The following is a 72,089-nucleotide window of genomic DNA, read 5'->3' on the forward strand; positions in this document are numbered from 1 at the left end:
GAAGCCTAAGAATTTGCCAGAGCCTACGCCAAAGGCACATTTGTTAGGGTTCAACCTCATTCGATACCTCTTCAGAATGGTGAAAATTTCAGATAGGTTGGTGATGTGTTGGTCAGCATGTTTGCTCTTGACTAGCATATCATCAATGTAAACTTTCATGCTTTTCCCAATCTATTCAGCGAACATTGAATTAACCAGTCTCTGATAAGTCGCTCCTGCATTCTTTAGGCCGAAGGGCATGACTTTATAGCAATATAGTCCCCTGTCAGTAGTGAAGGTTGTGTGTTCTTAGTTTAGAGGGTTCATGAGGATTTGGTTGTATCCTGAGTAAGCATTCATGAAGCTAAAGAGTTCACACCCTGCCGTAAAGTCTATAAGTCTATCTATGAGAGTAAGAGTCGGGCATCCTTGTTTAGGTCGGTGTAATCGACACACATTCTCCACAAGACCTTTTGGAGCAGGAAACTTTCCTTGGTCGCATTCTTCTTAACAAGGACAACATTTGCTATCCATGTTGGATAATTGACTTCGCGGACAAAGCCTATGCCTTTGAGTTTTTCAACTTTTGCCTTCATTGCCTCGTACCGTTCAGCGTCATAAGATCTTCGCTTCTGTCTCATTGGCTTAGTCTTAGGGTCAATACTTAAATGATGACAGATTATATCGAGAGAGATGCCTGGCATGTCCTCGTATGACCAGGCGAAGACCTCAGTGTTCTCTTGCAAAAAAGAGATCAATGCCAACCGAATCGGTGGTGACAAGGTGGTACCAATCTTCACCATGCGATCTGGATAAGCTTTTGAGATAGAGACCTTCTCCAACTCTTCAATGGGTTGTGCTTGCTGGGTGAAAGAGTCATCTCGAGGATCGTTATGTTGACTGTTGCCACCGTGAAGATCCAAGTTGGCTTCGTCTGGGCTGGTCTTTATGACTTGATCATGTATAGAAAGGGTTTCCTTGGGCACATGCAGGTGTTGTTGCTTGACCGAAGTGTTGTAACATGATCATGCACTAAGTTGATCTCCTCTGATGTAACCATTGCCATAGAGGGTTGGAAATTTCATCAACAACATATGTGTGGATACCATGGCCTTAAGATCATTGATGCCTGTGCGTCCGAATATGACATTGTATGTCGTTGGGCAATCAACCACCAGGAAGTTAGTGGTAATGGTAGCTATGTAAGGGCATGTACCAATGGTGAAAGGTAAGTGTATGCTCCCCAAAGGTTGCACGATATCACCGGAGAAGCTTATCAGAGGGGAAATCAAGCGATCGAGCAAGTGTTCAGCTACATTAAGTGCCTTGAAAGCTTCAGCAAACATGATAGGGTGAAAGCGGTGTACAAGTCATAAAAGATTGGAGCCTACCATTGTGGAAGGCCACGAAGAAGTGTTCAATAGCACCTCTCCACTTTCAACTTAAAATTGTTTGTTGGTTGAGGGATTTTAAGGTCTCATCATTTTTATTTATTTAATCACATTCAAATAAATTGTGTCCTATTATAACTACTAGTCCAAAGTTAATAAAATTAGTAGCATATGATATCCCCACTATTTGTTTTCAAAAACAAATCAATATCAAAACATTTTTCAAAAATATTGGAGATATATATAACTACTAATTGTGTTCATTATAGTTTAGTAGCATATGATACTCCCACTATTTGTTTTGCATTCCTTTGAAATTGGACTTTATAGTTATCTTAGGCTCTTTGGATGACCATGGACTTATTGGGATAATTCAACAACGAGCCAACATTGTTGAATATGATCTAGGGAAGGTTGTGTCGTTTTAATTACGTGCTCTTTCAATCCAATTAAAACATTTTTCATTGAGCCATTAAAAATGAAAGACAATCATTCATTGCTAATTAGGGCGTTCGACCCAATTAATCTTTGATCTCATTTCAAAACCCTCTTTTAATTATTTCTCCTTACCAATAGTTAAAGAAACTCTAGTCTAGTACTAGAGGGAATCAACTAATTGAAAGAGATTAAGAAGTAATAAGAATTACAAACCGATTTGTACAAATTCCTACAAATTACATATACTAAGAGGGAGAGAAAGATTAATGTCTATCATGACAAGATCCAATTGAAACAGTAATTAAAACACATTCCCAAGGTTCAAACAATATGAGTTTAGCGGCCTTTCTCATAGCTCAATTATCCTTTAAGGCATAAGTCCATAGTCAACCATTTTTCTAACTACTTAATCACATTAAATAATCAATGGGAATGCAACATAAACAATTAGATTTAGTGCATATGGGCATAATAATATTATGAGTTTAAACAACCAATAAAATTAAAATCAAATATTTTAACTTTTCAAATAGTAGGGGCCTAAATGTAAATATGAAAAAGTTAGGAATAAAACCGTAAATACCCAAAAGTAAAAACAACTTTTTCCAAATTACAAAAAGCCCCACAAATGGGTAATCCACTAGGGTGGCCGGCCACATTAAGAGGGGGATGGGAAGTCTCACCCATATAGCAATAATTCAACATAAAGTAGAAAAAATTAAATTTTACTTGTCACTTGGTTTTGCTTTAAGGACTTTAGTAAAAGGTGATGGAAATTCATCTAGACAAGTCTAGGATTGAATTAAATTTTGGGAAAGCTATGGATGGTAAGTTTACCATCCAAAACCACAAAACAATGTATGAAAAAACAAATAAAACCATTTTCACCAAAAACCAAACCATGAACACCAAGAACAAAACCATGAAAACAATTTCAAGATTTGTACTTTCTTGGTGATTTTTCAAACCCAAAAACAAAAGTGACAAGATCTATTCTTTCTAGCTTCAAAGTGTGTGTGTGTGATTCAAAATAAAACACAAACACTTAGCCAAAAAAAAAAACCCCCTTTGCCGTGCCCCCTTTTGGAACAAAACCCCAAATTTTTGTTCTAAACTCAATCTTCATTCATGCATCCAAAACACTTTAGCATACATATCTTTTCAACTATTGATTCATATTTTTCAACATTTGAAAAACAAAAGATAAACATACTTTGAATGAAGCAATAACATGTCATACATAAAATTAAAACCCATATGCATAAAATCCAAAAGGACACATCAAACATAAACCTTTGGCTCTGATACCACTTGAAGGGAATTGTGAGATTTCATGAGGGATTTCTAGTGACTAGCATGCATATATAATTCAAAATTTATATACAAAAGCAACGGAAGCATGTTATCAAATAATATCAAAGCTATAGTCATGCAAATCCCCTTCAAGATGCATAGGTTTATGTAAGATGCATCAAAACAATTTATTGAAGAACAAAGTGTAGGAGTAGTTTTATACCTCTTGATCTAGACTTTAGACCAAGGATGGACCACCTCCAAGCCCTTTGTTGTTGGAACTCCTTGAGCCTAGCCTCCCTCCTTGCCTCCTCCACTTTGTTAGAATGAGTGCTCCTTGGTTCTCCTTAAGTCTCCAAAGTTGATGACCTCTAAAAATCCTCACCCACTAGTGTAGTGAGAAGGATGAAGGAATAACCAAAAGGGTGAGAAGATGATTAGCTAAACCCCCTTTTGGTGGCCGGCCCTTTGAGTGTTGAGAGAGATATTTTCTTTTTCTCTTCTGTTGTTTAAACACTTCAAAAAAAAACCCTTTTGAAACTTTGTGCTATAAAGTTCCTTTTATAACCAAAAAGAAACAAGTCAACATTTGACTCTCTCTCTCCCTCCTTTGGCCGGCCCCTTTAGTGTTGTTTGGGCTTTGGGCTTTTATTATTTCAAGTCATCCTATGCTTGAATAAAAGTCCAATGGGTTTAGGCCCAATGGGCCCAATCAAACCCGAACTTTTCTTTAAGCCCAAAACGATCTTTTATCGCTTTTATGATTTCTTTAGACATTCTAATTAATCACAACACTTAATTAATCCAATTAATTATTTCCATCATCCATTAGTTACTCACTACAAGAGTGTATTGGTGAACAATCGTTTTAGGTTCTAATTAGCAAGGCAGTGAGGTGATTGGCACCAATCCAATTGATTATTTTTAATCCAATCACTTAGTGAATTAAAACTTACTTTTAATTTACCTTCTTCTTTGACGACTACATTTAATCATCTAGAAGAACTCACAAGCCATGAGTGACATCTAACCATATATCATGGCTACCCAAGCTAATGAAGAATTTGTTCGGAGAACCTATTCAGTTGGAATTACAATGTAATTCGATCCTTCTCTAAAACAATACTCTCAATCACATTACTAGGGTACGGATATTTTATGTCAAACCCCTAATGTGATTATTCCTTCTTATATGATTCATTTGAGTCGTATAGGAACGCTTTCCTTTATTACGCTCGATACTTCGGCCAAAGATTCCTGAATCATATCTTAGAGTATTCATCCTCTCTTAACGAGGATTAGAGATCCCTTGTTGTGCATTCACTTGCCTCCATGACTAAGTGGCTTAACCCCGACTATGCCGTGGACACTCGCGGATGGAGTGACTTTGACATAATCAAAGATCAAGTACCTAACCACAAGACAACTATGATGCCTCAGGTCAAAGGACTACTTACATTATTCCAACCATTAGAGTTACTTGCTTGACATGTGAGTAGACCTCCATGCAAGTACTCTCGTTCGATTGTGTTCAGTGAACTCATTCCCTTAATGAGCACCTACATACCTGTCTTAGTGTCACTACACGAATGGGACGAGACTTTCCATCCTTCCAATTGAAGGGGACATAGTATGTACTAGTCTTTGCATTGTCAGTATCCCTCTGACAATCATATGACCAGGAACCTTTTTGGACATGATGGTTATGTGAAGAAGGTCTCTGTAGTCTAACATCATTAGATTACTTCTTCCATCGATCAATTGTCCATGGATTCACTATTTAGGACATATATCGTTTATTGAGATAGTCATAATTAGTATCTTTGCCTTTTGATGTATAAGAGTCATCTATACACCCATTCATTGTCCTGAAAGGTTTCTTCCAAAGATTAACTTTCAGGGCATATTTCCAACACTAGGTGCAAGAGGGGTGTCATTCTGTGTGTTGTGGCTTCCTTCGCTCCCCATGTTGGAGAGGGATGCCTGGTCAAAAGAGAGTGTACGAATGGTGGAAACCAGCTTGACAAAGCTGAAGAGAATGGGAATAAGTGTTGTTCCCACAGACGGCGCCAAATGTTGATGCACAAAATCAGTGAGGACTTTGGTACAACAGAAAGTGTTAAGTTTGTGACCTTCGCTATGTTGCTCCGGTCACTAGTATGGATCAGTATGTAAATGGATAAAGATAGGGAAGCAAACACAAGATGTACGTGGTTCACCCATATTGGCTACGTCCACGGAGTAGAGGATTTCTCATTAATTGTGAAGGGTTTACACAAGTACATAGGTTCAAGCTCTCCTTTAGTGAGTACAAGTGAATGATTTAGTACAAATGACATTAGGAAATATTGTGAGAGAATGATCTCTATTTATAGAAGAGAGTTTCTAGTTTCATTCTGACATTGACACTTGTCGTGTTGTGATTGGCTTCTAATGTTGACACGTGTCGTGCTATGATTGGCTTCTGATATCGACACGTGTCGCGTTGTGATTGGCCTCCTGGTTGGAGGGAAACTCTTCTGGGTCCTTGACGGTATAACGTTAACCGGTGCCTAGTAGTTTCAGGATTGGTCAAGTATGGTACAAACACAACCAAGCACAACATCTTTCTCATGCTAAACCACTGAACTTTTAGCTTTCATGCCACACTTCGTCCAATTAAGTTACAATTTATGTAATTATTCAATCATGGTTAAATCAGAGTCATTGATTCATTTGGAATGCGTCCCAAGACGTGCTAATTCTTTTGAAGTATTTCGGGACTTAGTGCCGGAAATGAACCATGGGAGCGTAAAGTTCGTCCGAGACCTAAATCCAAATCGATCAAAAGGTCCCTAACATAAATATCCAACTCAATCAAAAGGTCCCTAACATAAATATCCAACTCAATCAAAAGGTCCCAACACCTACATACCTCGGTGTGAGGCTTTATTATAAAAAAAAACTTTCCAACACCTACATACCTCGGTGTGAGGCTTTATTATAAAAGAAAACTTTGAGGTCATTGGTAGTAGAAATATAATTGTATGTATTATATGTTTTTTTTTTTTTTAGTTTTATAATGTGAGACAATTTTACATTCTCCGACACTTTACATATTTTTCTTGTTGAGAATGTAATCTCATGTAAAAAAACAAAGGATTCTTGCATAGGTTTTATAAAGGGTTGGAACACTCCTATTACCAATTAATTTTAGGATAGACACTTTACTTTCTTCCTATCCCATGTGTGGTCGTTGGCTTCACTTTATTTTTTTAATTTTTTTAACAAACGATATTATCTACAATAAGAGAGAGGGGGTAGGCTTAGCCTCACAATGGGCTAACAATAATGTGATTCAAATTCATCATTGGCGAGAATCGAACCTAAGACCTCTCACTTACTACATGTGAAGAATAATACTACTAGACCATAGTACTAAGCGACATTTATATTTTTTTTTAATTAACCACATGAAATATAAACACTTGTGAGGTCCTAGGCTTCATTTGAATGCCCTCTTGCTTCTAATTTTGATTAATTTGGTTGTGCTTTTAGTAGGGGAAAATTGGATGATAAAGTTAATATATCACATTAATTACAAGTGTTACATTGAAAATTTTTTCGTAGTAGAGTTTAGAATTGTAAATTTATTTTCTTAATTAGAAGTTTAGGGACTGAGAAACTTTGTTTAACACCAGCAAAAACAGGTAATCGGTTCTGGCTATTACAAGTAGTCATGTAATTAGTTTGAGGAAAGAAGAAAAATGGGGTGAGAGAGGCTCGAACTCTCGACCTCAGGATGACTCAGAAGCTATGAGACCTACGCGCTAGCCAACTGCGCCACCACCCCGAATGTTTCCTGAAGCGTTTCTAATGCTTATATTGGTTACGGAGATTTATTTATTCTTCTTTTGATTCAATCGCAGAAGTATTTTGATTCATTCTTCATTTTTTACCACTACAGCCGACCCGTTCTAGTAATCTGATTACTTAATATGTGTGAGAAATTGAGTTTTATTGAATGTGCTAAACTAACTGAATTACAAAGTCTCGTGTAAACATTTTTTTTGGGAGCGAAAAAATAAAATTTATCCTTCACGTTTGAGTATAATTTCAATCTCATAAATCATCTTTAAAAAATTCAATCTCATACACTTGTTATTATTTCATTTCAATTTCATACAACCATTAGAAAATCTGTTAAATTAGCAGTTAAGTGATGACGTGGTAACAATAAATTTCACATTTATGTTGACGTTGTTGTCCAACTAGAGCCGCGTTGCCAAACAACTAATAAATAACGAATATTTTGGATGCCGTCTCTAATCCTTAATATTCTTTGATTAAAACCTTAATGGTATTTAAAGTTTGATCAAGGTTCCTTGACTTTGTTCACCTCATTATAATACTATTAATATTTATATTTTTATAGTTTTGACATTAATTATTTGATATTTTATGAGATTTATAATCCTATAAATTTAAAATCCCTCATTATAATACTATTAGAAACTGTTACAATAAAAGAATTCAAACATTTTGATTGAATAAATGGATAAAATGTCACAGCCCGTCCTAGGATAGTTTTATCGATGGTGTGAAGGATGGTTTTACCCTTAAACGTGGGTAGTAGTGTGCATACGTGACTTAGGTTTAGGTCCAAGTTATTTTCCTAAGTATGTGGAACTAATTGGAATTAAGTTCTTTTGTTGTTTTGGTTGGTTGGAGTGGACAATTTTGGACCACACACACTCCAACTCCCTCTCTCTCTCCTCCCTCACAATTTTCTTCCGTTTCCTACAACTTTGTACGGACGAACGCCAAACTCACATTTCACGCATGAATCGACGTCATGAAGGTAAGATTCAAACTCCTTGCAAGTCCTTGAGTTCATATATGCCATTTTTAAATCGTGAAACCATAAAAAACCTGAGAAACCATCACCCTTGATTTGAGTACTGTTCATGTGGTCGTAATTATGGATGTTTCAGGGGATTTTAAGCTCATAGGAAGCTTTAGGACGTTCGTACGAAGCTCGGAGAAGAAAAACCAAGCAAATTGGACGTCGGGAAGTGTAGTTTGGAGAGTTTGAAATTTGGCCGGAATTATCGAGCTCTCTCCGGCGAGTTTTCGTGGATTTCAAGCCTTGAAATTGGTAAGGATGTGTTCTTCTAGTTATAAGCTTTAAATTGAGACCAATTTCATGAGTTTTGGTTAAGAAACGAAGGAGATATAAGGATTCTAAGATTTTCCCAGTTTCCGACGACGGCGACGGTTGCCGGAGTTCGAAGGTAGGGGATGATGGAATATTCTGTGAACTTTGACGGAATATTCCTAATGGCGTTGGTTAGTTTAACAGATCCCGTTACTATTTAATGAAATATTCCACGGAATATTCCTAACGGGGTTAAAGGATTCCGTTAAGGTCCCTGCACGTGGCAACACCTAGGGCCGTGCCCTTGCCAACGCATGAAGGCTCCAAAAATTATTTTTAAAATATGGGGATGTTCGTGGGGTTATGTAGGTCACGATGGTATATTCATATACCTCAATTGAGTAATGTATGAGAAGTTATTAGCTAGTGTTGGTTATGTGCTTTAAATTAACGTTTTTATAGTTGTTCTGCATATAGGGAGACTTATCCCGAGGACGAGATCAGTCAAGGGCGACTCGAGGGCTAGAACCCTTCGACATACCAGTGAGTGGGCTTTTGGTTATCAGTAGATACTTATATACTTGATATTTTCCCAGAAAATGCATTTAAATGAAAGTATGCCTTGAAATGCCATGCACATAAATTTATGTTCAGTATATGAATTAGTATATGATGCATAATATATAATTGTGGTGATGTGGACGCTCAGGTAAGCCTAGGTGAGTTTATGAATTGTAAATGTGAATAACGGTTGTGATTAACTGAGAAACATTGAGCTCATAAACCTGCACTGCGGTGTTAGTGATTTAGCCAGAGATATGGCACATGCTTGTTTATAATGTCACATCCTGCACCATATGCCTAGGTTTCACAGTCCTGTATATCTTTTGAATGATCTAATCATTATGATGTCTTCTGTTAGAACTATGCCGCCTCGTAGAGAGCCACGTCACTCAGTTGAGCCTAGTTTCCCTGATATTGCTCAATTAAGGGAAGCTATAGCTAATGCCATTCAGTCTTTGCTTCATCCTTCTCAAAGAACACCTCTTGAGACTGTGTATAATCTGAAGCTGAATCATTTCATGGGAAATGAATGACATAAGAGAGCGAAGAAATGGCTTAATTATGTCGAGAAGACTTTTGCTGGTGATGCAGAGTCAGGGGAATCTTCCTCCTGATAGGTGGGTCAAGACGACTACCTGGTTTTTGGGTCTGGAGCCTGCATCCTAGTGGAGACAGGAGTCTTATTAGATGCCACCAAAGGTTGTAGCCAATTGGGAAGTGTTTAAACAGCTATTTCAAAAAAGGTTTATTCCTCCTGAGTACATGGATCGCAAGATTACGCATTTGAAACAAGGAAAGATGTTAGTGAATGAGTATTACAAGAGGATCACTGATTTGTCTCGATATGATCTGAAGGTTGCTGCTAATCTGGTCAAGATGCTCCATCGTTTCAAGTTGGGTACTAAGAAGAAATGGTGTTCTATAGCGACATCAACTCCCTGTGCCACTTACCAAGAGTTTTATGAGGTTTTACTGCGGATTGAGGACTCAGAGAACATGCCCAATGAGAGTGAAAATGAAGAAGAAAAGAACGGGAACCAGAGGCGAGATGATAGAGGCAAAGGTCAATCATCTCAGGGACCTCGTAAGACCTAGAATTTTAAGAGAACTGGTGTCAGTTCCAGCTCTTCTAGTGGAGGTTTAAGCTCTAATGTGCAGAGGAGATGTGGTAGATTTGATGGAGGCCCGAGATTTTAGAGGCAGAGGGACTTTGGTGGTTCAGGTGGTTCAAGTGCTCCTTTATGCCGCAGGTGTAATAATAGGCATTTTGGATAGTGTAGGAGAGGCAGCAGTGCATGCTATACTTGTGGACAGATGGGGCATAAGGTTGTACATTGCCCTCAGAATCAGCAGAGGCCCCAACAACCTTCCTTTCCACCACCTGCGCCGACCCAACAAGCTTTAGGACCTAATGGTTATGCTGAGACTGGTCGTGGTGGTGCTTATCATTATCAGGACGATGCCGCTCCTTATGCTACAAGACAATATCAACACTCACAGGGTCCTCATTATCAAGGCGGTTACCCTCAGTATCAGGGAGGTTCTATGCCATATCAGCCATATTCAGCGAGTGGATCCCAGTGGTACCAGGGGGGACAGCCCCAACAGGTAGAGATTGCTGCTAACAGTGCAGGATCTTCGAGGCAGTCTGGTCAGCCAATACAAGGACGAGGTATTCATGCTAGCAGAGGTCATGGTGGACAACAGCAGAATCAGGGACGTATCTATAACATGAAACTTTAAGATGCTCAGAACAATCCTGATTTAATCATGGGTACGTTAAATATTCTTGGTCATTTTGCTAGAGTATTGATTGATTGTGGTGCTACGCATTCTGTTGTTTCTCATACATTTGCTCAAGTGACACAACCCCATCCTACACCTCTAGGATATGATTTAGAGTTTTCTATGCCTAAAGGGGAGAGATGTTATGTTGATCGGGTATATCCAGGATGTCCAGTGATGGTGGATGATGTGGTTATGCTAGCTAACCTTATTCCGTTAGACATTGTTAATTTTGATGTGATTTTGGGCACTGATTGGTTACATTATAATCATGCCAAGATAGATTGCTATGGGAAGGCAGTCACCTTTCATCATCCTGGATTACTTGAAGTTACATTTGTTGGAGAGCCTAGCGGAGTGAGGCATGGTGTTATTTCTGCCATGAAAGCCAAAAGATTGTTGTTGAAAGGTTGTCAGGGATATTTGGCTCATATGGTATTAAATGATAATACTCCTAGTAGTGTGGAGGATGTACGTGTGGTCAGGAAAATTCCAGATGTATACCCTGATGATTTGTCTGGATTACGCCAGATAGAGATGTGGAGTTCATTATTGATCTGCTTCTAGGTATGAATCCTATATCTTTGACTCCTTATAGAATGACTCCTGCTGAATTAAGGGAATTGAAAGTTCAGTTGCAAGAATTAGTGGATAAAGGTTTTATTCAACCTAGTACTTCACCTTGGGGAGCTCCAGTCTTATTTGTGAGGAAGAAAGATGGAACCTTGAGGCTGTGCATTGATTACAGGCAATTGAATCGGGTAACAATTAAGAACCGTTATCCGTTACCTCGTATAGATGATTTGTTTGATCAACTCCGAGGTGCCTGTGTGTTTTCTAAAATTGACTTGAGGTCTGGTTATTACCAGTTGAAGATTAGAAGTGAAGATGTCCCTAAGACAACATTCATGACTCGATATGGTCATTATGAGTTTCTTGTGATGCCATTTGGGTTAATTAATGCACCAGCAGCTTTCATGGATTTAATGAATCGAGTATTCCAGCCATATTTGGACAGGTTCATCATTGTCTTCATTGATGATATTCTAGTATACTCTAAGTCTAGAGCAGAGCATGCTAGACATCTTAAATTGGAGTTGAAAAGTTTGAGGGAACACCAGTTATATGCTAAGTTTAGCAAATGCCAATTCTGGTTAGATCAAGTGGCGTTTTTGGGACATGTTATATCAGCTCAAGGTATTCAAGTGGATTCTCAAAAAGTGGTAGCTGTGGAGAATTGGGAACAACCTCGAACCGTCACTGAGGTACGGAGTTTTCTTGGCCTTGCAGGCTATTATAAATGGTTTGTTAAGGATTTTTCAATGATTGCTTTACCATTGACGAGGTTGACCAAAAAAGAAGTTAAGTTTGAGTGGGATGATAATTGTGAGCAAAGTTTTCGGAAGTTGAAGTATTATCTTACTCATGCACCTGTTTTAGCACTCCCAGATGATAGTGGTAATTTCGACGTCTACCGTGATGCTTCTTTGAATGGTTTGGGTTATGTATTGATGCAACATGGTAGGGTGATTGCTTATGCTTCGAGACAGTTGAAACCTCATGAGAAGAATTACCCTATTCATGATTTGGAGTTAGCGGCTATTATCTTTGCTTTGAAGATTTGGAGACATTATCTTTATGGTGAGAAATGTAAGATCTTCACGGATCATAAAAGTCTTCAATACCTTTTTACTTAGAGAGATCTTAATCTTCGGCAACGAAGATGGATTGAGTTGCTTAGTGATTATGATTGCACGATTGAGTATCACCCTGGTCGTGCAAATGCAATGGTAGATGCATTTAGTAGGAAGACTCCAGCTAGACTTAATGCCATTTATGATTGTCATGTTCCTCTTCTTGCTGATTTGAGGTCCACTGGAGTGGAGTTAGGAGTGGAAGATCGAGAGGAAGCCTTACTTGCTAATTTTCAAGTTAGGCCAATCCTAATTGATCATGTGCTCGAGGCCCAGATGAATTATGAAGAGACCCAGGAAATAATTCAAGCAAGGAATCAGGGGAAGAAGAAAGATTTCAAAATTCGAGAAACTGATGGCATGCTTATGTAAGAGAGCAAAATGTATGTGCTGAATAATGTAGAGTTAAAGAAAGAAATCCTTGATGAAGCACATATTTCGGCATATGTAATGCATCTAGGAGGTACCAAGATGTATCATACCATTCGACCATTTTATTATTGGCCGGGTATGAAAAGGGAAATTGCCGAATGTGTGAGTAGGTGTGCCATTTGCCAACAAGTTAAAGCTGAAAGGAAGAAACCGTTTGAGTTGATGCAGCCACTTCCCGTTCCATAGTGGAAATGGGAAAATATTACCATGGATTTTGTATACAAGCTTCCTCGTACACATAATGGTTATGATGGTATTTGGGTGATAGTTGATCAGCTTACTAAGTCAGCACACTTTATTCCAATAAGGGAAAATATTCATTAAGTCAATTAGCTAAGTTAATCATATCGAAGATTGTGAAGTAACATGGTGTTCCAGTTGATATTATCTCGGATCGGCATCCTAGATTTACTTCTAAGTTCTTGGTAGCATTCCAGGAAGCTCTTGGTATGAGATTACTTTATAGTACAACATATCATCCTCAGACTGATGGGCAATCTGAGAGAACCATTCAAACGTTAGAGAATATGTTAAGATCTTCAGTACTACAGTTTGGCGATGGTTGGCATGATTATTTGGATTTGATGAAGTTTGCCTACAACAACAGTTACCATTCGAGTATTGGTATGGCATCTTTTAAGGCACTCTATGGTAAGTCTTGTCGAATGCCATTATGTTGGTCAGAAATGGGTGAAAGAGTTTTAGTGGGCCCAGAGATTGTGGATGAAACTACCCAGAATATTCAGGTAATTAAGTCTAACCTGAAAGCGGCCTAGGATCGACAAAAGAGCTTAGCAGACAAGCATGCCACTGACCGGAGCTATAGTGTAGGTGATTGGGTATTTCTGAAGCTATCACCATGGAAAGGTGTTGTGCGGTTTGGAAAGAAAGGCAAGCTGAGTCCTAGGTACATTGGACCATATATGATCACCAAGCGAGTCAGTGAGGTTGCTTACAGGCTTGAGTTGCCTCCAGAGTTGTCCAAAGTTCATGATGTGTTTCATGTTTCGATGCTTCGTCATTATGTTGCAGATCCTTCATAAGTGATTCCTCCTCAACCTCTAGAAATTAATCTAGATTTGACTTATGATGAGGAACCAGTGACTATCTTGGATTGGAAAGACAAGGTTCTGAGAAATAAAATTGTGCGTTTGGTGAAGATTTTGTGGAGAAATCATTCAGTGGAAGAAGCTACTTGGGAAACAGAGGACCGAATGAGAGAGATGTATCCACGCCTAATTTATGATTATTAGTGGATTGTATGATTGTATAAATTTTGAGGATGAAATTTTATAAGATGGGTACATTGTCACAGCCCGTCCTGGGATAATTTTATCGATGGTGTGAAGGGACGGTTTTACCCTTAAACGTGGGTAGTAGTGTGCGTACGTGACTTAGGTTTAGGTCCAAGTTATTTTCCTAATTATGTGGAACTAATTGGAATTAAGTTGTTTTGTTATTGTGGTTGGTTGGAGTGGACAATTTTAGACCACACACACACTCCAACTCCCTCTCTCTCTCATTCTCGTGCACTCTTTCTCTCTTCCCTCGCGATTTTCTTCTGTTTCCATCAACTTTGTACGGACGAATGCCAAACTCACATTTCACGCATGGATCAACGTCAAGAAGGTAAGATTCGAACTCCTTGCAAATCCTTGAGTTCATATATGCCATTTTTAAATCATGAAACCCTCAAAAACCCGAGAAACCATCACCCCCGATTTAAGTATTGTTCATGTGGTCGTAATTATGGATGTTTCTGAAGGAATTATTTTGAAAAACATGTTCATTTGAGCAACATCATATAGCATGCAATTAACAATTAAAGGCGGAATCATGCTTGCATGCACTCAAAAACAAAACATTACCATGAAATTCAAAGCCTAGTAGATTGGTGAACCAATAATCAACTCAAAACAAAGTGAGTTGAAATTATTACCTTTGTAGATTCCTCTTTGCATAAGCAAAGGCTAATCACCCAAAGAGATAGGGCCTTCATTCCTTGCTTCTTAGATCCATGGATTTGGATGGAAAAATAGGTTTCTCCAAGTTCCCAAAATAGGGAACCTCTAAGTCTCTTCACCAAGGTTTGATTGTAGAAGAAATGAGTGACCTTGGAGTAGTAGGATTGCTAGATGTACCCTCCAAGGTGTTGGCCTCTTTAGAGAGAAAATGGAGAGACAATTCTCACCAATTTTCCCCCAAAATAAACCCTTTTTCACTTAATGAATATTTGGCTATAAAGTCATTTATATAGTCACTTCTTTAAGTGACCTAAACAACCAAAAAACCCTAATTCATCTTCATGGCCGGCCATATAGAGAGATTTGGGCTTTTGGGCCTTAATGAATCTTTATTCATTAAATTGTCATACAACTTAAGTTAATGGGCTTGACGTTCGAAGCCCATTGGGCCTTAAGGTCCAAAACTATCCCGAAGTCATTTAACGAACTTATTCGTTTGATTAATTAACATATTAATTAATCCTTGCCATAAATAAATGATTAAACCATTTAATCATTCTTACTCATTTCCGTTTAATCTTCAATCTCTACCTTTTATGGTGTGCGATCCATTAGGTTCCTTTTAGCGAGGTAGTGGGCGATTAAAACCATTTTACATCGATTGTGAATTGAAACTATTTTCAATTCTCCCTTTAGTGATTACACACGTTTAGGGCTTCCACAAACCATGAGTGAAACCTAGCAGCATATCATGGTTACCCAAGCTAATAAGAAGAGGATAGAGAACCTATTCAGTTCGGGATTACAAATGCAATACGGTCTTTCTCTAATCTAATACTCTTGACCACATTGTTTGGTATGATAGTTTATTTACTCATGTCTACTATCCAATGTAAATCGTTTGCTTATATGATTTCCTTGAATGTGATTTGGAACGCATTCCCTAATCTCATTCATACTCTGGCCAGAGATTCCAAATCATATCATAGAGTATTCTCCCTCAACTGTTTGAAGGTTAGAGATCCCTTGTTGCGCATTCACTTGTCTCCATAGCTAAGTGGCTTAACCCCAACGATGCCGTGGACACCCCGAGGGGGTGACTTTGACATAATCAAAGATCAAGGACTTAACCACAAGACAACTGTGATGCCTCAGGTCAAAGGACTACTTTGCATTATCCCAACCATGAGTTCTTATGTGACATGGTATATGAGAACTCTTCGTTGATCACGTTCAGTGTACTCATTCTCTATTGAGCACCTACGTACTTGTCTTGATGTCACACACACCAATGACTTGAGACTAATCACTCTCCCTGAGAGAAGACATAGTACGTACCGATCTTTACGGACTGTCAATGCCCAATTGACAATCCTATGATCAGGAACATTTAGGATGTGTCTACGAAAGAATGGTCTCATGAATCTAACTTCATTAGATTACATTCTCCCAATCACATATTCCTTGGACTTTATCGTTTAAGCATATAACATTTATATGAGACGGCTCAAACAATAATGTATGCCCTTTATATGTAAAACTAGATTAGTTTAACATGTGAAATGTCCATAAAGTACCATCACATGATTGGCTTTAGGGCACATTTCCAACAGTTTCAAGGGATTTTAAGCTCATAGGACGCTTTAGGACATTCGTACGAAGCTCGGAGAAGAAAAACCAAGAAAATTGGACGTCGGGAAGTCGAATTTGGAGAGTTTGAAATTTGGCCGGAATTATTGAGCTCTCTTCAGCGAGTTTTCGTGGATTTCAAGCCTTGAAATTGGTAAGGATGTGTTCTTCTAGTTATAAGCTTCAAATTGAGACCAATTTCATGAGTTTTGGATAAGAAACGGCAGAGATATAAGGATTTTAAGATTTTCCCAGTTTCTGGTGATGGCCACGGTCGCCGGAGTTCGAAGGTAGGGGATGATAGAATATTCTGTCAACTTTGACGGAATATTCCTAACAGCGTTGGTTAGTTTAACGGATTCCGTTACTATTTAACGAAATATTCCACAAAATATTCTTAACAAGGTTAAGGGATTCCGTTAGGGTCCCTACACGTGGCTGCGCATAGGTCCGTGCCTTTGCCGGCGCGTGAAGGCTCCAAAAATTATTTTTAAAATATAGGGATGTTCGTGGGGTTGTGTAGGTCACGATGGTATATTCATATACCTCAATTGAGCAATGTATGAGAAGTTATTAGCTAATGTTGGTTATGTGCTTTAAATTAACATTTTTATAGTTGTTTCGCATATAGGGGAGACTTATCCCGAGGACGAGCGCAGTCAAGGGCGACTCAGGGGCTACAACCCTTCGACATACCATTGATATTTTCCCAGAAAATGCATTTAAATGAAAGTATGCCTTGAAATGCCATGCATATAAATTTATGTTCAGTATATGAATTAGTATATGATGCATAATATATAATTGTGGTGCTGTGGACGCTCAGGTAAGCCCAGGTGAGTTTATGAATTGTAAATGTGAATAACAGTTGTGATTAATTGAGAAATATTGAGCTCATAAACCTGCACCCCGGTGTTAGTGATTTAGCTAGAGATATGGCACATGCCTATTTATAATGTCACATCTTGCACCATATGCTCACATTGGATCCAAATTAGGAGCACAGCCTTGTCGTACAGACCCTTATAGGTGGTTCCTACTCGTAGGTGACTAGCGATTTATCGCATAGCTATCATGAGAGTGTAGCACTGAGCATAACTATATTACACCCAGTCCTGTCATACAGACCATTACAGTGGTTCCGACTCATGTGCAGTATAGTGTCGTATAGGTCATTTGCAGTGACTCCGGCTAGATTGACTAATGAGCTGTGTATTCAGCCGTGCAAACTTCTACAGGGGCTCCGGCTAATATATATTATTTTCCATGAATCTATTTTTACTTGAGTTACCTATTCTGTTTTATATTTGGCATGGCATACTTATGATTATGAATATGTGAAGCATGATTTATATATATATATATATATATATATATATATATATATATATATATATGTATGTATGTATGTATATATGTAGATATGTATGTATATATGTATATATTTATATATTTATATGTATATATGTATATATGTATATATTTATATTCTATTTCTGGGAACATTTATACATGTTTTACGGCGAGGGGTTAGAGTGTTTGATAAATGAAATGCTTTTGAAAAGCTTTGTTTTTGCCCATTCACGTTTTCTGTTTTGCGCCCCTCCAGGTTTTAGGTAGACTTGCGGTTGGTGGCATTGAGGATCTTGGTGGTTCTGATAGAATAAAATATTCATAGGATATCTTCTGGTACTGTATAGCTAGTACTTGTCCTACTGGACTGCACCTACACTTTCTATGCTCTGATTAGGAGTATTTACACTCGTATCTCACTCCTAGCACTTCCTGTTTATTAGTGCACATTAGTAGCTTTCGATTTTTATTTATTCGTATATGTCTTATCTTTTTTGTTTCCGCACTGTGCACATGGCTACGTCACCCTTGTGATGGCCAGCATGCCTCGATCTCGGTCGGGGTATGTCAGTTTGTTATCAGAGCCTAGTTTTAGCCGTCCTGTATATCTTGTGAATGATCTAATCATTATGATGTCTTCTGTCAGAACTATGCCGCCTCGTAGAGAGCCACGTCACTTAGCTGAGCCTAGTTTCCCAAATATTGCTTAGTTAGAGGAAGCTATAGCTAATCCCATTCAGTCTTCGCTCCGTCCTCCTCAAATGACACCTCATGAGACTGTGTATAATCTGAAGCTGAATCATTTCATGGAAAATGAAGGCCATGAGGGAGCGGAGAAATGGTTTAATCATGTCGAGAAGACTTTCCTGGTGATGCAGAGTCAGGGGAATCTTCCTCCTAATAGGTGGGTCAAGACGACTACCTGGTTTTTGGGTCCGGAGCCTACATCCTGGTGGAGATAGGAGTCTTATCAGATGCCACTAGAGGTTGTAGCCAATTGGGAAGTGTTTAAACAGTTGTTTCGGAAAAGGTTTATTCCCCCAGAGTACTTGATCGCAGGAAACAAGAGTTTACGCATCTGAAACAAGGAAAGATGTCAGCGAATGAGTATTACAAGAGGTTCACTGATTTGTCTCGATACGATTCGGAGATTGTTGCTAATCCGGTCGAGATGCTCCGTCGTTTCAGGTTGGGTTCTAAAAAGAAATGGCGTTCTATAACGACATCAACTCCCTGTGCCACTTACCAGGAGTTTTATGAGGTTTTACTGCGGATTTGGGACTCAGAGAACATGCTCAGTGAGAGTGAAGATGAAGAAGAAAAGAACGAGAACCAGAGGTGAGAATTTTAAGAGAAGTGGTGGTTTAAGCTCTTCTAGTGGAGGTTTGAGCTCTAATGTGCAAAGGAAAGGTGGTAGATTTGCTGGAGGCCCATGATTTCAGAGGCAGAGGGACTTTGGTGTTTCAGGTGGCTCAAGTGCTCCTTTATGCCGCAGGTGTAATAATAGGCATTTTGGAGAGTGTATGAGAGGCAGCAGTGCATGCTATAATTATGAGTACAAATGAAATTTTAAAAAATATAGGCCCTAAAAGAAATTAATACATGGGTACAAAATAAAACTAAAAAGAAAATACTTCAAAATTTTTAAAAATGTTGCAAATTAAAAGTGACACATCCCGACCGAGATCGAGGCATGCTGGCCATCACGTGAGAGTGACGTAGCCATGTGCACAGTGCGGAAGCGATAAGGATAAGAAATATACGAATAAATAAAAACCGAAAGCTACTAATGTGCACTAATAAGCAGAAAGTGCTAGGAATGAGATACACGTGTAAATACTCCTAATCAGAGCATAGAAAGTCTAGGTGCAGTCCAGTAGGACAAGTACTAGTTATACAGTACCAGAAGATGTCCTACTAATAATATATTTTTGTCAGAACCGTCGAGATCCTCAAATGCCACCAACAACAAGTCTACCTAAAACCTGGAATGGTGCAAAACAGAAAACGTGAGTGGGCAAAAACAAAGGTTTTGAAAACACATTTAACTTTCAAATGCTCTAACCCTTCGCTGTAAAACATGTATACTTTTTCCCAGAAATGGAATAATAACATATACCTATATTTATATATATCAATTCAAATCATGCTACACATATTCATAATCATAAGTATGCCATGCCAAGATATAAATAGGATAAGTAACCCAGGTGAAAATAAATTCATGGAAAATAGCACATTAGTCAGAACCCCCTGCAGAAGTCTGTATGGCTGAAATCATAGCTCATTAGTCAATCTAGCCAGAGTCACTACAAATGACCTATACGACACTACACTGCACACAAGTCGGAACCACTAAAAAGGTCTGTACGACAAGACTGGGTGTAATATAATTATGCTTAATACTATGCTCTCATGATAGCTGGGCGATAAATCGTTAGTCACCTACGAGTCGGAACCACCTATGATGGTCTGTACAACATGACTGTGCACCTAAATTGGATCCAATGTGAGCATATGGTGTGGGAGGTGACATTATATACAGGCCTATGCCATATCTCTGGCTAATCACTAACATCGGGTGCAGGTTTATGAGTTCAATATTTCTCAATTAATCACAACCATTCAATACACATTCACAATTCATAAACTCACCTGGAACTTACCTGAGTGCCCACCGCACCAAATCACATTTATGCATAAAATTCTAACTCATGGTTTAAGCATAAATCAATAGGCATGGCATTTTCAAAGCATAATTCATTTAAATGCATTTTCTGGGAAAATATCAAGTATATTAATATATACTGAAAACCAAAAGCCCACTCACTAGTATGTCAAAGGGTCGTATCCCCAGAGTCGCCCTTGACTGCGCTCGTCCTTGGGATAAGTCTCCCCTATATGCGAAACAACTATAAAAACATTAATTTAAAGCACATAACCAATACTAGCTAATAACTTCTCATACATTACTCAAATGGGATGTTTGAATATACCAACGTGATCTACACAACCTCACGAACATCCCCATATTTTTAGAAAAATTTCTGACCACCCACGCGCAGCCACGCGTCGGCCAAGGCACGACCAGACGCGCCGCCCACGCTCGGGCACGTGCCAGGCACACTGACGGCGGCAGTTAACACCGTCAGGATTATTTCATCCAAAAGCAAGCATATACCGTAAATTATTAACGGCGTCATCTAACGCCGTTAGCATATTCCGTCAAAATTGATGAAATATGCCCTCATCTTCTCCGACGAGTCGCCGAACGCCGGTGACTTCGCCGATTTCTGGAATTTATTTCAAAACCTTATATCTTCTTCATTTCTTAACCAAATTCCATGAAACTTGAACCAATTTGAAGATCTCACCAAGACGAACAAAACCATACTTGAGTCGAGCCTTGAAACCCCATAAACCCGCCAGAAAAAGCCTCGATATTCTGGCAAATCATAAAACCCGCCGTTCTTGATAATCCGAAGTTCAAATTCTTCCAATGAACCATTCCGAGCCTCATGAGGACCTCCTTAAGCTACTTGTAAGCTTGAAATCCCCAAAAACACATGATTTTACGATTGCATGAATAGTGACATAGATTGGGTTAGGGTTTTCACGAGTTTTCGAATAAGTTCTTATCTAAAAATGGTACCATTTAACTCGTATGAACCTCAAGAACACAATGGTGTCCTTTAAACTCTCGATCTGCAAACTTTCGACTAGTTTGTTGTTAATCCGTAAGGGGAGAAAGGGAGAAAGAGTGAGTCCGAAGGAGAGAGCACGGGAGAGAAAAGAGAGAAAGGTACTTTTGTGTGTGTGGTCCAAATTGGGTCACCAACCAAACAACTAAAACTTAAAATTTGATTGAGTCCAAACCTTAGCCCATTTACACACACCACCACCAACCGTTCAAAGGTAATTTCGTCAATTCACGTTATCGATAACTTTTATTCGAGATGGGCTGTGACAAAAAATGGGTACAAACTAAAATATAAATATATGATACAAAGTTTAGGCATAAAACATAAATATACCATATGTAATTTTTCTATCATTGATTAAATATACAATGTCATGTGACGGTATACACATGGGTACAAACACAAATAAAACTTTAAAAAATATGGGCACAAAAAGAAACTAATATATGGGTACAAATTAAAAATGAAAAGAAAATTGGTACAAATTAAAAATTATTTGCAAATTAAAAATAGGTACAAGCTAAAAATAAAAATATATAATAAAAAATTTAGCCATAAATATAAATATACTAATTGTAACATTTTTAACACTAAAGGAATAAATTTAAAAATAAAAATATTTATTATTCAAATAATTAATGATGTTATTAATACCCAATGACCTTGATCAAAAATTAAAAATGAATAATATTTTAATCAATAGAGTAACAAAAAGAAGGATGTAAACCTAATTTTTCCTTGATTTTTAGTATTATTAAAAACTTAAATAATAGAATAGGAAAAAAAAACCCTAAAATCCTCCACCCTAACGCTACAAATGTAGAGCCCCAAACTTGGACCCATAAATAAATAAAGAAAGATGATGAAGAAAAGGAGGGGGAAAAAGAAGGGCAAGTGGGAGGGTCATAGGCAATGATTCCCTAGAAGCCTGACCTTGTTCTGCGATGGAGGGAGGGATGGGGTTAATTTTGAAAAAGCAAAGCAAAACAAGGCGTATGATGATTCCATGTCCCATTCATTCCCGGGGTATAAAATGACCTGCGCTCCTTCCTTCCTTCCTTCCTTCCTTCCCTCCCTCTCTACCAATTGCCAATATTTTGTCTATTCGTTATTCTCAAGCATCATATACATCATCAGTTAATCATTTCCAGTCTGCAACAATATAGTATGTTTTCTCTGGACAACGGAGGTAATCACATAACGACATATTTTTATCGCTTCATACTCGGTTATTGATCTAAACATCTAGCAACACGGTTTCTCTTGGCTATATGGTTCATCTCGGAGAGGGTGTGTACGCGTGGCACCTGGCCAAAAGGGCGGACCTTGCTAACTCAAGAGCATGGTTTTGGCAGACATCCGCGCTTGGCAGGAGCTCGCAAGGCAGGAGCTCCTTCCGAAGAAAGTTGAAGCAATACTATTCGTTTCCAAGTTTCCCAAGACGGAAACATTTGTTTCTCGTGGTTACTCAGGAGCCTCAGTTGCACTGATTCTTGACCTAAGTTATGATCGACAGGACAGGCACGGACGACTCCGCTCGTAGTTGCAATAACTGTTGATGCATGTGGAGCTCAAGATGCGGTGGGCAACTTTTCTAAGCTCAATCTCACTATAATTCATATTTCAAACCGAATGATCATTTCTTGCAACTTTGCACCACGTGTAAATAAAATTAAGGGGGTTTGAGGTCAATTACATAATACCCAAATACGGAGCTGACGTGGTTGCCACATTTGTACCACGTAGCTGCTACATGTGTGCCATGTGGCAAAAAAATAAATTTTTTTATTTTTAAAACCTGAATCTTCTAAAAAATAAAAAAAAACCCATACATACCCCGAAACACCCCTGACCCACTTTTCTCCATCTCCTCCCACTTCACCTCCCATTCCTTTTCCCTCCTCTTCTCCCTCCCAACCCCCATAAATTTTTGCACTTCTTCCAGAACCCACAAATCAAAATGAGCTCTCAATCCGGAAAAAAAAAAACCCCAAAATTTCATGGATTTCGAAATTTTATTTCCCAAAATTCAAAACCATCATCTTTTCCACATCAACCTACCTGAGGACGAGGAGGGCGGTGAAGAGAATGGATAGCTCCAACTCCAAGATTCGGACTTTGACCATAGCCAACAATCTTTGAGCAACTACCCCCACCCGATCCTAGCCAACAATCTCATCTTCCCATTGCAACCATCTTCATCCCCCACCCATTGCATCCATCTGGTTACCTTCACCCCCACAACCCACAAATGACAAACCAGTAATGGTGTTGATGAAATTTGAGGCTACGACAAGACCCCAACCTACTTCCTGCAAATTGGTTTCCAACCACCACCAAATCCCCAAATTAGCCAGGGGTCATTTTTAAATTTGTTTGAAGTTTGAATGGGTGGTTGTGATGGAAAAAGAATGAGGAGATTGAGATGGTTGCCCCAAAACCGCAACCACCACCAACAGCTGTGATCTGTGGTCCTCACTCTCAACGGGTTTCGCCAGCTTCACGCCCACTACATCTGGCGTCTCAACAAGGTGAAGGGGTGGATGCTGGGTGATGGGTGATGGGTGAGGGAGAAGGGGGTGGGCTCGAGTAGGGGTGGGTGATGGGGATGGGCTCAGGTGGGGAAGAAGGGGATTTTTGGTTTTTTTTTTTTTTTTTTTCTTTTTTTTTTTTTTTTTTTTCCTAGAAGATTCAAGTTTAAAAAAAAAATTATTTTCTTTGCCACGTGGCACACATATGATAGCCACGTGGTACAAATATGGCAACCACATGGTACAAATGTGGCAGCAACGTCAGCTCTTAATAAATCAATGGATGAAAAATGTAACGGATGTATTATATTGAAATAAAATAGTAGGTAAGGTATAGAAGTGAAATGTTTTAAAGATGGGGTGTGCTATTCACACACCCTATTTTACTTCTCATACACCCCTTGATAATTTATGTCGTTGATCTTCTTCAATTCATCCGATCCGAAGGTCAAAAATTAAAAAAAGTGTGAGAAGTAAAATGGGATGTATGGATATCACAACCCTTTAAAGATGTTGTATGGAGTTATAATAGACCTCAAACCTGACGAGGTATTATGTAATTTACTCTAAAATTAAAGCTAGACAATTATGAGGGGAAAAAAAAAATAAAATCAACGCATCTTATCATTAGAGAACAAGTCGAAGTTGAGCAGCATAATCTAAAGGGTCAACAACGATTACAAGCAGCCAAACGTGTGAGAAACTAGATCACTAACTCATCCTAATTAATAACTAATCCTACTAATTAAGTCCCTACCATCACAAGACTTAAAAATCTAATTTCTACTTCACACACTTCTTGTTACCTGGTTGACACTTCCAGCCGGCCATGCTCCTCTATAAGGTCAAGCTGCAAAGCATTCTGCATTCCTTATTCTACTAGTACTAGTCATACATTTCACGATGCATAAACTACAACCTTCTCCTGCTCTCGAGACTCGACTAAAGAAACACAACATCCGCTGATCATGCCTACTGCACAAATTAGTGAAAAGGCCTGCCCTCAGGTTGCCAAACCATTCACTTCCATGGCATGCTTGACATGCCTTGCAGGTTATTGTTATTGCAGGCTCCTGTGCTTTGGTTAAGCGGACTTCCAGGCCCGCCTGAGGATTCACTCAGTGTTCCACGTGACTGGGGGCTATTTGCTCCTGTTGGACCACTGCCCGGATCAAATTTTGGTGCTACAGACAAAGGATCCATTTGGTTCGCAGTCTTTGATTCTTTCCGACCATCTGCAACAAAACTTCCGACTACCACCTGCAATGAAATGGGAACCCCCAAAATCACTGGTTATATTAGGTCCATCAAATTTTTTTTTTCTTTTTTAATAAGAGAAAGATTCAATCATATGAAGAGCTGTATCTGAAAGTGCTCAATTCAAACATATGGCTCGTACTATGTCTAGATTCATAATTTGTAGACCCACACATCATGGAAGATTCATTTCCTTCAACTATTAATTTTCACATCACAAATAAAATCTAAAATAATTTAAAAATAAAACGTACCTGAACAGGGCAGGCAGCCGTTAGAAGACCTGCCACGCCACCACCTAAAACTCGGCCATCTGGGCCAGATAATGACACACTTAAGCCCCCAGTTCTACTCCGCTGACCACCAATTTCAGATAGAAGAAACGAGCCTGAGAGTGACAGAATTTCAAACCTCCCCTGCATATGAAAATTCATAAGAGAAAACGAAAATAGCGAGAAATAACTCATAGGTAGATATAATACATAAGATGAAAACAATCCCTATGGTGACTACCATATAATTAACAGAAAGTTAATGATAATTACTTGTGTAAAAACAATAAACTCAGTACTGGGATGAATTGTGACAGATACTAAATCTTACATCTAACTAAAGAGCAAACATGCTTTTTTACATTACATGCTCCTAGAGTAGAACCCAGATAGTAACTAATTCATTAATTTAAACCTATGGTGTTCAAAAGTTCGCAAACCAAACATAAACAATCATGTCAGAACATGGCGGCATAAACTCATTAGTATAGGCGTAGTCATGTATCCTAAAAAAAACATAACTGTTCCTAGAGAGACTTGGAATATTAATCCCCAGTCAATGTTCCCAGAGAACAGCTACTGAGGCCCAACATACTAACAACAAAACTGTATGAAAAGTTCAACACATTATATGTCACAGTTCAACTTGGATACCAGGAACGGCCAACAGACAAGACAGCCAGCAATCTCACAAACCTCATATGTTACAGTTCCACCAGATGTGGCCGGTTGGCGAAGAGTCACATTAGAGATGGCTCCAGTTGCAGACAATATGCAAACAGCTCTAGGACCATTCTGAGAGAATGACATTATTTTTGACCATACATCCTGAAAGGTTAAATGCATCAAAATAAAATTTCAATATAGTGCAATCAACTAGAAAAATGATGAGTACGCCGGCCAAACAATAAAGGGGGTGCGCATGTAAAATTAATGACATTCAATCATATTAGCAGCTAGCTCACTGGTGATGAGCTCTTGGGATGGGATCAGACCGTGACATGGGAAATGATATCCTCAGGAGAATTTTGTGATTAAAGTTCTAAATTCCCAGAAAGCTGTGAAGGAAAGTATAATACTCCAATGGCCCAATTATTCCCTAAATAGTAAATCTTGATGTTCAGTTCCAATGATATGAAAATATAAGAAACCAGAATTATTTGAATTTGAACTCATAAAATAAATATTTGAATTAAATATACCCAGCATTGCCAACCATTGGATCTAAATATTGTTAATTTCAATAGATGAAGCACTCAGAACTCCAAGTAGACAGAGAAAAAAGGAGCTTAACAAGATTCAGTGAGTGATGTATCACACATGCATTTACCGTATCAAAGAACTTGCATAATCAGCCAAATTAAAGAAGTGCACGATATGGAAGAGATGAGCTCCTCAACATAGAGAGAATAGATAGATATCTATAGTGCACTCAAATAATATTTCTTGCTCAACAACTGGTCAGACTACGCATGCAGTGATGATCAACCACGGAAGAGTATGAAAACTAAGTTATTAAAGAAAGAAAAGGGAAATTAGAAACCTCTCCAGCTTTTACAGTGATAACATGTGGTGTAAATCCAAATCCCGGAGCTCCTACAAACAGTAAAACTAATTAAACCATAGTACAGTTATCATTATATAGTTATTTGCAGCGAAAAAGCAACATTAAAATTGACTTTTAGAAAGATAAAGAATAAAATAAGATCCATTGCCACTGAAAGCATGCATCTATAAGTTATAAAATGAACCATTAAACAAATTTGTTTAGTTGAAAATTCTAGTTTTAGCACTTGATGGAGTTGGAATACTAAATTAAACATTATATAAGAAAATTTAAACGGAATGGGGGACTTGTTTGCTCAAAAGGAAACTTCCAAAAGCAATTTATTTCCAGTATTGGATATGTTTTCTAAATGCATATTGATACAGTTGTGCTGTAAAATAGACTGTCAAAAGGAGTTTAAAACAAGTAATTCCCTTTGCAAGAAGTACCATCGTTTTAACCAAATACCAAAAGCAATCATATACGCATGAAAAATCATGAAAATCAAGGTTAAGTATCATTCTATGCCTACACCTACAGTATACATACAATTGCAATATAGTGAACAAGGGCAGATAAGTAAATTTGACACATAAGAAAGAATCTCAAGCATAACATCCTTTGCTGTACCCTTTTCTATTTCATAAAGTCATCCCCGAATATATCCCTTTTATTAAATCCATTCATTTCCTGTCAGAAACCAAAACCAAACGGGAACCACTTCCAGATTTCCAGCACAGATGATACATAATAAAATTAAACCAATAGACACTGTTGTGTTACCTCAAGACCCGACCTCTCAAACCCACATCACACAAATATTTGCTAAACCCAAAAATAATAACAAAATCAATGACCCAGAACAAAAACAAAATACAATATAAGATTCAAAGGATAAATAAAACCCAGTTAGATTCAAAATTTTAAGAATTTCAAAAAGTTTAAGAATTTAGAATGGAAAAGGAAAGAAAGGTTACCCAAAGCATCCAATTGTTGCTTCTTGGAAGAACCAGGTGGTCTGCCTCTTGATTTCTTGGTGGAAGTCGAAGTGGGTGGTGGTGAGGCAGAACCTCCCCCAGAAGGAGGAGCAGGAGCAGGAGAAAATGCTCCAACACTGGACGAGCTAACGGTCACAGGCGGGACTGATGGTGATAGAGCCAATGCCATTGTGCCATCCGGCCCGTACTTCCTGGGCCTCCCTCTCTTCTTCTTCATTGGCTCAGTACCCATGTTCATGTTAAGCCCAGCAGTAGCAGCAGGGGCCATAACTGCACCCTCTCCGGCAGCCCCCGGGACAACAGCACCTCCGCCGGAAGCAGCGGCGGAGGTGACTGAGGACTGGTAAGCAGGTGAGGTGGCGGTGGCAACAGACTTGTAAAGAGCGGAGCCGCCGTCAGCACTGAAGTTCAACCGCATACTCTGGATGGCGGACTGTGACTGAATAGGATTCTTCTGCAGAAACGGCTCCCTACTCGTCATCACTCCCGTCTCAGATCCTGACATTTTTCTTTTTTCTTTTTCCCTTTTAGTTGTTTTTTTATTTTATTTTATAAATTCGCAATTTTCACTTGTACTAAAATTCCATCAAACTAAAATCCCTGAAACACAATAAAAATGAAAAATAAAAAATAAAAAGCAGATCAGGACACAGAAATTTACCATTTTCTCATAGCCACAATTTACAGACCCTAATCTACATTCTAAAAAGTAGAGGTATAAATATGTAAAATTTTACTTTTAGCATCTGAATTCTTCAACAACCAGTAAAAACAAAAACGAAAACGAAAACCAGAAGAAGATGGTGGTAGATTCCCAGTAAGCTTATTCTGCAAAAGTATCTAACCCTAACCCTGACAGCATCTGGGATTAATTTACACAAACCCCAACTTCCAGACCTCGTTTTAAACCACCCGAAAAAAACAAATTACGTTGCTTTTTTTCCCATTTCAGCGCAGATCAAGCAAAATATTCAAATACTAAAGCTTAAACCAGACAAGATTCAGCATTTTCATTCCACCAGTCTTTTAGAAAATAAAAGATTATATTTTGCCAATTTACAGTAAAAGAATCATAAAATAAAATCACTGAAAATTAAGGAAAATCGAAAAATAAGCCCATAAATTACGTTCGACTTACCAATAATTCAGAAAAATTACGGCGACGCGGAAATTCTAGGGTTCCGGAACGAAAACGCAGAGCGGCTCCGAAGCCCTTTTTCTAAGAAATGCGAGAAATCTGAATATTTGGTTATATTTTAATTCTGATATTTTTCATTTTCTTTTTATTTCGTGCCTTTGCCTCTACAGGCTATTATTAAAAAAGCAACTAAAAGCCAAGCCCTAATTTGCTATTTTGCATTCTTACAAGTTACAATTAATTAATAATTTAATTTGCATTTACTCCAACGCCTTCATTGCCATTTGCTTTTTCTTTGGGTAGACTGCCATCACTCGCTTTTGAATTTTAAAATATTTTAAATTTCAATTTAAAAAAAATAAAAAATTTTAAAAATTCCTTACTGCCTACGTGGTCCTCCAATCAAGCGAGTATCTTTTATTTCCTGCTCTCCACTCTCAACCTGTTTGGATAACATTTTTTTGTCATTTTTGCTCACGGGCAGTATGTTAACGCCACTCTATATATTAATGGTTAAAATTTGTATCTATTAGTATTTAGATTTTGAAATTTAAACTTATATAATGGTGTTAAAAAGATGGCAAACAATTACCATCAATTGAGTATCGTGAGCGAAATTATTCTCATTTTTTTACTTGTAAATGAAAAATATCATGTTTGACTTGTTGAAATATTACAAATCAGCATAATGAGGGAGAAAAGAAGAGTTTATATATTCTAACATAATTTCAACTAATACTGAGACTTTTATGATAAAACTTCACATTTGTCAAACTGTGCAGATGATAATTAACAAGTTAAGGACGATAGTGGGTCATTGGGTCGTCTCTTTGATAATTTGAGACGACTTTAATAGATTACATGTCACGCCTCGACCCGTGAATATAGACTATTCATGAATTGGGGTGTGAGCCATATCTTAGTTATAAAAATAAATTATGTATAAAATCAATAAAAGTTACAATATTTATAAATGTATTATAAATAAACAAAAATTACAACTTGAACCACTACAGTTGTCACCCAGACACACCATTTCTCATATTTTGTTACATTTCGAAATAGGTCAATATTGTTTCTTGGTTTTGTTTTTGTTTTACATTTGGATTTAGATGTTGCGTTGCAGTGTCTGTTTTATAATTTTGTTTTTGTCATCAGTCACACACTTCCTACGCTTCACACTTCGTGCGACACTTGATTTTTACATTTGGATTTAGATACTTTACATTATTTTTACATTTGGATTCAGACAATGCAATATTTGTTTTTTGGTTCTGTTTTTTACATTTCTATTATGATGCTGCTTTACACTATTTGTTTCCTGATTTTTTTTTATCACTTAATCGCCTTCTATGCTTCACACTCACACAACTCCTGATTTTACATTTGGATTCAAGCAGTACAACACAATGTTCGTTTCCTGGTTTTGAATTGCAGACGTAGAACCTTGTGCTCTCTCATTTCACCAACTCTCTCTTGGCTAGCTCCTCTATTTAATTAGACCAACTCTCCTCTTAGTGATGGCTTGGACACACATTTAATCTTCTGTAATATATTTATTCATAGAATTAGGACGTTTTATATGTTTCCTATGTCCTGGGAGTATAGCCAACCCCACCCTTGTCCAATTACCATTTTCATGCTTAAGGCAAAATAAAAAAAAATAAAAAAATAAAAAAACCATCCAGAAGCAAACTTTTTCATAATTTCATTTACAAAACCTAAATCTAGAGAACTTTAGAACATAAATTGCAATACAGTGTCTGATCTAAGCTTCAATTAAAACATGTCGAAATCCAATCCGTCTTTTGTTATCCATCCCAAAGAGTTTCTTTCGAGAATTGGGATCTACTGAAGGATTCTTGTTGAGACACCCATACCGAAGCACAAGAGTTTCTTTCGAACCAAGAGGCCAATCACAACATGATATGTGGCAACACTAGAATCAAACTCCTAGAGTGTCATATCGACCGTGGATGGACCCAGAGACTCTCCTTAACTATAAGAAGAGACCATTCTCCTACAATGAATTCCTAATGCCATTATTGTACATAAATTCGTCATTAGAACTCGTCAATGATGATATTATGCTTGAACCTATGTATTGTGTAAACTCTTCACTATTAATGAGAACTCCTATACCATGTGAACGTAGCCCAACTTAGGATGAACCTCGTACATATTATATATGCTTCCTTATCTCTCTCTTTACATACTATACTCACTAAGTAACCGAAGCAACCTTGCGAAGGTCACAAATTTGACACTTTACATTGTTCCAAATTCCATCCGTTGTGCATCAACAAGATCCAAAATAAAAATTGATCATTGATATATGGTTCATTAGTAAAGTTTGTTATGACCTTTTACTAAATTTCTTGTTTTTTTTCCCTCACTATAGTCACCAAACACGCCTCTAATTTTATAAGAATAAAAAATTTTCACACCTACATTTCCTTCTCTCCCCCTCTCTCTCATTTTTGTCTAACTTCTTTCTCTTTTACATATTATTTATCGTTTTATATATTTCTTTATGTGTGAGCTTTATCGAATGAGACGAGAACACGTGTGCAAAGTAGATTTGTATTGATTTAAATTTGTAGGTTACAATCTCTATTTACAACTTTTCATCTGATTTAGTCTTCAAATTTGATGTAGATGCGTGATTGTCGATCCAAGGGTCGCGATGACTTAATCTCGGAAAAACGATTAAACGATTACTTCAAGTTTTGAGCTTGACAACACCGCGTGGATGATCTTCACCTCAAAGGAGTGGCAAAGGTAGTGTTTGATGCGAGATTTCATTGCTTCAAGGATCTTGGCGACTTGATCTTGAAACGAACGTTGCTACAAGTTTATAAGCTTGCAACAAAGTCTTGAAGGAATCAGCACGAGCACTTGTTGATTCTTCAAGGAAGTGCTTCGGCTTTGGTCCAGAGGAAGCTTCGGCTTTGGTTGAATGTTCTTCGAAGAGAGCTTTGACAACATATTAGTCTTCCAAGGTTTGGCAAAGGTTCTTATGTGTAGACATTTTTCGACCCTTATGCTTATGGGAGGACCTTGTATTTATGGGCTTCTCAAGGCTTGCCTTTGGGATGATTTTAGGCATGTTTTGTGTCTTAATTTCAGCCACTTTACTCCCTTGGCTGAATTTAAGGATCTTGTTGCCTATTTTGTGAGCAATCTTCAATTCTTACTTGTTTTATGAAGATGCTTTAGCTTTCTTTCTAGTTTTAGGATCAATTTGGATTCCCTAGCCGAATTTAAGGGGGATACTCCCTTATTGCCGAATTTTAAAGGATGTTTCTTCTCTTAGCCTAATTTAGGGTGTTTGTACCATACTTGATCAATCCTGAAACTACTGAGCACCGGTCAACGTTATACCGTCAAGGACCTAGAAGAGTTTCCTTCCAACCAGGATGCCAATCACAGCGCGACACATGTCGACATCAGAAGCCAATCATAGCGCAACACGTGTCAACATCAGAAGCCAATCATAACATGACATGTGTCAATGTCAGAATGAAACTAGAAACTCTCTTCTATAAATAGAGATCATTCTCTCACAATATTTCCTAATGTCCTTTGTACTAAATCATTCACTTGTACTCACTAAATGAGAGCTTGAACCTATGTACTTGTGTAAACCCTTCACAATTAATGAGAACTCCTCTACTCCGTGGACGTAGCCAATCTAGGTGAACCACGTACATCTTGTGTTTGCTTCCCTGTCTCTATCCATTTACATACTTATCCATATTAGTAACCGGAGCAATCTAACGAAGGTCACAAACTTAACACTTTTTGTTGTACCAAAGTCTTCACTGATTTTGTGCATCAACATTTGGCGCCGTCTGTGGGAACGACACTTATTCCCACTCTCTTTAGCTTTGCCAAGCTGGTTTCCACCATTCGTGCACTTTCTTTTGACCAAGCATCCCTCTCCAACATGGGGAGCGAAGGAAGCCACAGCACACAGAATGACACCCTTTTTGCAAGTGCGAAGCAATGAAAGAAAGAAGGATATAGGGTTGCTCTTCTAGTTAAAGACAATGAGTCGATGAGCTAGAAGCTAAGAAAAACAAGATAGCAATGAAGAATGAGGTCTTCCAGGAGCAGTATGAGAAGCTCTTTGAGACGCTCCACGAAATTAGGTGTACTCAAACACGCGAGGTTGTTACCCTTGTGAACATCAACCTTCATCTGGATGCCCCCAACACGGAGGGCCACCTCCCTTCGACATGGGTATCCTTAATGAGGAGCGAGCTAATCATCAAAACATTGATCAACATAAGACTTCTCTCAACCCAGATGCTTTGACCTAAAGTAGAAGAAGTGGAGGAAGACACCTCATTGCAGAAGGGTTGGAAGGATCGAAAGCCGTTTATTGTGACTGCCGAGACTTCCCAAAGAAGCATTGAGAGAATCCCCTCCACATATGCTCGAAGATCAATGACCCAAGGGTTTCTGAAAAACTCGGTCCCCTCCCACGACCCAGGCCAGCTGCCAATCTAGGGAAGGAACGACAGGTCCCAGAGGAACATGAAGGTACGGGGGACTCTGAGGTATTCCGACAGACTCGCCCTAGAAGTCAGTACGGCGAGTCCAAGAAAAAACTACACGCCCTTGCTCAAACTTTCCTACTTCCAAGAGGTGATGGAGACTTACGAAAGAAAATTCTAGTGGTACATGACTCCACTCAGGACCCCCTTGTCCTACAGCTTCTTGAGGAAGTAAACAAGTTGAAGGCCGAACGTTAGGCCGAGATATCTGACTGGAACCAACCCAGGCCTGGCCCTCTCACAAGAATGATCCTCGACACCCCCTTCAAGCGAAGACAAAACAAAAGCTTGGTTTACAACTCTATACTGGAAAGGAGAACCCAATTGAACACCTTAACCTCTTTGAGTCCACCATAGCATATCGAATGCACACCAACAAAGAGCGATGTCTTCTCTTCCCCTCCACCCTCTCTGGCGGAGCTCTAAACTGGTATTGCCGTCTTCCACCTGAGACAGTAGACTCATTTGAGGAATTGAGGAAACTGTTTGTCTCTCAACACATTATAACTATGAGGAATTGGGTAAGCCCATTACAACAAGAGTAATAAAAGTTCGTATCAAGACAACCAGGGGTGAATGTACCATCGACTATTATGACTATAGGGCCAAGCCTCACACTTTCAAAGTGGAGGACTAAGTACTGAAGGAAATGCTATTATAAGAAGGCATACACATTACAAATGTTTTGACTCCCAACCGCTTGAGATCTTTTGTCACACAAGCCATTCGGCATATATTTAAAGAAGAGGGAATTTAGACAACTTCTTCTGAGTCTTTTGCGTTCCTAGCACTGGAACACTTGGTCTACACTGACCTACCCTTATACTCCAACTCAAAGCTTCAACATGCGTACTTTGACATAAAGTATGTGATACTAAGTGTTACAACCAACATGGTTCACATATCAAAAGCATGGATCCCTTCATGCATAGCAAAACATTCAAAAGCATCACTCATATCAATCAACATAAACATTGTACATTCCAACACATTCATACATAAACATCATACATTCCAACACATTCATACATAAACATCATACATTCCAACACATCCATACATAAGCCAACTGTGCTTCGAAATGGTTCAACATACTTTGTGTCTTCGACACTTGCTACAATGTGCCTCGACACCTTGCCCTTATTCTCACCAACCAGGTGATGAAATGTGAAGAAGGAACTCATCTTCATGCCACCAATCAGGTGATGAAATGTACAACCCGTATATGCCACCAACCAAGTGATGAAATGTACAACCCATACTTTAATGTCATTTGGCAACTTGCCACTCATACCACCAACTAGGTGAAGAAGGAACTCATCTTCATGCCACCAACCAGGTGATGAAATGTATAATCCGTACTCTCTTTCATGCCATAAACCAGGTCATGAAATGTACAACCAGTAATCTAATATCACTTGGCAACTTGCCACTCATGCCACCAACTAGGTGAAGAAGGAACTCATCTTCATGCCACCAACCAGGTGATGAAATGTACAACCCGTACTCTCCTTCATGCCATCAACCAGGTGATGAAATGTACAACCTGCACTCTAATATCATTTGGCAACTTGCCATTCATGCCACCAACCAGGTGAAGAAGGAACTCATCCTCATGCCACCAACCAGGTGATGAAATATGATGAAAGGTGATGAAAGAACTCACCTTCGTACCACCAACCAAGTGATGAAAGCAACTCACCATTCATTCCACCTACCAGAAGATGAGTGGTACAACTTGTACATGTGAACTCCTAGCATTCACAAATAATCAAAAGCCCTCAAGCTTGACAACTTAACTAGAGGAGCATTTATGCCCAACAAGAGTTATAGTCACTAACAAAGTCTTATTGCAAGCCAACAACAACTTCAGTGCATGGCATATGAAGATCAAGCCATTCAGCCCTCTTGCATCTGCTTCAGACCTTTTCCCTCTGTAACAATGTAAACATTACATCTCGTAGAAAGCTTCACACTCTTGATCAAGACAGTGTGAAGCAAAATCAATTTATGGTGCCAACAAGAGCTTCATCAAAGGAGTTCAACCACAATTCTCAAAATCTTCACACACTCTTGATCAAGACAGTGTGAAGCAAAACCAATTTATGGTGCCAACAAGAGCTTCATCAATGGAGGGCAACCACAATTCTCAAAAGCTTCACACACTCTTAATCAAGACAGTGTGAAGAAAAACCAATTTATGGTGCCAACAAAAGCTTTATCAAAGGAGTTCAACCACAATTCTCAAAAGCTTCACACTATCTTGATCAAGATAGTGTGAAGCAAAATCAATTCATGGTACCCAACAAAGCTTCACCAATAAAAGCTTCATCAATGGAGGACAACTACAAATTTTCAAAAGTTTCACACTATCTTGATCAAGATATTGTGAAGCAAAATCAATTCATGGTATCCAACAAAAGCTTTAACTCCAAAGCTTCATCTACAAAGCTTCAACTCCAAAGCTTCACCTACAAAAGCTTCACCCACAATAGCTTCACCTATAAAAGCTTCACCCATAAAAGCTTCACCCATCACAAAAGCTTCACCTACAAAAGCTTCACCCACAATAGCGTCACCTACAAAAGCTTCACCCATAAAAGCTTCACCAACAAAAGCTTCACCCACCACAAAAGCTTCACCTACAAAAGCTTCACCCATAAAAGCTTCACCAACAAAGCTTCACCCACACAAGCTTCCCCCACCACAAAATCTTCACCCATAAAAGCTTCCCCCACCACAAAAGCTTCACCAACAAAAGCTTCACTCACAAAAGCTTCACTCACAAAAGCTTCACGCACCACAAAAGCTTCATCCACAAAAGCTTCACCTATAAAAGCTTCACCTACAAAGCTTCAACACAAAAGCTTCACACTATCTTGATCAAGATAGTGTGAAGCAAAATCAATTCATGGTACCCAACAAAGCTTCAACCTCAAAGCTTCACCTACAAAGCTTCACCTATAAAGCTTAAAAAAAAAATATATATATATATATATATATTTTTTTTTTTTTTGGAAATTCGAAAATTCAAAAATTCAGAAATTCGAAAATTAAAAAAAAAATTCCTAGGCCTCCTTTTATTTGGGCCTAACAACTTTCATAACAAATATATATGAAGGAGGAGTTTTGGGCAACCACTTAGAAAGGAAAATGGTGAACTTTTGTTACTTTGGAAACTTGGCTACTAGCAAGACACCTCCTTCGTCAACTCCCTCGATTGGAGACTTGGGGGACTCCTACCATATGCTACTGCACCTTGATACTCGGAAGTCTCACGACCACTCAGTGACTTGGATTTTTTCAAGTCTCCAACTGAGAAGTTTTCATCACTCGAGAAATTAAGGGAGCACTACCTCAACCTGCATGCTTCACTCACAAAGTTTCAACATACAAGATTCAACAAAAGGAAAAATTCAAAGAACTTAGTGAAGAAGGCCTTGGTGTTGATGTGAAAATAACTTAACACACAAATTAAACCCTCTTGTTGTCAAATTGTAGTATAAATGCAAGTAGGGATCGTTCTCAACCGGGGATTAGGAGGGCTTGCTAAAACCTCTAAACTAACTCAAAAACATAAAAACAAAGTTAAAAACGTTTGAATAGACTTGAAGGACTCAAAACAGGTTCACAAGACTCAAAACAACTTAAAAACACTCAAAACTGCCTAAAAACACAAACTAAGCAGCTTCTGACTCTAACACAACTTTGGACGAAATTTGGGTTTTGACTTGACTCAAAACACTCTAAAACACAAACAAAACAGATTTTAAACACTTTGAAACAAGAAAGTAAAAGGGGGATTTTAGTTTTGATGAATTTGAAACAAACAAACAAGTTATAAAACTAGGTAGATTGTAAAACGAATTTAAGAAATAAGATGATGGATGGATTAGTTAAAGGTTTGTTCTTCACACATGACACACTTGTACATGAATCGATTTCCAATTGCTTTTCAATAAACTATGATGTTCAACACCCCAGATTAACCGTGATGCACAAATTAACCCTCAGATTTTCCTTTACTCATTGAATTGGATGAATGCATGCGACAACCCAAATCATTCTCTAAAAGTCCCCTATATGAATGCATAATAGAGATACAATCAGAGATCATTACGCTTAATGAAAATCATAAGTGTTGACGAGGTAATTGTAACTATGAATGCATGATACGTTTGCCAAGAATTCAATTAACGCGATTGTGACAAGCAACCTTCACTACTCATGAATATAAACTTGTAACGATTAGGTGAAACTCATTTATATTCTAGCATCTAATTCATGCATGAAAACTAAGTATGCATCCTTAATAAACATACAAGAATCAGTTATGAAGAAAATAGATAATTGAATTGCAATCACAATTTATCAAATCACAATTGGAAGAAATCAATTCATATCTCAAGCATGTTCATGGCTTCAAACTTCCCCCTAACTAAATAGGGGTTTAGCCACTCATAATTGCAACAAAATTAGAAAATAACAAAGTAGACATTGAAAGCAAGAACGAAGTACACCTAAAACGCTCCAAAGTTCCAAGCTTGAAACGCCAAGGACCTTTGTTTTCACCACCTTGTTGCAGCAAGTGTATAGGATGTGTATGGATATATGGAAAGGTTATGAATGTATTTATGTTGGATGGATGCCACAGCAAGGGGAAGGGAATTCTTTGTGTTTGTGGGATGTGCGAATGGTTAAGAAGAAAAACTCTGCCTTGCGGCAGAATGTGTCTCTCCCCACTCTCTCCCAACTAAAAATATGGACCCCCATATATATATGAATTTTAGGCTAATGTAGTGGTAAAAAGGGTGGTGAATGGTTAAGGAGAAAAGACACAAACTTGCGGTAGATTTGAATCAAAACACTTCCAGCTGTCTGTGCAGTTTGCATGTGTTTGTATGAGTGATGTCTCACTTCTTTGCATGTGCCATGTGTGAATGATGTCTCCACTTTCTTTTCTTCCAAATTGTCCGTCTGTCCTTCTCCTATTTATCTGCTTGAAATTGTAGAATGTGAAGTAATCATCAAGGGTTGTTGTTGCACAAGTATGAATGATGGTGCCAGCTCCTCTTAGCGTGTGTGTGTGCTGTCTACTCCTTCATTCTTTATTTCCTGTTGCCCATGCCGTGTGTGTATGTCATCTTTTTTCTTGTGGTTGAAAGTATCTCCTTTCTTGCATGTGCCATGTCTTTCCATGTGATCTATCCCTCTCTTGTCGTGCATTCCTCCCTCTTTGCATGTGTGTGTCTCTTTTGCATGTGTGTGTTGTCATCTTTGTTTCTCCTTTGCACATGCTGTGTGCTGTCCATGTTTAGATCCCCTTTACATTTGCACACACTTGCTTCAACATTTCAGCCACAAACCACTACACTTTCTCTGCATGCCGTGTTTGTTTCTTTGCCTTTGCATGTGGGTGTCTTTGCATGTGCCTTGTATGATGTTGTCTCCATCACATGGCAACTATGATGTTTGTTAGTTGTAGGTCACACACCTGCACACACATATGCTGAATTCTAATCTTCCCAAAACGTCCATCCTCATGTCTCCAAGTGCATGCAATCCATTTCAGCCCAAAATTGCTCCAAAATGCACCAAAATGTACTTTTCTTGCCAACTTTGTTATTAGGACCTACAAACATACGAAAATGGTTTAAAACACTCTTATAAGCAATAACTAACTAAGTGCAAGAAAACATGTTAACAAAGTCGCATAAATATGCTCCTATGAAATTCCCCCACACTTAGCTTTTGCTAGTCGTCGAGCAAAATAAAGAAAACAAAACACAACCTAAACCTTCCAACGTTTGCCTCAAGGATTTCCAACGCACATGACATGTTGAAAATCATTATTCCCACAGATTTTAGTTATCTTCACACTTGAGCACATACTTAATCAGAGTCACCACTTAATAGTTCACATTTAACCAATTAAAACGATGTTTTGAATGTAGTAACATGCCTTAGAGAATTTGCTCAATTCCTTACAAGATACTCTCTATTTTCACACATTTTCTGACTACACACCCTACACTAGTTATATGTGAGAAGATTGATGTAAACATGAAAACGAACACTCACATATATGTATAACAAAGAAAGCGATTTTCTGGAGTTATTAAGCATGTTTAGATATGATCTCATGAATGGAATGCTACTACTTAGATGCAAGAACCAGTGACACCATATGCTCATACCAATTCCAAACTCCACATATTGAAACGCATGACACTCAAGATGAAGTTAAGGGTTATAACAGGGTTTAAGGGTAATGGCTAACAAAGAAAGGATAGGGATAACAAACGTTCTGAAAGCAATAGCAAGCAAAGTAATGGAATCAACACTTGGAATTTACTTTAGAATGCAAAAATCAACTTTTAAACACAAAGGGAAGATTCATGCAACACTTAGGGTCGAATTCAATGCTTTGGACCCTTTCTTCAACAAACAACACTTTAGAGCTCGTTCTCATATATTTTTCAACTCTTTTCACAACTTTTCTTATTTTCATTCTATTTTCCACAAATTTTTCTTTTTCGTTTTCTTTTCTACCCGTGCCTTATGAAGGACTTTGGCATACACACACACACAAGAATCACTTCCCCCACACTTGTTTTTCTACAAGAGTTCAACAAAAGGAATTCCTTCTAAATTATGCTTTACTATGCTTCAAGAACAAGGGTATGGATGGTCCTAATCTAGGCTAGGTGAGGATAGTGTGGGTAATAAAGAACATAGGCAACACAAGGCTCAACGGTGTTAAACTTAAACACATAATGAACGGGATAGGCTTTTTGGCTCTTGGCTTACTAAACAACTTCATCTTGAATATGTGTTATGCAAATCAATAACATGCTTTGAATGAAATAGGCATGAGTTCTAGCATTTGGAACTAAATGATGAAACGCCTTCTAAGTAGCAACCAAGCAAAGAATAATGAGATCATGCAACGACTTTAGAAAACAATGATGCATAGATTATTAACTCTCCAAATAAACGTTTAGGCTCAAGTCTCACAAGGTTGTAGCGTACATTTGAGTTCCTTCTTTCAAGCATGTTACAAAACTGATTTTTCCTTTATGATTGCATGTGAATTCATAAATTATAACCACAACCAAGCATACACCAAAGAGTAAATCAAATTTTCATCCATGTTTATAACTCTCTTTAACAGTCTTGTAAGTAAAAACCAAATCCTCATCATTGTGTTGGAAGGTACCCAAAGACACAAATAAACATACAAAAACAACTTTTTTTTGGGTTTTTCAAAACAATTTTTCAAATTTTTATGAGATTTTCGGATTTTTATGTCAACACACACTAAAACACTCCAAAACAACTTAAAAACACTTAAAACAGCAAGGAACAACACTAGAAGTAATGGGTGATAAACTCCTACGAATTTCATGCAAAGAATTTTATGCAAAACAATGGTTACCCCCCCACACTTAAATCAAACATTGTCCTCAATGTTTCAAGCATAAACTCACACAAACAAACAACGAATAAACATGACAAGTATGACAAAGTAAAAATTAGACAGAGTAGAGTTTAAGAACGCAAATCTGGTTTTGGAGATAGATGATCTTGTTATCTTTCCACAGCTTTGATCTCGAACTGGTTTGGAATTCTGAGCGAGGAATATGAGAGTTCCTTGGTTTCAAATCAGACTCCTTCTGCTGGGTTGATTTGATTGTGCAGTCTGCATTCTTCTCTGCTTATTTCTTCTGCACGGCGGGTAGGCACGAGGTAGAGGTATTGGTCTGTTTCTTTCTTCAATCTTTCCAAGTGCCCACCTCTTGCTTTCTTTCTCCTTGTCCCTAGCTGAGGATGAATTGGCAAATTGTCTCCACATGCTTCGAGGTATCATTTTCACTTCCCTTATTTGTTCCCCAGGCAGATGTGGTAGACGAAGAGGAAGCATAAAATGATGAAGATGAGTACTCGAGAGTAAGGCTAGGTAAGCAATTAGGAAGGGGTTCCAGGCAGTCGGTTCCAGCTCGGAAGATTGATACCAAGTTCTGGTTGATTGCTCTCTTTCTCCTTGTCCTAAAACAACGACAAGGAGAAGGACAGGGAGAAAGCATGATATGAGATACTCTTGCTTTCAACCTTCATGATATGAAATACTTTTGCTTTGGATGAGTTGTTTGCAGAGGTACCCCAAGGAATAAGGAACACTGAGTGACTTGAGAGGGTTTGTTCGAAAGGCATTCTCGGAGAAGCAGAAGGGTTATGTGATGCGAAATATGTAAGCAGACAAATTAAACCCTCTTTTTATCAATTGTAGCAAAGTATGTAAGTAGGGATCGTTCTAGGCCGGGGATTAGGAGGGATTGCCAAATCACTTGAAACTAACTTAAAACGTAAAAACAAAGTTTAAAACACTAAACTAGACTCAAAGAATGCAAAACTAAACTATAAAACCCCAAAACAAACCAAAAGACTCAAAACAGCAAATAAACACTCAAAACTGCCTCAAAACACTTTCTGGGCAGTTTTGAACACCTAACACTAAATTGGACGAAATTGGGTTATGACTTGACTCAAGACACTTAAAAACACAAACTAAATTGATTTCTAACTAATCTAACACGTCAAAATAAATGGGGATTGAGTTTTGACGAAAATTGAAAACAAGAACAAACTTTGTAAATTGAACAGATTCTAAAACGAATTTGATAAAAGTGAATGGATGGAAAGCTAGCTAGGAGGTTCTTCTCCACACATGTCACACTTGCATACAAAACGATTTCCAATTGCTTTTCGATAAACCATGAATTCCCAACACCCCAGATTAACCGTGAATTGCACTAATTAACCCTCAGATTTTCCTTAAGTTATTGAATTGGATGAATTGCATACGACAACCCAAAGCATTCCCTACAAGTTCCCTACATGAATTGCATAATAGAGATACAAGCAAGAATCATTAAGTTCTATGAAAATCATAAGCATTGGCGAAGCACTCGTTACTATGAATTGCATGAAACTCATGCCAAGAATTTACTTAACACGATTGTGATCAACAACCTTTACTACTTGTGAATATAAGTTCATAACGATTAGGTGAAACTCCCTTATATCCTAGCATCAAACTTATGCATGAAAATTAAGCATGCACTCTCAACCAACATACACAAATCAGTTTTAATTCATGTAGATAAGTAAATTGAATTCACAACTTATGAAACGCAATTAAAAGTAATCAAATCATATAGCAAGCATAAACATGGTTTCGAATTCCCCCCTAGCCAAGGGGGGTTTAGTTCCTCATACTCACAAAGCAAAGATACATAAATTTAGACATTAAAATCCAAAGAAAGAAAACACCTAGATGATCCAACTTGGACAGATGGTGCATCCACAAGTCTTTTTTCCTCCTTGCTGCGGCACTTCGTCTAAAGTCAGGTTCTAGGGTGGTATTTGTATGGGAGAATGGGTAGGGAATGGTATGGAAGGGTTTAGGATTGATGGGGGGTACGACTAGGGTAAAAAGAATCAGAAAAATATGGAAGAATGGTGAAGGAAGGCTGTGGCAAAGAGTGGGAATGATTTCTGGCGAAAATTCTGAATATGGAGGGGTGGTTGATGTGTTTTTGATGTAGTGTCATGTCTAGTGTTCTTCCCTTCACTCCCTATTTATAGAAGCTCCAAAGCAAAGAATCACTCAAGTGGCTTCAATAAACAATACAAACAAAGACCAAAATGATGCAAAAACAGCTAGTTTACATGCTCTTTTATCCTTGTGTCTTGCCTTTAACAAAAGGCAATCATTCCTCTTTTGCTAATTCAACTCCTTTGTAGCTGTCCATGTGCCTTCATTCTTCAATTTCTGATGCATTTGCCTTGTATTCCATCCCTTTTCCACATGTACTAGCTGTTAGACAACTTTCACACACATGTTTTGCATCATTTCATCTTGCAAACATCAACTTTCGGCCACTTTACACCTTTACACACATGCTATGCATCATTTCAGCTTGCAATTATGTTTGTAGTTGCTGAAAATGTGAATACAACTTGTAAAGCAATCCAACAAATGACATCTTTCACTTCTTTTCCTTTCAAATTGTTCCTTAAGTGTATGTATCTGCACACTTCCACACTTCAACTTCATTATTCAGATTTTTGCATGTGTTGAAACCCTTTTTAAAACACCAAAATCGTCCATCCCACTTGCTCCAAATGCATGCAATCCATTTTGGCCCAAAATTGCTCTAAATTGCACCAAAATGCACTTTCTTTCCAACTTTGTTATTAGGACCTACAAACACACGAAAATAGCTTAAAACACTCTTATAAGCAATAACTAAGTAAGTAAATGCAGGAAAACATGTTAACTAAGTCGCATAAATATGCTCCTATCAAATTCCCCCACACTTAGCTTTTGCTAGTCCTCGAGCAAAACGAAACAAACAAACAAAACAAAGTAAACAAAACACATTCTAATCCTTCCAACATTTGCCTCAAGGATTTCCAATGCACATGACATGTTAAAAATCATTATTCCCACAGATTTTAGTTATCTTCACACTTGAGCACATACTTAATCACAGTCACCACTTACTAGTTCTCATTTAACCAATTAAAATGATGTTTTGAATGTAGTAACATGCCTTAGAGAATTTGCTCAATTCCTTACAAGATACTCTCTATTTTCACACATTTTCTGACTACACACCCTACACTAGTTATATGTGAGAAGATTGATGTAAACATGAAAACGAACACTCACATATATGTGTTACAAAGAAAGCAATTTCTGGAGTTAAGCATGTTTAGATATGATCTCATGAATGGAATGCTACTACTTAGATGCGAGAACCAGTGACACCATATGCTCATACCAAATTCAAACTCCACAAATTGAAACACATAACACTTAAGATAGAAGTCAAGGGTTGTAACGAGGCTTGGGGTAATGGTTAACAAAGGAAAGATAGGGATAACAAACGTTCCTAAGGCAATAGCAAGCAAAGTAATGAAATCGAAACTGAGAATTCACTTTAGAATGCAGAAATCAACTTTTAACACAAAGGGAAGATTTGAGCAATACTTAGGGCCGAATTCAATGTTTTGGACCCTTTCTTCAACAAACAACACTTTAGAACTCTTTTTCATACATTTTCACAACTTTTCATTTTTTTTTCGACCCGTGCCTTATTAAGGACTTTGGCACACACACACACAAGAATCACTTCCCCCACACTTGTTTTCTGCAATACATTAATCAAAAGGAATTCAATTTGAGTCATGCTTTACTATGCTTCAAGAACAAGGGTATGGATGGTCCTAATCTAGGCTAGGTGAGGATAATGTGGGTTAACAAAGAACGTAGGCTAAACAAGGCTCAACGGGGTTAAATTTAAACATATAATGAATGGGATAGGCTTTTTGGCTCTCGGCTCACTAAACAACTTCATCTTGAATATGTGTTATGCAAATCAATAACATGCTTTGAATGAAATAGGCATGAGTTCTAGCATTTGGAACTAAATGATGAAACGCCTTCTAAGTAGCAACCAAGCAAAGAATAATGAGATCATGCAACGACTTTAGAAAACAATGATGCACAGTTTATTAACTCTCCAAATAAACGTTTAGGCTCAAGTCTCACAAGGTTATAGCGTACATTTGAGTTCCTTCTTTCAAGCATGTTAAAAAACTGATTTTTCCTTTATGATTGCATGTGAATTCATAAATTATAACCACAACCAAGCATACACCAAAGAGTAAATCAAATGTTCATCCATGTTTATAACTCTCTTTAACAGTCATGTAATTAAAAACCAAATCCTCATCATTGTGTTGGAAGGTACCTTAAGGCACATACAAAAACAACTCTTTTTGGTTTTTTTTCAAAACAATTTTTCAAATTTTTCTGAGATTTTCGGATTTTTATGTCAAAACACACTAAAATACTCCAAAATAGGTTAAAAACACTTAAAAACAGTAAGGAACAACACTAGAAGTAATGGGTAATAAACTCCTACGAATTTTATGCAAAACCACTTGGTTACCCCCCCATACTTAAATCAAACATTGTCCTTAATGTTTTAAGCATAAACTCACACAAAAACAAGCAAACAAACAATTAACGAATAAACATGACAAATATAGCAAGTAAAAACCAGACAGAGTAGAGTTTAAGAACGCAAATCTGGTTTTGGAGATAGATGATCTTGTTGACTTTCCACAGCTTTGATCTCGAACTGGTTTGGAATTCTGAGCAAGAGTTGCACAGTCTGCATTCTTCTCTGCTTGTTTCTTCTGCATGGCAGGTAGTCACGAGGTAGAGGTGGTGGTATGTTTCTTTCTTCAATCTTTCCAAGTGCCCACCTCTTGCTTTCTTTCTCCTTGTCCCTAGTTGAGGATGAATCAGCAGGTTATCTCCACATGCTTCGAGGTATCATTTTCACTTCCCTTATCTGTTCCCCAGGCAGATATGGTAGACGAAGAGGAAGCATAAAATGATGAAGATGAGTACTCGAGAGTAAGGCTAGGTAAGCAATCAGGAAGGGGTTCCAAGTAGTTGGTTCCAGATCGGAAGATTGATACCAAGTGCTGGCTGATTGCTCTCTTTCTCCTTGTCCCAAAATAGCGACAAGGAGAAGGACAGGGAGAAAACATGATATGAGATACTCTTGCTTTCAACCTTCATGATATGAAATACTTTTGCTTTGGATGAGTTGTTTGCAGAGGTACCCCAAGGAATAAGGAACACTGAGTGACTCGAGAGGGTTTGTTGGAAAGGCATTCTCGGAGATGACGGAAGGTTATGTATGTTTGCCTTGCCATGGAGGGTGAAGGTCGACATTTTATAGGAAATAATAACCGGTACTGTTCTTTCACTCTTGTCGGCAACCGTTGGATGATTGAACAGTAAACTTCACGTGCTTTCTACTTCACCAGAAATCGTCGACAGATTGCCCATGATTTTCGTAAAGCTGAGTGTGCATGTGACAGGCGCTGACACGTCTGGAAAAGCAAGTGCCTCTTCGATATCTGGAATCGGCGTTTCGACAAACTGCCCGTGATTTCCGTAAAGCTGACTCTGCATGTGATAAATGTTGACACGTCTGGAAAAGCAGATGGTTGGAATCGGCACTTCGACAAACTGCCCGTGATTTTCGCAAAGCTTACTCTGCATGTGACAGATGCTAACACGTCTGGAAAAGCAGATGCCTCTCGATATCTGGAATTGCCTCTTCGATCTCTGAAATCCCTTCGAGTGCAGAGGTTGCATGTGACAAGTGTGGACAAATCTGGAAAAGAAGATTGGCCGTGGTTTCTGAGCAAGCCCAGCTTTTGAGAAAGCTAGCGCCTCTTTGATTTTTTTAGTTGGCCTCTTCGATTTCTGAACTCGCCTCTTCAATCTCCGAAATCCCATCACATGCTGATTTTTATAGAGGTACGCAGGACGTTCAAAGCACACTTAAATTTCTGCCTATAGAAAACTCCCTTCTTGCACTTTTACGATCTTGACTGGTCTGACCTCTTCTTTCTCTAACACCTTTGAAAATGTCTGGCCCTTCCGACCGTCATTTTGACTTGAACCTTGGTGAAGAGGCAGTCCCGGCTTCTCCAGACAACATATGGCGCCCATCCTTCATATCCCCTACTGGTCCTCTTACCGTTGGGGATTCGGTGATGAAGAATGACATGACCGCTGCGGTGGTGGCCCGGAACCTTGTCACTCCTAAAGATAACAGACTGCTTTCCAGACGGTCTGATGAGTTGGTTGTTAAGGAGTCTCTGGCTCTTAGTGTCCAATATGCGGGTTCTGTGTCCAACATGTGTTGGAAGTATGCCCACAAAGCCACTCATTTGATGTAATAGCTTTTGGAATACTTATTGTATTAAACGTGTTGATGCACAAAATCAGCGAAGACTTTGGTACAACAGAAAGTGTCAGGTTTTGTGACCTTCACTTGGTTGCTTCGATCACTAGTGAGGATAAGTACGTAAATGAATAGAGACAGAGAAGCAAACACAGGATGTACGTGGTTCACCCAGATTGGCTACGTCCACGGAGTAGAGGAGTTCTTATTAGTAGTGAAGGGCTTACACAAGTACAAAGGATCAAGCTCTCAATTTAGTGAGTTCTTGTGAATGATTTAACACAAAATGGCATTAGGCAATATTGTGGGGGAATGACCCCTATTTATAGAAAAACTTGTAGCTTTGTCACATTGACATGTGTCATGTTATGATTGGTTCTTGATGTTGACACGTGCTGCGCTCTGATTGGCTTCTAATCTTGACACGTGTCGAGTAGTGATTGGCCTCTTGGTCGGAGGGGAACTCTTCTGGGTCCTTGACAGTATAGCGTTGGCCGGTGCTCGGTAGTTTCGGGATTGGTCAAGTATGGTACAAACAGTGCTCCCCTAAGTTCCCGAGTGAGGGAAACTCCTCGGTTGGGGACTTGCAAGATCCAATCCCTTGAGTAATCACGAAACTTCTAAGTACCGAAGTGTGGTCTGATCTTCATCTGCCCTTCTCTGGAAGTACCTTTCCTCCATCCGGGAATGGTGTATTTAGCTGATGTTGACGCACAAGGTAATGTATCAATTTCACTTGAAGCTTAGTTGTAGTTTCGGGCTTAGTCAAGTGTGATACAAACCCTATAGTAGGAGTCCCCCAAGTCGCCGAGCTAGGAGATCTGCCGAAAGAGGTGACAGACAAGGTAAGCAGTCAAACTTCCAAGTAAGCAACCCAGGATCAGAGGTTTGACTTCGGCTTCCGGTTGATTGTTCTCATTCTCCTTGTCTCTCATTCAACTGCCAGGATAAGGAGAAGCAAATGGATAAGAGATGATATGAGATACTTTTGCTTTTGAAGAAGTAACTTTCCACAGGCTTATTCTTGAACTGTGCTGGAGGGTTTTCTGGTGCCCTTCAGAGTATAAGGCCGACTCAAAAATTTGAGGGTCAAAACAAGTCCATCAAATCTAGAGTACGTTCGACCTTGATGATATGGGATACTTTTGCTGTTGACGGAATAATGAATGTGGTATGGAAAGGTGTCGTGCTGTAGTGATCTGTTTCAGCTCACCGTTTAACCTTCTGCTTCAATCTTTTGCATGGCAGAAGTGGTGTGCAACCTTTGCATTTAAATGGTCCTTCAGAACATTCCTTCATAGTGACTCATCCACGCTTGGCAGCTTCAGTGTAAAGAGCCAATATCTGATCAATTGTCATGAGGTATTTGCCGGTGGAATTCGTGACCTTGACAGCAGTTGAGGATGAGTACTCGAGAGCAATGCTAAGTAATCAACCAGGCAAAGGCTCCAGGCAGTCAGTTCCAAATTGGAGGTTTGATTTCAGGTTCCGACTGACTGCTCTCTTTCTCCTTGTCCTGCAGGTGTGGACAAGGACAAAGACAAAGACAGGGAGAAAGCATGATATGGGATACTCTTGCTTTCGAACCTGATGATATGAGATACTCTTGTTCTTGGTGTGGCTTATTTGCTGAGGTATTATCGGGGGGAAATAAAGCTGAGTATTTCGAGAGGTTATGTTGAGGGTGCCTTTTCGAATGCGAGAAAGGGTTGAGCATTTTTGCAGGTTTGCCTGTCCGTTGAGGAGGGAGGTCAATGTATATAGGGATTTCCCAATAACAAGTAGTAATGCTATTCCTTTACCCTTCTTGGTCACAGCAATGTAGTGGGAGCTGCCAGCTTCACGTGTTTTAATTTTGTCAGAGCACTTTGAAAAAGTGGTATGTGGTATCTGGAAAGCTGATATTACGTGTGAAGATTACAGACAAGCTTTATCTAAGGAAATCTGGCTCTCGAAGTTCTGAGAGTTGTGCCTCTTCGGTTTTCGAACAAGCAATCCCGTCGAGGATCTGACTCTCGAGATTCGGAAAGCGGTGCTACTCCGGTTTTTGAGAAAGTAATTATGTTGGGAGTCTTTTCTCGAATGTGAGTAAAGGTTGGACGTTCTTGCCAACCTGTCTTGCCGCAAAACACGGAGGTCGACACACATAGGGACTTTCCAGTTGTCAAGCAGTGGTGCTGTTCCTTTACCCTTATGGGTAATAGTAGGGTAGCTGGAACTTCGAAATTCTCGTGCCTAAACTTTGTCAGAGATCTTTGACAAAGTTATATGTGGTACCCGAGGAGTTGATGGTGCATATGGAGAGCGGTGATTGATCAGTAAGATTCACGTGCTTTCTACTTCACCAGAAATCTTCGACAGAGTGCCCGTAATTTCCGCAAAGCTGATTGTGCATGTGACAGGTGCTGACGAGGCTGAAAAAGCAGGTGCTTCTTCGATTTCTGAGATCGGCCCTCGTGGTCTCTGAGCAGCCCAGCTTTTGAGAAAGCAAACGCCTCTTCGATTTCTGAGATCGGCCCTCGTGGTCTCTGAGCAGTCCAGCTTTTGAGAAAGCAAACGCCTCTTCGATTTCTGAAGCTCCGTCGAGTGCAGATTTTTATAGAGGCTGGCATTAAGTTCCACAACACACTTGAATCTCTACCAGTAGAAGCTCATTTCTTGCACTTCTAAGATATTGATTTGTCTGACCTCTTCCCTCTTCAACACATTTGAAAATGTCTGGACCCTCCGACCGTCGTTTTGACTTGAACCTTGGAGAAGAGACAGCCACGCCTTCTCCAGACAACATATGGCGCCCATCCTTCATATCCCCTACTGGTCCTCTTACCGTTGGGGATTCTGTGATGAAGAATGATATGACCGCTGCAGTGGTGGCCAGGAACCTTCTCACTCCCAAAGATAACAGACTACTTTCCAAACGGTCTGATGAGTTGGCTGTTAAGGACTCTTTGGCTCTTAGTGTTCAGTGTGCAGGTTCTGTGTCTAATATGGCCCAACGCCTATTTGCTAGAACCCGCCAAGTTGAATCATTGGCTGCTGAAGTGATGAGTCTCAAACAGGAGATTAGAGGGCTCAAGCATGAGAATAAGCAGTTGCACCGGCTCGCCCATGACTATGCTACAAACATGAAGAGGAAGCTTGACCAGATGAAGGAATCTGATGGTAAGGTTTTACTTGATCATCAGCGGTTTGTGGGTTTGTTCCAAAGGCATTTATTGCCTTCGTCCTCTGGGGCTGTACCTGGTAATGAAGCTTCAAATGATGAACCTCCAATGCCTCCTCCTTCTGGGGTTTTGTCAAGTACTGAGGCTCCGGATAACCACCCTCCGGTGCTTTCTCTTTCTGGGGCTCTACCGACTGCTGAGACTTCCCCTAAGCAACCTTTGTGAAGGCTCCCTTTTGTTTGTTTATTTTGACTCATGTATATGTACATATTTGTGGCTTATCGAAAATATTAATAAATAAGCTTTGCTTCATTTCAACATATTGTGTTAAATACACCAAAGCCTTCTTCATAAAGTTCTTTGAATTTTTGCTTTTGTTGAAACCTGTATTGTTGAAGCTTTGTGAGTGAAGCATGTAGTTTGAGGTAGTGTTCCCTTAATTTCCCGAGTGAGGAAAACTTCTCGGTTGGAGACTTGAAAAATCCAAGTCACTGAGTGGTTGTGAGACTGCCGAGTATCAAGGTGCAGTAGCATATGGTGGGAGTCCCCCAAGTCTTCAGGCGAAGAGAGTTGCCGAATGAGGTGTCTCGCGTGTTACTAATTTGTCAAAGTAACGAATTCTTGTTTCGATGTCACACATTCGTATATGCTTTATCTAAAAATATTTCCAACTTTTGTGTGTTTGATGCTGCATGCTATTGACTAGACAAGATCAAGTGCAATTAGTAGCTTTTCTCTCTTTTTCATCTTTTCTTTGGTGGAATTGCTTTTCGTTTCCACTAATCAGCCTGAGTGGATGCAAGATAACACCTTTCTCTATAGCTCAGATTGCAAAGTCGTCTTCATGAAAGTTTTTCCTTATCTTGTGAACTACAACATATCCAAATTTGAGATCCATCGGAGTAGTACAACTTCAGAAATTCAAGTATGATGAGTAACTGTTCATCAATGTTCTGTTAATCCGTCAGACTTGTTGTGAGCTTCGTAACTCCATTTTCTCTTGTTCAGAGCAACATACTTTCTTCATCGAAGTTGTTCCTTAACTTGTGAACTACAACATATCCAAATTTGAGGTCCCTCGGAGCAGTATAACTCCAGAAATCCAGGTATGATGAGTGACTGTTTATCATTTGTCTGTCAACCCGTCAGATTTGTTGTGAGCTTTGAAACTCTATTTTATCTTGCTCAGATCAGCATGCTTTCTTCATTGAAGTTGTTCCTCAGCTTGTGAACTACAACATATCCAAATTTGAGATCCCTCGGAGCAGTATAACTCCAGAAATCCAGGTATGATGAATGACTGGTTATTATTTTTCTGTCAACCCGTCAGATTTGTTGTGAGCTTCGAAACTCCATTTTCTCTTGTTCAGATCGGTATGCTTTCTTCATTGAAGTTGTTCCTCAGCTCGTGAACTACAACATATCCAAATTTGAGATCCCTCGGAGCCGTATAACTCCAGAAATCCAGGTATGATGAATGACTGGTTATTATTTTTCTGTCAACCCGTCAGATTTGTTGTGAGCTTCGAAACTCCATTTTCTATTGTTCAGATCGGCATGCTTTCTTCATTGAAGTTGTTCCTCATCGTCTCTTTCATAACATATCAAAAATTCAGAATGAACTAATGGTTAAATATTTCCAGATCTTCAAAACATCACAGCAGCTTCGAAATCTGCAAGAATCCGACTGTCATGTTTGGAGCTTCAACACTTTAATTTCCGTCGCTCAAACAGAAATGGTTCCTTCTTGAAAGTTGTTCATATGCTCAAGAACTATAGGGTGTCCAAAATTCAGCTCCATTGGAGAAGAGCAGAGGTTGCAGAAATTTGATAGATGAAAGGAGGCGGAAGAGGGAGAGAGAGAAAAAGTCTCTTGGGTTGGATTTCTATTTTGGGGCAGATTCCAATTTTTGTAGCACCTTCATTATTGATGAATTGCTTGTACTTTTGTCCATTATGAAACTTGGGACTTTGGCTTGTTGTTGGATCTATTATAATATGTTTGGGAACATATATAAGTGAATAAATAAGAAGGAAAATTTTGGGCCCTTGTGGGTGTAAAACAAAAAATGTTTATGTTTACCCAAGTGTTTTTGTACAAGTTCAAGGGCATCTTGGGTTTTGTGAACAAAATTTGTTTATTTGGAGCAAGGTTTTGTGTTGAAGCTTTGTAGGTGAAGCTTTGGTGTTGAAGCTTTGTAGATGAAGCTTTCGAGGTGAAGCTTTGATGGTGAAGCTTTGTAGATGAAGCTTTCTGGGTGAAGCTTTGATGGTGAAGCTTTGTAGATGAAAGTATGTAGAGGGAGCTTTCTAGGTGAAGATTTTTTAGGTGAAGCTTTGTAGGTGAAACTTTTTTAAGTGAAGCTTTTCGGGTGAAGTTTTTTTTTGGGTGAAGCTTTGTGGGTGAAGCTTTTTAGGTGAAGCTTTGTGAGTGAAGCTTTGGAGGTGAAGCTTTTCGGGTGAAGCTTTTTGGGTGAAGCTTTTTAGGTGAAGCTTTGTAGGTGAAGCTTTTTTAAGTGAAGCTTTTCGGGTGAAGTTTTTTTTTTGGGTGAAGCTTTGTGGGTGAAGCTTTTTAGGTGAAGCTTTGTGGGTGAAGCTTTGGAGGTGAAGCTTTTCGGGTGAAGCTTTTTGGATGAAGCTATTTTTTTTTTTTTTTTGGCGCTTGACACGGTCTTCATTTGCTTGTTTTGTAGTGACTGTGGAAGACGGATTGCTTTCTGATTGAGAAGGGTTCCGGCATCGCTTGCTATGAATGTAAAAGAGTGAGGGCTGAGTTGGCTAAATTACCTCTTTATTGAATTCATTGCCAAATGGCCTTCATTACATAGGATGCCGAACGGCTATAGCTCAACACTTGTACATCGTGAGTCTATTTGTAGTAGTACTTCAAGTGATCAGCGTTCCATGGATGGCCAAGGGTCTTGCCATCGGAGCTTCTAAGTGTGTAAGAGCCAGGGCGACTGATGCCAATGACTTCATACGGTCCATCCCAGTTTGGACTAAGTGTGCCTTCACTCGGGACTCTGTCGCAGAGTAATCTTTTCTTTAAGACCTAGTCTCCTATTTTGAAAGAACGAGGCTTGACCCTAGAGTCATAATAGTTGGAGATGCGCTGCTTGTAGGCGACATTCCTCAAGTGAGCTTGGTTTCTGTGTTCCTCGACTAAATCCAAGTTGAGGGTGAGTTGTTTGTCATTTTCACTTTGAATGTAGTTCTGGACTCGGAATGTTGCTTGCTCGAGCTCAACAGGGACAACCGCCTCTGTGCCAAAGGCAAGTGAGAATGGAGTTTCTCCTGTTGAAGTCCGATATGAAGTGCGATATGACCAAAGAACTTGGGGTACAAATTCTGGCCAACAGCCTTTAGCTTTGTCCAAGCTGGTTTTCAAAGTGCGCTTGATTATTTTGTTGATGGCCTCAACTTGTCCATTAGACTGGGGATGAGCTGGAGAGGCAAAGCATAAGTTGATGTTGAACTTAGAGCAGAACAACCTGAACTTCTTGTTGTCAAACTGTCGCCCATTGTCAGTGACTATCGCGTTGGGAATGCCGAATCTACAAAGGATGTTCTTCCACACGAAGTCTTCTATCTTTGCCTCAGTAATGGTTGCCAAGGGTTCTACTTCGGCCCATTTTGTGAAGTAGTCCACTGCAACGACTGCGTAACAGACTTTGCCCTTCCCTGCCGGCATTGGGCCGATCAAATCAAGTCCCCACTGGGCGAAGGGCTAAGGGCTGATCATAGGAGTAAGAGGCTCTGGAGGGGAATGAGGAATAGTTGCATATCGTTGACATTTGTCACATGAGCGGGATACTTTGATGGCATCCTGGTGGAGTGTTGGCCAGTAATATCCTTGGCGAAAAGTCTTGTGTGCTAGGGACCGAGATCCAGCATGATCTCCACAGACTCCCTCATGTATTTCCCGAAGGACGATTTCCGCCTCGGCAGGTGTAAGACACCTTAAGTATGGCAGGCTAAAACCTCGCTTATAGAGTTGATCATTGATGATCAGGTAGCGGGTAGACTTGTATCGAATTTGCTTAGCCTGGACTTTATCATTTGGGAGGGTGCCATGAGCAAGGAAATTATAGATCGGGGTGATCCAACTATCCCCCTGTTGTAAGTTGCATACTTCTGCGGCCATGGTGCTTGGTGTTGCCAACAGTTCGACATGAATTTTTCTTCCAATCTTGTCTTCCACAGCTGAGGCGAGGCGAGCCAGGGCGTCTGCATGACTGTTTGCCGCTCGAGGAACTTGGGTGATCTGGTAGTGGAAGTGCTTGAGCAAAAGTTGTGTTTGCGCAAGATATGCTGCCATGGAGCTGTCCTTAGCATCAAAGTTGTTGGTAACCTGGTTGACCACTAATTGGGAGTCACTGAAAATATCAATTTGTTTAACCCCGAGGTGTTTGGCCAAACGTAATCCTGCTAGAAGGGCTTCATACTCGGCCTCATTGTTTGATGCCTTGAATTTGAAACGAAGAGCATACTCCATTACTACTTTGTCGGGCGTAGTCAAGACTAGTCCCGCTCCACAGCCCTGTTGGTTGGATGAGCCATCAACATACAGACTCCATGCTGAGGTCGTTGATTCTACTTTCTGAGCTTCCGATGGTAATGAAGCTACTGCTTCAGGTGTAGAAGTAATGTCAACAGGATATGTGAAGTCGGCGATGAAATCTGCTACTGCTTGACCTTTTTCGGCTGGTTTTGGTTGGTAGGAGATGTCAAACTCACCCAATGCTATCGCCCATTTGATCATTCGCCCAGACGTGTCAGGACTCTGGAGTATCTGTCGAAGAGGGTGATTGGTAAGCACGATGATGGCGTGTGCTTGGAAATAAGGGCGAAGTTTCCGAGCAGACATGACCAATGCTAAAGCTAATTTCTCAATGTTGGAGTATCGTGTCTCCGCATCTTGTAGGGCCTTGCTAGCGTAGTAGACGGGCCGTTCGACACCACTGTCCATTCGAATAAGAACAGAACTGACTGCTGAAGCCGAAACCGATAGATAGATGATGAGAGTGTCACCAACTTCTGGTTTGGAGAGCAGAGGGGCTTTACTCATGTACTCTTTGAGGTTCCTGAATGCCTTGGCACATTCCTCCGTCCATGTAATGTACTTCTTATTTCCCTTGAGTGCTTTGAAGAAAGGAGCACATCTGTCTGTGGCCTTAGAGATGAATCTGGTTAAGGCTGCCACCTTGCCAGTAAGGCTTTGGATGTCTTTTGAAGTTATTGGCTCTTTCATGTCGAGGATTGCTTTGATCTTTTTAGGGTTAGCTTCAATGCCTCGTTGGCTAATCATGAAGCCTAAGAATTTGCCAGAGCCCACGCCGAAGGCACATTTGTTGAGGTTCAACCTCATTCGATACCTCTTTAGAATGGTGAAAGTTTCAGATAGGTCGGTGATGTGTTGGTCAGCATGTTTGCTTTTGACTAGCATATCATCAACGTAAACTTCCATGTTCTTCCCAATTTGTTCGGCGAACATTGAATTGACCAGTCTCTGATAAGTTGCTCCTGCATTCTTTAGGCCGAAAGGCATGACTTTATAGCAATATAGTCCCCTGTCAGTAGTGAAGGCCGTGTGTTCTTGGTCTGAGGGGTTCATGAGGATTTGGTTGTATCCTGAATAAGCGTCCATAAAGCTCAAGAGCTCACACCCTGCCGTAGAGTCTATAAGCCTGTCAATAAGAGGAAGAGGGAAACTATCTTTCGGACACCCTTTGTTTAGGTCGGTGTAGTCAACACACATCCTCCACAAGACCTTTTGAAGCGAAAGACTTTCTTTGGTCGGATTTTTCCTAACAAGGACCACATTTGCTACCCATGTCGGGTAATTGACTTCGCGGACAAAGCCTATGCCTTTGAGTTTTTCAACTTCTGCTTTCATTGCCTCGTATCGTTCAGCGTCATAAGATCTTCGCTTCTGTCTCACCGGCTTGATCTTGGGGTCAATACTCAAACGATGACAGATGACATCGGGAGAGATGCCTGGCATGTCCTCGTATGACCAGGCGAAGACTTCAGTGTTCTCTTTCAAAAAAGATATCAATGCTAACCGAAGGGGTGGTGACAATGTGGTGCCAATATTCACCATGCGGTCTGGATGATCTCTTGAGATAGGTACCTTCTCCAACTCTTCAGCAGGTTGGGCTTGCTGGGTGAAAGAGTCATCTCGAGGATCATCGGGTTGATTGTTGCTATCAGGAAGATCCAAGGTCGCTTCATCTAGGCTGGTCTTTGTGACTTGGTCATGTACAGACAGGGTTTCCTTGGGTCCGGGCAAGTGTTGTTGCTTAACTGAAGTGTTGTAACATGATCGTGCACTAAGCTGATCTCCTCTGATGTAGCCGTTGCCATGGGGGGTTGGAAATTTCATCAACAGCATATGCGTGGATACCATAGCCTTGAGATCATTGATGCCTGTGCGCCCAAAGATGACATTGTATGCCGTTGGGCAGTCAACCACTAGGAAGTTAGTGGTAATGGTAGCCGTGTAAGGGCCTGTACCAATAGTAAAGGGTAAATGTATGCTCCCTAAGGGTTGCACGATATCACCGGAGAAGCTTATCAGAGGAGAAATCGAGCGATCGAGCAAGTGTTCAGCTACACTGAGTGCCCTGAAAGCTTCGGCAAACATGATATTGACCGAAGCCCCTGTGTCTACGAGGATTCGTCGAACATCAAAGTTGGCTATGTGAGCCTCCACGATCAATGGGTCGTTATGAGGGTAGATGATGCCTCTTTCTTCCTCAGGGTAGAAACATATCGGATCCCAGTTAGGTTTTTGATACTTTCGTCCCCTGATGTCTTCCACGTGAAACACTTGGTGACCAGGCCTCAGAATTCGTTCACTGTTTTTCATGGCCCTATTGGAAGATTCAGATATGGGTGTGCCGCCGCTTATGGAATATATGACATTCACCTGGCGTTGGTTACGGTTATCCCTTTGAGGGTGAAGAAGGAATTGATCAATTTTTCCTTCTCGTGCCAAAGCTTCAATACGATCACGGAGGATGATACATTTCTCGCTATCATGGCCGTTATGCTCATGGTAGCAACAAAACATGCCCGCGTTATTCGGGGGCGTGTAATCTGGGTGCCTCGGCTTTGGCTTTGGTATCAGGTGAGCTATGCTGGGGTAAATGGCCGCGCATGTGGCATTCAAGGGCGTGTATGTCTCATACCTTGGGGTAGGGGGTATCTTGACGCGGGTTTGACCCACTGCATTGACTGCCTGGGGGCGAGCGTTATTGTGGCGATACCCTTGGTTATCGGGATAGTGTCCCTTACTCTTTTTACTGAAAGGAGAGTGGTGAGGATGGAAATCCTTCCTCTTGCCTTGAAATTGATATGTCTGTTGATTCGGTGAAGCATTATGCAAGGCATGGGGAGGTGCCACTGCTGTTTGGAAAGTCGAGGTCTTCTCATTTAGGTGAGTCTGGCTTCCACCTCCCACTTGTTGATAAAGGATGGTTGTAGGGGGTTTCTCCTGATATGTCTTTGCCTCGGCGGAGGCATGGTTATAAGCCTGCGCCATCACCTCAGAGTAAGTCTTCCAAGTATTGGCATTGATCATGTATTTAAAGAAACAATCACGTAGGCCTGCCGTGAAGGCTTTGAGGGCAGTCTTGTCGTCTGCCTCGGCACACCGGGAGTATTCATGGCTGAAGCGGCCAGCATACATACGTAATGACTCGTCTGGCTTCTGGCGGATAGTGTACAAGTCATCTGCAGAGTGCAAGCGATCGGTTTGGAAAATGTGTTGGGAAACAAATAGTTTCCTCAATTCCTCAAATGAGTCTACCGTCTCAGGTGTAAGACGACAATACCAATTTAGAGCTCTACCAGAGAGGGTGGAGGGGAAGAGAAGACATCGCTCTTCGTCGGTGTGCATCCGGTATGCCATGGTGGACTCAAAGAGGTTAAGGTGCTCAATCGGGTCCTCTTTTCCAGTATAAAGTTGCAAGCCAAGCTTTTGCTTTGTCTTTGGTTGAAGGGGGGTGTTGAGGATCCTCCTTGTAAGAGGGCCAGGCCTGGGTTGGTTCCAGTCAGGTATTTCAGCCTGACGTTCAGCCTTCAACTTGTTTACTTCCTCAAGAAGTTGTAGGACAAGGGGGTCCTGAGCGGAGTTATGTGTCACTGGAGCTTTCTTTCGTAAATCTCCATCTCCTCTTGGAATTAGGAAGGTTTGATCAAGGGCATGTGATTTTTCCCTGGACTCGCTGTACTGGCTTCCAGGGTATGTCTGTCGGAACACCTCTGAGTCCCCTGTACCCTCATGTCTCTCTAGGACTTGTTGCCCCTTCCCCAAATTGGTGGCCGGCTTGGGCCGTGGCAGGGGACCGAGTCTCTCAGAAATCCTTGGGTCATTAATCTTTGAGCTTATATGGATGGAATTCTCTCGACGTTGCTTCAGGAAATCCCGACAATCGCGAAAGACGGCTTTCGATCCTTCTGCCTCTTCAGCAAAGAGGTGTCTCCCTCCACTTCTCATGGTTCGGGTCGAAGCAACTGGGTTAAGAGAAGCCTCATGTTGATTATCAAGTCGAGGGGTAATCTGTTCCCTATCAGGGATATCTATGTCGAATGCATGTGACCCTCCATGTTGGAGGGCACCCAGTTGATGGTTGACTTCCACGGGGGCAACAAGCTCGCGTGTCTGAGCTTGCCTAGCTTCGTGGAGTGTCTCGAAGAGCTTCTCATATTGCTCCTGGAGGACCTCATTCCTCATTGCTATCTTGTTGTTCTGAGCTTCCAACTCATCGACTTTAGCTTGAAGAAGAACTCGTTTTCCTTCCTTCTTTCGTTGTTTCGCACTATGTGCAAGGGGGGTGTCATTCTGTGTGCTGTGGCTTCCTTCGCTTCCCATGTTGGAGAGGGATGCCTGGTTAAAAGAAAGTGTACGAATGATAGAAACCAGCTTGACACAGCTGAAGAGAGTAGGAATAAGTGTCGTTTCCCACAGACGGCGCCAAATGTTGATGCACAAAATCAGCGAAGACTTTGGTACAACAGAAAGTGTCAGGTTTTGTGACCTTCACTTGGTTGCTTCGATCACTAGTGAGGATAAGTACGTAAATGAATAGAGACAGAGAAGCAAACACAGGATGTACGTGGTTCACCCAGATTGGCTACGTCCACGGAGTAGAGGAGTTCTTATTAGTAGTGAAGGGCTTACACAAGTACAAAGGATCAAGCTCTCAATTTAGTGAGTTCTTGTGAATGATTTAACACAAAATGGCATTAGGCAATATTGTGGGGGAATGACCCCTATTTATAGAAAAACTTGTAGCTTTGTCACATTGACATGTGTCATGTTATGATTGGTTCTTGATGTTGACACGTGCTGCGCTCTGATTGGCTTCTAATCTTGACACGTGTCGAGTAGTGATTGGCCTCCTGGTCAGAGGGGAACTCTTCTGGGTCCTTGACAGTATAGCGTTGGCCGGTGCTCGGTAGTTTCGGGATTGGTCAAGTATGGTACAAACAAAACGTTTATATGTTTAATGAAGGGCAAAGCTTATTGTTAATCACTATTTATTGTATCATGTGTTTAAGCAATAAGGGAATCCAAGGAATGTATTTGATCTAAGAGATAAGTGATCTAAGTGAGTTAGATTATCGAGACCTTTATCTTATGTTCATTCTTAAAACGTTCCTAGCCATAGGATTGCCAATTGGGCATTGACAATCCACTAAGGTTAGTATATGTTATGTTGACTCAAGTGTGAGTATGACTAGTCTCAAGTCATTTAGTATTGGACACTAAGACAAACACATAGGTGCTCGAAAGAGTAATCGAGTACACTGAACAACGATCAAAAGATAGTTCGAACATACATGTCATGTAAGAACTCGATAGTTGCAATATGCAACGTAGTCCTTTGACCTGAGGCATCATATATTTCTAATGGTTAGGTCCTTGATCTTTGATCATGTCAAAGGCATTCCATTGGAGTGTCCACGGCATTGTTGGGTGAAGGATTATTTTGTAAAAACATGTTCTTTTAAGCAACATCAATAAGCATGCAATTAACAATTAAAGGCGGAATCATGCTAGCATGCACTTAAAAACAAAACATTAACCAAGAAATTCAAAGCCTAGTAGATTGGTGAACCATTAATCAACTCAAAACAAAGTGAGTTGAAATATATACCTTTGTAGATTCCTCTTTGTATTTAAACAAAGGCTAATCACCCAAGAGATAGGGCCTTCATTCCTTGCATCTTAGATCCATGGATTTGGATGGATCTACACCAAGGAGAGCATGGATGATAAATGAGTGACCATGGAAGAATAGATGGCTAGCTACAACTTCCATGGTGACCGGCCTTTCTAGAGAGAAATGGAGAGACATGTTCTCTCCAATTTTCTCCAAAACAAAACCCTTAATGAATAAAAGGCTATAAAGTCATATTTATACTTTTATTCATTTGAGTGGCAAACTTGTAATTAAAGCAAGTTCACTACCCTTTCTCTATATGGCCGGCCATGGGGGGTTGTTTGGGCTTTTGGGTCTTAGTGAATCATTATTCATTAAGTTGTCATACAACTTAAGTCAATGGGCTTGACGTTCGAAGCCCATTGGGCCTTAAGGTCCAAAACCTATCCCGAGGTCTTTAACGAACTTATTCGTTTGATTAATTAACATATTAATTAATCCTTGCCATAAATAATTAAACTATTCAATTGTTCTTACTCATTTAGTTTGTTTCATCCATCTCCACCTTATACGGTGTACGATCCATTAGGTTCCTTTTAGCGAGGCAGTGGGCGATCAAAACTCTTTCAAATCGATTATGAATTGAAACTTACTTTCAATTCTCCCTTTAGTGATAATACACTTTTAGGGCTTCCACATACCATGAGTGACACCTAGCCGTATGTCATGGTTACCCAAGCTAATCAGAAGAGGTTAAGAACCTATTCAGTTTAGGATTACAAATGCAATACGGTCCTTCTCTAATACAATACTCTTGACCACATTGTTTGGTTTGATAGTTTATTCATGTCTACTATCCAATGTGAATCGTGTTCTTATATGATTTCCTTGAATGTGATTTAGAACGACTTTTCTAAATCTCATTCATACTCTGGCCAGAGATTCTAAATCATATCATAGAGTATTCTCCCTCAAACGGTTTGAAGGTTAGAGATCCCTTATTGCGCATTCACTTGCCTCCATGACTAAGTGGCTTAACCCCAACGATGCCGTGGACACCCCGATGGGGTGACATTGACATAATCAAAGATCAAGGACTTAACCACAAGACAACTGTGATGCCTCAGGTCAAAGGACTAATTTGCATTATCCCAAACATGAGTTCTCATGTGACATGAGTATGAGAACTCTTCGTTGATCGTGTTCAGTGAACTCATTCTCTACTGAGCACCTACGTACTTGTCTTGATGTCACACACACCAATGACTCGAGACTAGCCACTCTCCCTGAGAGAAGACATAGCACGTACCGATCTTGACGGACTGTCAATGCCCAACTGGCAATCCTATGATCAGGAACATTTAGGATGTGTCTACGAAAGAATGGTCTCATGAATCTAACTTCATTAGATTACATTCTTCCAATCACATATTCCTTGGACTTTATCGTTTAAGCATATAACATTTATATGAGACGGCTCAAACAATAATCTTTGCCCTTTATATTAAACTAGATTAGTTTAACATGTGAAATGTCCGTAAAGTATCATCATATGATTGGTTTTAGGGCACATTTCCAACAATCTCCCACTTGCACTAGAGCCAATCAGCTTAGTCATCAGTGATGATACCTCTTTTGTAGTCATTTCATAAATGGCTGAATAGTAGGCCTAGGCAATGGATATCTATATGTTATCCATAGAAGCAACCTTGAGAATAACGACGTCACCATTATACATGATTCTTAATCATGTGGTTCAGTCTCTCATATGAGTTCGGACCTTGATGAGACCTTGATTCCCTGGCTTGAGCTATCGCCCCATTAGTGTCATAGTGTCAGTACACTAGATACACTTTCTGGTTGGAACCGAATAGAGAGTTCATAAATGAACTTTCCCATCCAAACAACATTGTTGCAAACTTCTATATGGCAATATACCTTGCATTCATAATGGAACACACTAAAGTTATTACTTTAATGTTTCCATCCAAATATCTCTTTAGTCATAATAAAGAGATATCTGTTTATCTCTTCATTCATAATGAAGAAACATCCAATGATGGATTAGATTCATAATCTAATACATTTACGCTTCCATTACGTTACTCTAATTCTTCCACATTCTTTGAGGAATCTATCCTTTAGTATTTCTTAAATACTTAAGGACTCACTTGACAGTTGCCATGGTTCTGATCCTGGGCTTGCACTGATATCGTCTTGTACCTTTCTAGGTACAACCCATATCAATGTTTTTCATACAATATGAAATACATAAATCACCTTTATGCGTATGCATAAAGGATTCTTATTTACGCATTATTTCTTTGGGAGTCAAAGGGTACGTTCCCTTTGAGAAGAGCTACCTCCTAGTCTCACTAGAGTTGTTCTTCTGATTAAAGTTTATCATCATATGAGAAACTTCCTAGCATCTTTTGTCTATTATTAGGGATTGATATAATCAAATTATATCCTAAAATCTATCAATATAGATTTCCATCCCATGAATATAGACTATGTCTCCCATATACATTCTATCTTTATATAATGTTTAAAGTCATAACTTTAACAAATGTTTAAAGTCATAACTTTAACGAAGAAGTATTCATTTCATTTCCAAAATTAATAAATCATATATACATTCATATATATCACATATATATTTATATATATATATACATACAAATTTAGGAATATGACTAACTCCCACTAATCTTTTGTAAACCTAGTAAACAAAAGATTCATTTACATCTTTATGAGAAAGCAAACGGTTTGACCTTTCTCTCATAAGACGCTTATAGCTCCCACTAGCTTGCTAAGATCCATGATGGATGGATCTCTACAACTTACATGTCTTGTGATTCATAGTTTTAGACATATATTATCAAGACTATCTTAATAATGGTTTCGGAAACCTATATTATGTCCAAACATTGAATCACCATTTAATTGTAGCTAGCAATCTTCGAATTAATTGAAACTAAGACTACGTCAAAAATGGTTCCTTCAAAGTCAACCATTCTCTTTGATTGTAGTCACCTTAAGCTACCAATTAGCTATGAAGGTTTCATTATTTCGAGTCAAATGGTACTTTACCATTTCCTTGAGTATATATCATATATATACACTCAATGTAGTCATAAGGATTTTCATTCTTATTTCTTTCGAATTAAGAGATGTAACTCTATGACATAGTCATAAAGTTCAAACCATTCAACTGAGACGGTTTATAAATCCTTCTCGACTACCTTGGAGCTTTTGGTATAGGAACTATGTTGTTATATTTGTTGATTATTATCTTGTCTCTCAAAGAACCATTCTTTGAGTTCTATCCCTCGTTCATTTGCTCTTAGGCAAATCACATTGTAGGATTACAATGAACTACCCAACAAAACAACATTTGTTAGTTGGTTTATAGAAGCGATATCCAAAAGTTAATTTAAGGATATCCCACAAGATTGTTATCAAACAAATATTGCTTATTAGCACACAACCCCAAATCTTAACATGCTTGAGATTTGTCTTTCTTTCCAACTACATCTTATGGAGTCATGAAAAATTTGGAAGATCTTCTAATTGACAATCATATTGTTTTTAGAAGTATATATCCTATATATGGGTAATAGATAACATCTAACGAACTAAATCTTATTTGAGTTTGTTCTTCTCCAAATGGAGAAATACATTATCTTATGATGCTATTTTCCTTGATATCTTTCAAGGAAACTCATCTAAAGTGTTACTTTTCCTTGGATCAAATCTAAGGAGGTAAATACTTTAGATGTCTTACTCATCAACTTACATTTCTTGAATTCTTTGAAACTTTTTGCAAAGTATTCGGACTTGTGTTTATTCAAAATAAACTATAGTCCAACCGAGAGTGATCTTCGGTGAATGTCATCCAACATGAGTAGTATTATGTTGTGGATAAGTGCCACTAACATCTAAGTGAATTAACCTCAACAACTTTGTGATTCTTTCTTCTTTCCAAAAGAATGAAGATTCAAACATTTTGCCTCTATACAATTTTAACAAGAAGGCATTGGATCCGGATCTAACGATCCTAAGTATCCATCTATGACTAACTCGTAATTTATGTTTTTAGAGGTATCACAACTTTAGTTGGGATTAGTCACTACCTTGCAACCTTTTGGGTTTTAAGCATCGTTGTATTCTAAACAGTTAACACCACCATATTATCTCTACTATAGAGACAATCAATTAGATTACCATAATCCAATCATTGATTAATAAAGAACAATGTTTTGTCAAACAAAACATTTATCCATTTCACATAGTGACGGAATTTAGTTCCTTAAAATTGGAATATAAAGACAATCTATGTTTTTCCAATTTCTTTGGTAGTTCATATGAGGAAGTAAGTACCATCTGCTTTCGCAGAGATCTATATTTTATTCACTTTCCGAATGTGAAGTACTTTCTCTTCTCTCATTAATCTTCTACTTCTTATTAGCCACACTTTTACAACGATTGTAAAACATAGTTACTAATACGGAATCAAACATTCAAGTAGAAGAACCAACTGTTTTGAACTATTCAAGAACAATTTACAACACCTTCGAAAGGTGTGTTCTTGACATTTGCAAGACATTTCTTGCAAATACCCCTTCCAATGTCCATCCTTTCATAAAGAAAGTTTGTTCCCTTGGAGTTAATTTTATCTTCTTCATTTGACTTCTCCTTTGACTACAATAGTCATGGTCCCTAAACTCCCACTATCTCTCTTGAAACCTTTTTCAATTGTGTTATACACATCAAACAATTTGGAGAGCTTGTGGTTATTGTTCACTATATAGTTTACAATAAACTTAGTGAACTATAAGGATAGGGATACAAAGGTGAAGTCCTTGCCTAGTTTCCGTCTCGTTAAGTGGTTTATCACTTCAACACTCAATGATTCAAAATCATCATAAGCCCATGTTAATGGACTATTTTTGTCAACCAACCATTATGTTCTAAACATAATTACAAACCTTCAAGAGTTGTACAAGGCAACTCTCATTTCTTCATACAACAATTTGTAAGTGAAGAATCATGGCACATTAAGTGTCCATGCCTTTGTGCTTTCTTCTCAAGTTCTTTGTTCATTTAACAAAGAAACAAGCACTAGTGTTTGCATTGGCTAAGGGTTGTTCAAAGCAACTATTATTTCTTCATACAACGATTTGTAAGTGAAGAACTAATAACACTAAAAGTGTCCTTTTCTTTATGCTAATCTTCGTAAGTTCCTTTGTTCATATAACGAAGGAATAAGCATTGGTTGTTTGTGTTGTCCTCTTCATGATAGACTTATCTAACATGTTCTTTCAATGATACATTACCAATAGAAAGATTTTGAGGATGAGACTACTTAGGTACATATACAATCCATTTAAGACATTCTTTGGGATTGTGGTACCAAGTCCGGAAACTAAAACATTCGGTTTTATTTGTCAAGTGTTGGATAGCGTTTGCAAATATATTGGTAAACAAATACATAACGAATATAAATTGATTGATTTTAAGCCATTTGATTCGGGTCTTTAAATCAAAATAGCACCACCCACTATTTTTGGCAAATTCCATATCCCTCATTGGAATTCGAGAGTTTTGGAGGAAACTCTTAGTAGGTTATGGGAGGCTCACTATTACCAAGCCCACCTCAGAAGAACTCCATATTGGCTAGCAACAATAATAATGAGATAGTACGCTTACTCATTTGCAACTAATGCAAGTACCCATCTTATTTGGCCTCTAGAGAATGATGCCTCAGAAGAACTCCATATTGGCACCATTGCACTTAGTTAAGTCATTCCCACCATGCTAGTTCAAGTAGGGGTTCAAGAATGGCCTCAGAAGAACTCCATATTGGCCATACTCGTTGCCTACTTTCACTTCATCATATGTTTATAGGCTTCTCCTGAATGTAAGCACATACTTTGCAACCCCAGAACTGGACGAATACGTTGTATGAGTCACAAACGATTGAAGCCTACCACGGTGGAAGGCCACGAAAGAGTATTCAAAGCACTCTCACGCTTTTCAACTTAATATTGGTTTGGTTGAGGGTTTTAGGTCTCATCACATATAAACATACATTTTAATCTCTATTAAAACAATTTTGGTCCTATTACAACTATTGGTCCATATGATTGTTTTAGTTGTATATAATACTCCCACTATGCTTTTAAAACGGTTTTTAAAGCAAGAGTATATGATACTACTAACATAAACTTTGCATTCATTTAATGGACTATATAGTTGCCTTAGGGCCTTAGGATGACTATGAACCTTTGTTTAGATTCAACACGAGCCTTGTGTTGAATCTCGGTCTAGGGATGGTGATTGATTTTAGTTACGCGTTTAATCACATTAAGGCGTGTTGTCTTAGGGGCGTTGGACCCAACTACTTCATTTTCATGCATATCATATAAAGCAAGAAAGAAGTACTTCAAAGTAAAGGTGAGCTTATGCTCATTACAACATTTGCATAAAACAAATTACTTTAAAGTAAAGAAGAGCTTAAGCCCTTTTACAACATTTGATCAAATCAAATTACAACCAAAATCTAATCTACACATTCCCATGGTTCAAACAAATTTGAAACGGCCTTTCACATAGCTCAATTATATTAGGCTTAGGTTCATAATCACCCTTTAATTAATTAACACTTTAACTAATTAAATTGAATGCAACATTTTCATTTGGTTTTTGTATCCATAAAATTGATTTAAATGGAGCTAAACAAAATGAAAATCCAATTCTCATTTAAAGAGACAAAACAATTTTGTTCTCAACCTAATTTGGGCCATCATGCAATAACCACAACTTATTTGGGTCATTAAGCAATTAACCTCAACTTTTGGGCTATATTGCAAAACTTTTGGGGTCACTTTGTAAAGACACAAAAGTCCACTACTTCATGTAATTACAATAGAACCCAAAATTTAATCAATGCAAAAACTTCATTAAAGGAGCAAAACAATTTGTCCTTTAGCGTTTTTGGACCTAAACGTAAAAACGTAAACTTTTGGGCCAAAGTGCAAATACACAAAAGTATCAAAACTTTATGTAATTGCATAAAAGACCCAAAAGTACCCCACTTGCAAGGGTGGCCGGTTTTGGAAGAGGATAGAGTGATGTGTGTGTTGATTTGTGAGTTTTAGACATAAAGCAACAAGTGGTGCAAGTGGTGTGTGTGAAAGGAAATTAATCCTTACACACCCATCACCATTTCCATCACCCTTCAAATAAATATCTTATGCATTAAAACATTTGAAAAACATAAAACATAAACTTTATGTAATAAATCAAAACTTTGAATCAAAACACAAACCTTTTTGTTCTTGGCAAAAATGTCAAGAACAATGAAGAACATTCATGAAAAACCCAAAATTTTTCCATGAACTTTTTTCACCCAAAAACATTCCAAAACCATTCAAACTTTAGGGAAATAACATCTAACCAAACTAGGGTACATAGGGGTTCCAAAAGTCACTTGAAAACACTTTTAACAAGTCAAACAAGAACCCAAAAATCCACCCTTTGGATTTGGCCGAAAATCCCCAAAGTCATGGCACCAAATTTTAGCTCCAATATTCATGCTCATATGAACTACATCTACAACATTTGAGATGGCAAATTTTCTAACAAAATTTACATTCAAAGAAGCAAGAATAAAGCTTGTAACAATTACAACTTTTAAATCACAAACTATGAACTACAAAACCCAAAAGGATTCACCAACTACTAGACCTAGGCTCTGATACCACTTGAAGGATTATTTTGTAAAAACATGTTCTTTTAAGCAACATCAATAAGCATGCAATTAACAATTAAAGGCGGAATCATGCTAGCATGCACTTAAAAACAAAACATTAACCAAGAAATTCAAAGCCTAGTAGATTGGTGAACCATTAATCAACTCAAAACAAAGTGAGTTGAAATATATACCTTTGTAGATTCCTCTTTGTATTTAAACAAAGGCTAATCACCCAAGAGATAGGGCCTTCATTCCTTGCATCTTAGATCCATGGATTTGGATGGATCTACACCAAGGAGAGCATGGATGATAAATGAGTGACCATGGAAGAATAGATGGCTAGCTACAACTTCCATGGTGACCGGCCTTTCTAGAGAGAAATGGAGAGACATGTTCTCTCCAATTTTCTCCAAAACAAAACCCTTAATGAATAAAAGGCTATAAAGTCATATTTATACTTTTATTCATTTGAGTGGCAAACTTGTAATTAAAGCAAGTTCACTACCCTTTCTCTATATGGCCGGCCATGGGGGGTTGTTTGGGCTTTTGGGTCTTAGTGAATCATTATTCATTAAGTTGTCATACAACTTAAGTCAATGGGCTTGACGTTCGAAGCCCATTGGGCCTTAAGGTCCAAAACCTATCCCGAGGTCTTTAACGAACTTATTCGTTTGATTAATTAACATATTAATTAATCCTTGCCATAAATAATTAAACTATTCAATTGTTCTTACTCATTTAGTTTGTTTCATCCATCTCCACCTTATACGGTGTACGATCCATTAGGTTCCTTTTAGCGAGGCAGTGGGCGATCAAAACTCTTTCAAATCGATTATGAATTGAAACTTACTTTCAATTCTCCCTTTAGTGATAATACACTTTTAGGGCTTCCACATACCATGAGTGACACCTAGCCGTATGTCATGGTTACCCAAGCTAATCAGAAGAGGTTAAGAACCTATTCAGTTTAGGATTACAAATGCAATACGGTCCTTCTCTAATACAATACTCTTGACCACATTGTTTGGTTTGATAGTTTATTCATGTCTACTATCCAATGTGAATCGTGTTCTTATATGATTTCCTTGAATGTGATTTAGAACGACTTTTCTAAATCTCATTCATACTCTGGCCAGAGATTCTAAATCATATCATAGAGTATTCTCCCTCAAACGGTTTGAAGGTTAGAGATCCCTTGTTGCGCATTCACTTGCCTCCATGACTAAGTGGCTTAACCCCAACGATGCCGTGGACACCCCGATGGGGTGACATTGACATAATCAAAGATCAAGGACTTAACCACAAGACAACTGTGATGCCTCAGGTCAAAGGACTAATTTGCATTATCCCAAACATGAGTTCTCATGTGACATGAGTATGAGAACTCTTCGTTGATCGTGTTCAGTGAACTCATTCTCTACTGAGCACCTACGTACTTGTCTTGATGTCACACACACCAATGACTCGAGACTAGCCACTCTCCCTGAGAGAAGACATAGCACGTACCGATCTTGACGGACTGTCAATGCCCAACTGGCAATCCTATGATCAGGAACATTTAGGATGTGTCTACGAAAGAATGGTCTCATGAATCTAACTTCATTAGATTACATTCTTCCAATCACATATTCCTTGGACTTTATCGTTTAAGCATATAACATTTATATGAGACGGCTCAAACAATAATCTTTGCCCTTTATATTAAACTAGATTAGTTTAACATGTGAAATGTCCGTAAAGTATCATCATATGATTGGTTTTAGGGCACATTTCCAACATTGGGGTCAAGCTATCTACTCATGTAGGCATATGAATGTACAACAAGGGATCTCTAACCTTCCATGGAGGAAGGAGAATACTCTAAGATATGATTCGAGAGTCTTTGGCCAAAGCATATGAATATAACTTAGGAAGTTTGTTCCAAATCATATTCAATTGAATCATATAGAGAAGTATCACATTGGATAGTAGACATGAAACAAACTATCATTCAAACAATGTGATTAAGAGTATTGTATTAGAGAAGGACCGTATTGCATTGTAATTGTAACTGGATAGGTTCTCCAACCACTTCTACTTAGCTTGGGTAACCATGACATACTGCTAGGTGTCACTCATGGTTTGTGGAAGCCCTAATGATTAGCAAACACTAATTTTAAGAGAGAATTGAAATGTGGTTTCAATTCACAATCGATTGTTAAGAGTAACAATCGCCCACTACCTCGCTAATTGGAACCTAATGGATCGTACACCGAGTAAGGGCGATAGTGAAGAAATTAAATGAAATGGATATGCAATTAAATGGTTTAATTGAAGAATGGTCAAAGATTAATTAAATTAGTTAATTAATTTTACGAAAGGTTCGTATTGGGCTTTTAAGTTGGTTTTGGGTTTCGGGGCCCAAAAGCGTTTTGGTCCACAAGGCCCATTATGTTTAAGTTGTGTGACAACTAAAACAAAATGGGCAAATTAGCCCAATAACAAGGTAAGCCCGGCCATTAGGGTGAATGGAGCAAACTTGGATTAATTACAAGTTTGCCACTCACTTGTAATGAAGTATAAAAGCAACTTTATAGCTTTATTTTCATAGGGGTTTTCTTTGAGGCAAAGAGGTGAAACATTTTTCTCTCTTTCTCTCTACAAAGAGGCCGGCCACTTAGAGGAGATTTAGCTAGCAATCTTTTCTTCTCTAAGTCATCCATTTCATCTTCACACCTCACCCTTGGTGTGGAGACTTAGAGACACCAAACCTTTGGTGTTTTGGAGATCCTTTCCTCACATCCTCAAGGAGCAAAGGAGCACTAAAAGGGGAAAATCACAAGCAAGATTCAAGTAGCTTGGAGGTGACTTGAAGGCCCTCCACTTGGGTGAATTCCTTGTGTAAACAAGGATGAGCTTCAAGGGTAAAGAAACTCTAAATCTTTACTTCTCTTTAATGTTGTTAAAGAGTCTTTTTGGTTCACCATATACTAGGCTTTGAAAGTCATGGGTTTTATGAATTGTTTTTTAATGCATGCCTACTTTAAAGTGTTAATAGTTTGCATATGTATTCAAATGTTCTTACATGTTCTTAGCTAGGACAAAATTTTTCCTTCAAGTGGTATCAGAGCCTAGGCCTAGTTTATGGTGAATCCTTTTGGGTTTTGTGATTTTCATGATTTGTGATTTAAATGTTGTAAATGTTACAAGCTTTGTTCTTGCTTTTGAATATAAATTTTGCTAGAAAATTTAGCATCTCAAATGTTGTAGATGTATTTCATTTAAGCATGAATATTGGAACTAAAATTTGGTGCCATGTATGTTGGGAAATTCGGCCAAATCCAAAGGGTGATTTTTTGGGTTCATGTTTGTCTTGTTAAAATGGTTTTAAAGTGACTTTTGGAACCCCTAAGTACCCTAGGATATTAGCCCTCTTTTGAGTGGTGAAAAATTGAGTTTTGGTGAGTGAAAACATTCATGGAGCTATTATGAGTTTTCATGAGTGTT

At 38.9% G+C, this 72,089-nt stretch overlaps 1 protein-coding gene, 1 long non-coding RNA gene and 1 other non-coding gene across 4 annotated transcripts; 1 reads left to right on the plus strand and 2 right to left on the minus strand.

Moving 5' to 3' along the window:
- Positions 1-6,848: 6,848 nt before the first annotated feature.
- TRNAM-CAU (transfer RNA methionine (anticodon CAU)) lies at positions 6,849-6,933 on the minus strand. Its single transcript is given in 2 exon segments — positions 6,849-6,884; positions 6,896-6,933. It is a non-coding gene; the product is annotated as a tRNA-Met (tRNA).
- A 17,564-nt stretch (positions 6,934-24,497) lies between these two features.
- On the minus strand, positions 24,498-29,270 carry LOC126607189 (AT-hook motif nuclear-localized protein 10-like). 2 transcript variants are annotated; one of them, XM_050274688.1, is made up of 6 exons: positions 29,103-29,270; positions 27,944-28,564; positions 26,964-27,016; positions 26,117-26,248; positions 25,403-25,564; positions 24,498-25,151 (listed from the first exon to the last, which is right to left on the minus strand). In XM_050274688.1, the coding sequence occupies exons 2-6, from the start codon at positions 28,467-28,469 to the stop codon at positions 24,912-24,914; spliced, it is 1,113 nt and encodes a 370-aa protein (XP_050130645.1). In that variant the 5' UTR covers positions 28,470-28,564; positions 29,103-29,270; the 3' UTR covers positions 24,498-24,911. The 2 variants fall into 2 exon arrangements, with proteins under 2 accessions (XP_050130645.1, XP_050130644.1); XM_050274687.1 differs by having other exon boundaries at positions 26,075-26,248.
- Positions 29,271-51,213: 21,943 nt separating this feature from the next.
- Positions 51,214-53,234, plus strand: LOC126607193 (uncharacterized). Its single transcript, XR_007617526.1, has 5 exons — positions 51,214-51,778; positions 51,862-51,959; positions 52,043-52,140; positions 52,316-53,001; positions 53,160-53,234. It is a non-coding gene; the product is annotated as an uncharacterized LOC126607193 (long non-coding RNA).
- The last annotated feature ends 18,855 nt before the right edge of the window (positions 53,235-72,089 follow it).

Source organism: Malus sylvestris, chromosome 16, assembly GCF_916048215.2.
Source record: "Malus sylvestris chromosome 16, drMalSylv7.2, whole genome shotgun sequence".
Taxonomy (NCBI): Eukaryota; Viridiplantae; Streptophyta; class Magnoliopsida; order Rosales; family Rosaceae; genus Malus; species Malus sylvestris.

Bases quoted from the DNA above. Each gene is read 5' to 3' on its own strand.
- LOC126607189 (XM_050274687.1), bottom strand. From the start codon at position 28,469: ATGTCAGGATCTGAGACGGGAGTGATGACGAGTAGGGAGCCGTTTCTG. The intron at 27,017-27,943 runs GTAACCTTTCTT...TACTGTTTGTAG, and splicing joins GCAACAATTGGATGCTTTGG to GAGCTCCGGGATTTGGATTT. The intron at 25,565-26,074 runs GTATCCAAGTTG...TTTCATATGCAG, and splicing joins TTGTCTGTTGGCCGTTCCTG to GGGAGGTTTGAAATTCTGTC.